Source organism: Phoenix dactylifera, unplaced genomic scaffold, assembly GCF_009389715.1.
Source record: "Phoenix dactylifera cultivar Barhee BC4 unplaced genomic scaffold, palm_55x_up_171113_PBpolish2nd_filt_p 000996F, whole genome shotgun sequence".
NCBI lineage: Eukaryota > Viridiplantae > Streptophyta > Magnoliopsida > Arecales > Arecaceae > Phoenix > Phoenix dactylifera.
This window is the reverse complement of record NW_024068350.1, coordinates 107,501-171,204: the sequence shown is the minus strand read 5'-3', so window position 1 is coordinate 171,204 and position 63,704 is coordinate 107,501. Positions and strand designations below refer to the sequence as shown.

The 63,704-nt window shown below is 41.2% G+C and overlaps 1 non-coding gene across 1 annotated transcript; it reads right to left on the bottom strand.

The window, feature by feature from the left end:
* Nucleotides 1-43,709: 43,709 nt before the first annotated feature.
* Nucleotides 43,710-43,781, bottom strand: TRNAT-GGU. The gene has a single exon. It is a non-coding gene; the product is annotated as a tRNA-Thr (tRNA).
* Nucleotides 43,782-63,704: the final 19,923 nt, after the last annotated feature.

The following is a 63,704-nucleotide window of genomic DNA, read 5'->3' as shown; positions in this document are numbered from 1 at the left end:
GAAAAACTGCAGCAAAAGTTTTACAGAGTGGATTTTATTGGCCCACACTTTTTAAAGATGCCCATAACTTTTTCCAAACTTGTGAATGGTGCCAACGGATGGGTACCATCTCCCGTAGAGATATGATGCCTCTCAATCCTATTTTAATTGTAGAAATCTTTGATGTATGGGGTATTGACTTTATGGGCCCTTTCCCACCATCCTTTAGTTTCGAATACATTCTGGTAGGGGTTGATTATGTTTCAAAATGGGTAGAAGCTGTCGCCACTAAAACTAATGACCACAAGGTTGTGATTAAATTTTTACATGAAAACATCTTTTGTCATTTTGGCACACCCCGAGCCATCATCAGTGATGGGGGATCTCATTTTTGCAACTGGTCTTTCGAGGCTTTGGCTCGCAAATATAACATCACCCACAAAGTTGCTACCCCATATCATCCCCAAACGAGTGGACAAGTCGAGGTGTCCAATAGGGAGTTAAAACACATCTTAGAAAAAACGGTACATCCCGATAGGAAAGATTGGTCTCAAAGGATAAATGATGCACTCTGGGCCTATCGTACTGCCTACAAAACTCCTATTGGCATGTCTCCCTACCGATTAGTTTTTGGAAATGCTTGTCACTTACCGGTAGAACTTGAACATAGAGCTTTCTGGACTATCAAAAAGTTTAACTTAGATATGGCAGTAGCTGGTCCTCACCGAAAACTCCAACTAAGTGAACTTGAAGAATTGCGCAATGAGGCTTATGAAAATGCTAAAATTTATAAAGCAAGGACTAAGGCTTTTTATGATAAAAATATTAACCGTAAGTCCTTCGAACCTGGTCAAAAGGTTTGGCTATTCAATTCAAAGTTGCGACTCTTCCCGGGTAAACTTCGCTCTAGGTGGGATGGACCATTCGTAGTGAAAAAAGTTTTTCCTTATGGTGTAGTAGAGATCCAACACCTCAATGGTGGACATATTTTAAAAGTCAATAGTCAAAGGTTAAAACCTTATGTGGACTGTATTACCGATGGGCAATTGATCGAATTCCTTAATTTGATGAACCCTGTTTATCAAAATAATTAAGGATGCACCGTGTCTGGCTGAAGACAATAAACTTAGCGCTTGTTGGGAGGCAACCCAATTCTCTTAAATTTCTTTAACATTGAGGACAATGTTAGGTTTAGGTTTGGGAGTTATGTTTAAGTATTTTTAAACATTTTTGGTTTTGTTTGCATCTCTTGCATTCGTTTTCACTTCACAATGTCAGGTTTAGGTTTGGGGGTATTCATCTTGATTTTCATCCAAAAAAAAAAAAACAAAAAAAAAATTAGAAAAAATATGTTCATTTCATTTTTTATAAAATAATAATAATAAAAAAATTAAAAAAAAAGTTTTTATTTTTAAAAATCTAATTTCTATACATTTATGCAAGAATGATAAACACACAAGGTATATAAAATCTAAAAAGCCCAATGACTAGTCGGAAGTAATACAAATTTAAGTTCTTTTATTAAGTCTCTCTTAGGGAGTTGTAAGCTAATTAATACTTTGGAATTTCACTACACACTGGCTGACCCTTCTAAGGTCTAGGCTCGACATTATGTTGATAGTATAGTAACAACCTTGGACCCTGATGAATCATACTTATCTAATCCAAAAAAAAAAAATCATCAATAAAAATGGATTTAGTCAGGAACATCGAAAAGGGCTACCTATTGTCAAAGGTCAAATGGGCTTTGATGAGGACTCCGAGCATAAGTCCGTAGGGGAGTCTTGATGCCCGACACCTTATGCCAACTGGTGTGAGAGTTGTCGACTAACTGCTCGTTACACGGAGAAATCACCACAAGAGTAAAAGTGCACAATTTATATATCTTTTATGATAAAAAAAAAACTCTGTATTGACCTTGAAAAAGACAATAGTGTGAAAGCCGTCGTTGTAAAAATTCGAGTAAACTAGAATATTACAGATAAAGCCCGTGAGGTACTAAAGTAAACATCCACAACTCTTGAAATCCTACAGATAAGATGATTTTGAATCAGTGAGCAGGTCCTTTCGACCAATCCTTGGAAAACTACTAGTATTAACAATATTTTGGAGATCCGAACTCTTAGCTTGTGTACGGTCCAGATTTCACCGAGCACTCCAGTATAAATGAGTCTTACAACTTTCTAAACGGAAACTTAACAACTTTAACTTAGATTGCATATTAACCTAGAATTTGGGCTGATCTAGTAAATAAAACCGTGTGTGCTTTAAAATTCTTATCATTTATGTATCTTAAATTAGATTTCAAAAAAAAAAAAAAAGAAGCTTTTGAAATTCTTGGCACTTATGCATTTGAAACTAGCTTTTATGGAAAAAAAAAAAATCTTTGGGTAGAGACAGCAGTTTGTGGGTATCTGAGCCGGAAATCCTCACGAGACAAAACTCGTCCACTAGGGCCACCTAGGGGTTTAAAGCCTTGTTGCATATGGTAAATGCAATCGCGATGCCTGCGAAAGTGAGTTAGAGTTTTTTCTTTTCTAATTTTGCTCGAGGACTAGCAAAACATAGGTTTAGGGGTGTGATAAGTGCTTAATAATCTATAATTTAGTTATCTTTCCATAGCACTTATCAATGTTCTTAAACTGATAAATACGTATTTTACCATGAAATTGAATGATCATTGAAATAAATTTAAAATATGGTAAAAAGTAAATAATTCTTTTCTTAAATCAGACTCTGAACTTGTCTCTCTCTTGTTTGCAATCTTTCATGAAAATTACAGAAAAACATATAAGGAGGAGATTGTGTTAACCCGGTTTGGTAACCTGATAGAGTTGTAATCAAGCTAAGGTTATAATTAAATGGGTTTTGGTCCTAATTAGATTGAAAGCTATAATTAATTATTTTTGTATGGAGAAAATGTTTGATTAATTTTATTAAGTCACGGTCCTGTTTTAGTTTTGTCGAGTCCGGTCTGAAGCAGTTTAGCAAGAATTGAATTTAAATAACATTGGGCTCGAGACCAAGTTCAAGCAAATTAAAGATCATAACCTACCTCAAATCCAAAGCCAATTCCTAAACCAATCCTATTCCTTTCTCGCGACCACTATCCAAGCAATCCAACGGTTCAGAAACTCCCATCTCCGCATCACGTTTCCAAACTAAGCAAAATAGAGGAGATCCTTGTTTTAAATTCATATATGCCCATTTTCACGTCAAAATAAAGCAAGAAAAATAATTTTTTCGAAAAATTACTGGAATCACTGTTCAGGTGAACAGTATTCCGAGGGAACACTGTTCATATGAACAGTGTTCCGTGAAAAACACTGTTCATATGAACAGTGTTACAATAAAAAATATATATATATATAAGCCACTGTTTATCTTCTTCCTCCCTCCTTGCATCAGGGCCGTCCACCTTCCTCCCGTCGATCCCGCGTCGTGCCCACCGCGTTCATGCCATCTCCTCTTCCGGATTTCCAGCTCCATGCCGCAACCAGCGTCTTCGCCTCCTCCTCCGCCCGTGGCGCATCCGGATCCCATCCCAGTCTCCGCAATCCCAGCCGGCTGCAATCAACGATCCAGCTCCTCCGCAATCGATCCTCCCAGCCGCATCAACCGCGTGCCATCCGCCGCCCGTTCCACCTCCCAGCAGCCGGAAATCACTCCTCCATGATCAACGCTTCCAGCATCCCATCTAGCCGTCTCCCTCTGCCGGATTTGAGCCATTCCAATCGTCCGCGATCCCATGGAATTGGCAAATCCTTCTTCTTTCGCTCCACATTAATCCCACAGCCAGCTCCCATCGGATGAGCATCCGGGATTCGCATCCTCACCAGCGTACTCCCAGGGGATCCATCACCGGTGAGAGGGTCTATATGAAGAAGCCATCGGCAGGAAGGAGGGGGAGAGCTGGGTTGTGAAAGAAACAGGGGAACCCCTGTTTCGGTGAAGAGAAGAAGAGAGGTTCGGTTGGGAGAAAAAGAAAAGAAAAGAAAAGAGGGGGGAAAGAGAATAGCGAGTTGACCCAACTTGATTAGAACTCTTCTAATTGATTTAAGTCCAAACTGCGCGAACCCGAACTTAAAAATTAGAATCCTTTCTAATTGGTGATCGAATTAAACTCTTTAATTCGATCAAACCTATAAGACAAGATTGACGTCTAGCAACGTGTCATGTCTATCCGGAAAATATAAAATTTGGTGGAAATACCAAAAATACCCTTCAGTGGCAAGTTACCGTGCAATTCAATCCTTCAATCAAACTGCATCCCAAATATGTATATAAGTATGAATATATGTCAAACTCAATTTCATATTTATATATTTCTCAATCTTCAAATGATAATTTGAATAATGAAACATTGGAAACTCTTTCTAATTTTCATTCTGCTTTGATCAAAGGCTCCCTGAATTATCATATGATTAGAATAAATAGGATGCGATCTTCTCTTACTAGAAGTGATTAATTCCTTTGAGGATGATAGTGGTATTTTGATGATTAATACAACGATTAAGGGTATATCTAATTAAATATTACATGGTAATATGATATATCATTACTAAGTTCATCATTCTCGGTATATTAGTAGAATGAGATCAAGATGTATTTCAATGATTAATAATGAGATAAAATTTGCGATAGAAAAGGGATAGTGAATTCTAAATTATAATTCGGCAAAGTTTCAAGTAAAACGTACTCTCAAGAAGATGATAGTAATTTTCATTGTTAAGAGTATGTAGCACTACCATGGCATACATTCAAAATTACTTGAAGTATATTTCATTGATTGTATGGATGAATCTAACCTTAAGTTGCAGCAAAGTGTGGAATGAGTCGACCCCAAGATTGGTGGAGTCGACCCCGACACATCATGGAACCATCGGGCACACTTCTGCAAAAATGGAACGGATGAACAGTACTTGGGTCGACCCAAATGAAAGTTGAGTCGACCCAATCTTCAAGCCTCAAGAAAACAAGTCTCTGGAATCCCTGAGAGGGTCGACCCAAATGGAACCTAAGTCGACCCAACCTTGCGTCGACCCCAACTAAACATGAGTCGACCCAAAGGCTATGTCATTCAAAAATCGGTTCTCTGAAATCCCTGAGAGGGTCGACCCAAGTGGAATTTGAGTCGACCCAACTGAACCTTGAGTCGACCCAAGTGAAGAACGGCTGAAATATAAGGTTCTGTGTTTCCTGAGAGGGTCGACCCCAATGTAGCATGAGTCGATCCAAGTGAAAGTTGGGTCGACCCCAGTAAAAGTTGAGTCGACCCAAGCACGGGCAGAAACATAACGGCTAGTTCTGCAGAAGTACTTTTTGTCCTTCCAACAGCAAGCAACGGCTAGTTTTTGAATTCTAACCAATGGGGGTTGTCCAATGGATGAGGAAAACTATTTAAAGTAACACTATTCATCAAAGAAAGCATCCTTTTGCAAAATATCAAAGCTTACACAAGAAAGACAAGTGCCCTAATCTTCTTCATCCAAGTGCTTCATTCAAAGAGTCAAAAGGAAGTGGTTAAGCCGATTCCAAGAGATATTAAGAGCTCCATCCACCCTTGAAGAGTGAAGCATTCTTAACAAAGAAGAGAGAAGTCTCATCAAGCGATAACAATATTCTAAACTCTTCTTTGTAGCTTATAATTGTTATATTTGCTCATCTAGGAGTTTCAACTTTCTTCTTTCTTTTTTTAATCACCTTGTAAAGGTTTGTTGGTGAGCCCGTAAAACCAACGGTGTAGGTTTATTGGTGAACCCGTAAAACCAATTGTGAAGGTTCGTTGGTGAGCCCGTAAAACCAACATAGGTTCTTGGTGATCTCGAAAACCCAAAGTGTAAAGGTTTTTGGATTGTGAGCTCGGAAAACAATCCAACTGTAATCCGTGGGATTATAGTGAATTTCTAAGGGGTCGCTTGGAGAGTGGATGTAGGTCCTTAGGAGAGCACCGAACCACTATACTTCTTGTGTGTTTGTATTGTGTATTGTTTTAATTTCACTCGCTCATCAATTGACTAAAGTAAGATAGTAAAAATTTAGAAAAACCAATTCACCCCCCCTCTTGGCTTGTCATCTTGGGCAACAAGTGGTATCAGAGCGAGATGCTCACATAGTATTTGTTAATCTCACAATCAAGAGACAAAGATCATGACAACCCAAGTGGGATGTTCTATGAGTGAGTAGCAATCCACAAATAGACCTCCTCTATTTAATGGCACTAATTACACATACTGGAAAACTAGGATGAGGATATTCATTCAAGCTCTAGACTATGAATTGTGGTATATTATAACTAGAGGACCTCACACATCCACAATTAGTATAGAGGGCACAATCATTCCCAAACCAGAAATGGATTGGAATGAGAGTGATAGAAGACTAGCACAACTAAATGCTAAAGCAATTAATATACTTTACTGTTCACTAGATGTAAGTGAATTCAATAGAATATCTACATGCATCTCCGCAAAAGAAATTTGGAATAAACTGGAGGTCACACTGAAGGAACTAATCAAGTTAAGGAGTCAAAAATAAACATATTAGTACATAAGTATGAGTTGTTTAAAATGGAATCCACTGAGTCCATAACTAAAATGTTTACTCGTTTCACGGAAATCATAAATGGGCTAAAGAGTTTAGAAAAGTCTTATACTAACTCTGAATTGGTGCGAAAAATTCTCAGGTCTCTACCAAGAGTTTGGGAGGCCAAGGTAATAGCAATTTAGGAAACAAAGGACCTCAATACACTGCAATTGGAGGAACTTCTGGGATCACTCATGACCCATGAGTTGACCATGAGGCAAAATTCAGAAGATGAGGTCAAGAGAAGAAAAACCATTGCCTTAAAGTCTACCACTCCAAAACAGGAAACTGAATCGGAAGAATCTGATGATGAGGAGGAATTTGATGAAGAAGAAATGGCTATGCTTGAAAGAAAATTCAGAAAATTTATGAGGAAAGAAGAAATTTCATAAAAAGAAGCCCTTCTTCAAAGGTAGCTCAAGCAAAGAAAAGGTGTTAACCCCCTAATGGATTTTGATGAATACAAAACACTAGAGTAAAATTCCATTATATCTTAACAATTCAATTGAGAAATTCATGTGTTTTATTTAGAATATTGTTAAGAAATGTCTAGGCAAGTTCCCATAATTTTTATGAATTTATTGAAGAATATTTTGAGCTAAAGAAAAAGTTCAGGGACAGCCGAGACGTCTCCTGATAGTTTCAGAGACGTCTCTGGCACAAGCAGGAAGAACTGGCACACTTGGAGACGTCCCCGGCTCCTGTCGAGTCGTCCCCGCGTTAGCGGAGTCGACTCTCTCAGTAGCGGAGTCGACTCTCTCAGTGGCGGCAGAAAGACGCTTTTCAAGGGATATGCGCGAGACGTCCCCGCTGTACGCGGAGTCGTCCCCGCAAGCAAAAAGGAGACTTCCCGAGTCGTCCCTAAGATGGCGGAGACGGCTCTCTCAGGGAATTCCAGAGGACATGATTTTCGGAGATAAAGAAGCGGAGTCGTCCCCAAAGCAGCGGAGTCGTCCCCACTCAAAAAGCGCTAACACGCCGAGACGTCCCCGTAAAGTGCCGAGTCGACCCCAGATAAAGTAAAAAGTAAAATCCTATAGGCGAGACGTCTCTCGTTGTAGCGGAGACGTCCCCGGAGCGCCTGGGACGCGACTGACAGCTTTTCAGGTTTGTTTGAATTTCAAATCTTCTCTACTTTATCTCTAACGGCTATATTTGCTTTTTGGGCTATAAAAGGGAGCTCTTAAGTGCTTCTCAACAACTCTTACCAACCAAAGCAAAATCATTCAAGAGAGAAGTAGAAAGAAAAGTTCAAGGGAGTGAGTGCATTCAAGAAGAAATCAAGTGCTTCAAGCTCCCAAGTGATTTCAAGCTCAACCACTCTCGTGCGCTCGGGATTCAAAGCTCACACCAACCCTACGCGTCCCACATCGGAAGAATCAACATCTCCCACGCTTCCAACGGCAAAAGATTCTTCCGGGTTTCATTGTTCATAAGTGCTATATTTGCTTTCTAGAGCTTTTATATCCTTTTGTAAACTCTTTTATTGTGGTGCTTGTTCCAGTCAAGGGACTTGGAACAAGGGAAAGGCGTCCCAAGCCTAAGAGAAATTGGGGGTTTTGGGTTTGTTGTGAGCCCGGTGTAAAACAACGAGTTGGGTAGTGAACTCGCAAAACTACCGTACTGTAATCTTGGATTATAGTGGAAATTCCCAAAGGCGCTTTGGGGAGTGGATGTAGGAGGTGAAGCTCCGAACCACTATAAAACCGTGTGTTTGTGGTTGTCTCTTCTTATCGCTTTATCTTTGCTTTAGTTCATATTTGTGTGTTTTATTTTTAATTAGTCAAAAAGTTTTTAAAACACCCAATTCACCCCCCTCTTGGGTGACCATCTCTGGGCAACAAGTGGTATCAGAGCGGTGCTCTGTATTCTTGAAAGACCTAACCGTCTTAGCCAAAGATCTAGATGGCAACACCCTTTAACAATGTTCCCGAGGGGCAAGCAACCAATAGACCTCCACTCTTCAATGGGACAAATTATACCTATTGGAAGACTAGAATGAGAATCTTCATTCAAGCACAAGACTATGCCTTGTGGAGGGTTATAGTCAAGGGACCACAAGAACCATCACATGTGGTAATGGCATTCGAGTTCCCAAACCTGAGGAGGATTGGGATGAGAATGATGATAGGATGGCTCAACTCAATTCTAGAGCCATGAACTCATTATTTTGTTCTTAGATGTAAATGAGTTAATAGAGTCTCCACATGTACTTCCGCTAAGGAAATATGGGATAGGCTTGAAGTTACCCACGAGGGTACAAATCAAGTCAAAGAGTCCAAAGTGAACATTCTAGTTCACAATATGAATTGTTTAAGATGGAACCTAATGAAACCATCACATGCATGTTTACACGTTTTACCGAAATTATTAATGGCCTAAAAAGCTTGGGCAAATCTTACACTAACCCCGAACTTGTGAGTAAAATTCTCAGGTCACTGCCAAAAGCATGGGAAGCAAAGGTCACGGCGATTGTAGAAGCCAAAGACCTCAACACCTTGGGGCTAGAACAACTCTTGGGCTCATTGATGACGCATGAGCTCACGATGAAGCAGCATGAAGAAGAGTTGCCAAAGAAAAGGACAATCGCACTCAAGGCTACCTCAAGTGTATGTGAAGAAGAGAGCAGTGAGAGTGAAGAAGAAAGTCAAGATGAGGACTTGGGTTTGATAGTAAGGAAGTTTAAAAAATTCATGAGAAGAAAGAAACCTTCCCAAGAAAGAAATTTGGAGGAGAAATGATTGGGAAAAAAAAAGGAAAAAGAAAGAGACCCAATCGTATGCTATGATTGCAAGAGACCGGGACATATTCGTTCCGAATGCCCTCAACAAAAGAAGTATTTTGGAAAGAAGAAGAAGAAGGCATTGAAGGCAACATGGGATGATAGTGACACATCATCCTCCGAGGAAGAGAAGGAAGAGACCGCCAATCTATGCTTCATGGCGTTCGAAGACGACGAGGTATGTCAAAACCCAACTATAAATTTTACTTTAGAAGAATTATATGAGCTTTTCAAGAACTTATGGGTGATTGTAGTATGTTAGGAGCAAAGAATAAAGAATTAAAAGCCTCCAATCAAAAACTAAAGGAAAATATTGAAAACCTATTAATTGAAAAGGAGAGCGTTAAAAATATTAACACTACTAACCTAGAAATCAAAAATTCAAAACTTAGCATTGAAAATGAAAAGGCAAAAACACTAATTAAGGAATTAAATCTAAAAGTAAAATCCCTACTCGAATAATACCTCACTTGCGCAAAATGTTGAATCTCTTAAAAAGGATAGGAAGAACTAGTTAAAGAAAATTGAATCTTAAGAATGAGGTACATAAGTACAAACCAATTGTTGAAAAATTCACACAAAGCTCTGAAAAATTAAATCTTATTCTTTCAAATCAAAGAGCTGTTTTCAATAAAGCCGGATTAGGATATAAAACTAATAAGCAACAAAAGTATCTAAAGAATTTCTTTGTAAAAGCAAAAGATGTAAAAACTGAAAAACCAACATGCTTTCTTTGTGGAAAGAATGGACATAAAGCCTACTCTTGTATTCAAAGAAAAATCCAAACTAACAAGAGTACATTTGTAAAAGCTAAAAACATAACTAAAGTATGGGTGCCTAAGGGAACCAACTACACTAACCACGAAGGACCCAAGAAAACTTGGGTACCTAAGAGCTTCACATGATCATTTTGCAGGTATGCCTTGCAGCCGGAATAAAAAGAGAATGTGGTATCTTGATAGTGGTTGCTCAAGGCATATGACCGGTGACAAGAGTCTCTTCGTCACCTTGGAATCAAAAGAAGGAGGGTAGTCACATTTGGAGACAATGCTAAAGGCCGAATTATTGGTGTTGGTAAAATCTCCATATCACCCTCCTCATTTATTGATAATGTATTGTTAGTTAATGGACTAAAACATAATTTGTTAAGTATAAGTCAATTTTGTGACAAGGGCTTTAAAGTATCATTTGAATCATCACTATGCATAATTAGTAGTCCATTTGACAATGAGATCATACTCACAGGACATAGGCATGGAAATGTTTACATGGTAGATCTTGATGATCTCACCATGAAGGATGGCCAATGTCTTGTAGCCATGAATCCCAAAGTCAATGAGACTAGTTGGTTATGGCATCGTAGGTTAGGGCATGCTAGCATGGATTTAATTTCTAAATTAATTACAAAGGATCTAGTCAAAGGACTACCAAAAATAGACTTTGAAAAGAATAAAATTTGTGCTGCATGTCAATTAGGGAAACAAACAAGAAGTTCTTTCAAGTCTAAGAACATAGTCTCAACATCAAAACCCTTAGAACTAATTCACATGGATTTGTTTGGACCCACTAGAACTGCTAGTCTAGGGGGTAAGAAATTTGGTCTTGTAATTGTTGATGATTTTTCACGTTTTACATGGGTTTCATTTCTTGCACACAAAGATGAGTCCTTTCCCGCTTTTATCAAGTTTCATAATAGGTTTCAAATGAACTCAATCTTAAACTAAAAGCAATTAGGAGTGATCATGGTACCGAGTTTGAAAATCACACTTTGAAAATTTTGTGACGAAAATGGTATCAATCACAACTTCTCGGCACCTAGGACACCCCAACAAAATGGGGTGGTAGAAAGGAAGAATCGCACACTAGCAGATATGGCTCGTACCATGTTGTGCGAATCGGATCTACCAAAGTATTTTTGGGCTGAAGCAATAAATACTCATGTTATATTTAAATCGTGCTTTAGTTAGATCCATCTTAAAGAAAACACCGTATGATTGATAAAAGGTAAGAAACCAAATATAAGTTATTTTCATGTTTTCGGTTGTCGATGCTTTATTTTGAACAATGGAAAGGACAATCTCAGTAAATTTAGTGCTAAATCAGATGAGGGGATCTTCTTAGGTTATTCCTCATCTAGTAGAGCATACAGGGTCTTCAACAAGAGAACTCTCGTTGTTGAAGAATCCATTCATGTTGTTTTTGATGAAACTAATGGAGATTCTTCTAGAAAAGAAGAAGATGGTGATGCAGGTATACTTGAAGACGATCAAGGAATTCTCCATACAAGACAAACAACATGAGGATGAGATCAAAGAAGATACAAATCAGCAAGATGAAGAAGATCAACCTCCATCAAGAAATCAAGATCTTCCTAAAGAATGGAGGTATGCACATGGTCATCCAAAGGATCTAATCCTTGGTGATCCTTCACAAGGTATAAGAACTAGATCCTCTTTAAGAAACACTAGTAATTATCTTGCTTTCGTTTCACAAATAGAGCCTAAATCACTAGAAGAAGCTGAAAAAGATGATAATTGGATGAATGCTATGCAAGAGGAATTAAACCAATTCGAAAGAAATGAAGTTTGGACTCTAATGAAAAGACCCCCTAATGTTTCAATTATAGGCACCAAATGGGTATATAGAAATAAACTAGATGAAGATGGATAGTAATAAGAAACAAAGCTAGGCTAGTGGCCAAAGGATATAATCAGGAGGAAGGAATAGATTTTGATGAAACTTTTGCTCCTGTTGCTAGGTTAGAGGCTATTAGACTGCTTTTAGCATATGCATGCTTCATGGATTTTAAACTCTATCAAATGGATGTAAAAAGTGCATTCTTAAATGGCTATATAATGGAGGAAGTTTATGTAGGACAACCTCCAGGTTTGAAAATCACTTACATCCAGATTATGTGTATAAATTGCATAAAGCATTGTATGGACTTAAGCAAGCTCCTAGGGCATGGTATGAAAGATTAAGTAATTTCCTAATTGAGAACAAATTTAAGAGAGGAAATGTAGACAAAACCCTCTTTATTAAAAGAAAAGGAAATGACTTATTGCTTGTACAAATTTATGTGGATGATATAATTTTTGGTGCTACTAATGATAGTCTTTGTCAAGAGTTTGCCAAGCTTATGCAGGGAGAATTTGAAATGAGCATGATGGGTGAGCTCAACTTCTTCCTTGGGCTACAAATAAAACAATCAGAGGAAGGCATCTTCATCAGTCAGTCCAAATACATCAAGGAAATGCTGGAAAAATTCAAGATGAAGGATGCAAAGGAAATCAGCACACCCATGGGCTCAAGTTGCAAGCTTGACAAAGATGAAAAAGGTAAAAGTATAGACTGCAAATTGTACAGAGGTATGATAGGCTCTCTACTTTACCTTACTGCTAGTAGACCAGATATATTATTCAGTTTTGTATGTGTGCTAGATACCAAGCATGTCCTAAGGAATCACACTTGCAAGCTGTTAAAAGAATTTTTAGATATCTAGTAGGGACATCTAATGTAGGCTTATGGTATTCTAAACAATCTGATATAAATTTAATTGCTTATTCCGATGCTGATTTTGCGGGTGCAAACTCGACAGAAAAAGCACAAGTGGCACATGTCAATTCTTGGGTGCCAATTTGGTTTCTTGGTTTAGCAAGAAACAAAATTCAGTTGCCTTGTCCACAGCTGAGGCTGAGTACATTGCAGCTGGAAGCTGTTGTGCCCAAGTTCTTTGGATTAAGCAACAACTTGAAGACTTCGGTATAAAATGGACAATATACCAATTAAGTGTGATAATACAAGTGCAATCAACTTAACAAAAAATCCTGTCCAACACTCTAAGTCAAAGCATATAGAGATTAGGCATCATTTTATTAGGGATCATGTGCTGAAAAATGATGTGATGATTGAATATGTATGTACTGAAAATCAATTAGCTGATATCTTTACAAAGCCCCTTTGTAAAGAAGATTCAATTTCTTAAGGAATGCTTTGAGCTTGTATGATCCTAGCAAATGAATTGAACTTGTATTGCATTGCTTTGCTACTCGAACTAGTAATCCACCTCAAGGCAAACATAAGTGAAACATGAATTCATCTAAGCTAAATGACGAACTGTTTGACTTTCCGGAGGATGGTTACCCTCCCTTGGACTCTTCATGGAGATATTTTCAGAGCCTATTTCATAGGTATTCGAAATTTGGTCAAACGTTCCTCATTTCAATATTAATAATTCAAAAATCATTATCAAATTATTATAGGATGTATCATTAAGGGGGAGGATCACAAACAAATTCACTCTAAGTTTATCAAAAGAGATCATATTGATTGTAGGTGATTAAACAAAAAAGGGAGAAGATAGAATACAGTCTGAAATTTTTCAGTGCCGGAGACGTCTCTGGCAAATCGCAGAGACGTCCCCCCAGGGGAGACGTCTCGCCTTAGTCGCGGAGACGTCTCGGGACCGAATGAGGCTTTTTAAATAGGTCGAAATCGCTCGAGCCGACTCGAGCTTTCTCCTCATTCCCGACCAAAACGGAAACCCTAGCCTCCATTTGCTTCCACAAACCCTAGCCTCCATTTGCCTAAATCACAAACCCTAGCATCCATGGCACCAAAGAAAGCTAGGACGACCCGTGGAAGGCGACCTAGGTAGCGGCGACGGTGAGGAACGGCGGGAAGAACCCTCCGCACCTTCTCCTCCGGTTGCTCCGCCAACCACGACGATTTCCTGTGCAAATCGCACAGTCACAACCGGTAGGTACATAGATTTTGCATTTTTAGATCATGAGGGGTTCTCTATTGGAGAGAGACTCCGAGCCCAAGGGTGGGAGCATCTTTGCACCCTCAATACCTCGACCTACCCCGGCCTGTTAGAGAATTTTAGCAATATGGCCTTAGGGGACTTAGGGTACCGCACATGTCCGAGGGACATTAGTAAATTAATGAGGATCTATCCACTGTTTGCAAATCCCTAGGGACGGTGAGGCTCCAACCTCACATCCCCAAAGGGAAGTAGCCTAAACTTAATTTTAGGAAGAGAGGACTGCGGCCCTCTTGATGTTGTCAACTCCCAGGACCTAAATGCAGAGATGAGACTCTTTTAAGCATTGTCAACCGGGTCCTATTTCCTAAAACCGGTCGCTTCGATTTTGTTTCGGAGCGAGACTTAGTTATAATGCATCACATCCTACTAGGGATCCCTCTAAACCTCCTAGACTCATGCTAAATTACATTGCCCTATGTCATAGGTATTCTAGTTTAGTATACCCTATGGCATGATCTTTACCTTAATCTTCAAACACTTCAAGGTTCCATTCCACAAATGAACCTGCAAAGCCCTTGAGAAACACCGACTATTACAATGAGGGCACAATGAGAAGAATGGAATTTCACAAGATAGATGGGTCTTGGGTCAAGGTTCCAAAAAGAAAAGCACAAACCATAGAGCCTGAGATCCCACATCATGAGTCTGACCATCACTCTCCTCCACCTAGCCACATGGACATCCCTGATATTCCCTCCAGCTCAGCTGGACCTTCCACATCCATGCCACCACCTCCTCCAGTCAGTGGGCCCTCCTTCCTATCAGAGGAGCAGATGCACACCTTAGCATCTTATTTGTCAGCAGATGAGGGAGGAGATGAGATCCATGATGTCCTGCAGAGCTGGCCCCCATCAGACAAGAGATGCAGGAATTAAGGCTCAAATTGAAGCCAAGAGCAACAAATATTGGGTGGGTGCCACCCAAACCTGCAGATCATTAGAGCTCAAGGACAGCTTGAAGGCCATTTCCAAGAGCCTCAAAGAGTTGACAAAGCCAGATGGCAATGTGGCACCTTAGTTGCCCAACTAGAGGCAGAATTGAATGGCAACCTTAGAGTTTGAAGCACTTGTGGCAGGTTTCCACAAGTCACAGGGAGATCATTTAAGACCCTCATGGATTCTATCAATGGTTTCATAGATGCAGCTGTAAGGCTTATGCACAAAGTACAACTGGTAGGCCCATGAGCAACGACGCCGATGATGGATATCTGTAGGATCTTCTTTTTGTAAATCCTAGGCATTTTGAAACACTTTTGTATTAGAAATCAATACTTGTAATGATTTCTTCTTTTGACTATGTACTGACTTCAAAGATCTACAATGACATATGAATGAATACAATTTCTTTTGAAAACCTTGTGTACATTGCCAATTCTGTGTATGTGTTTCTGTGATTGTGTATGTGATTGTGTGATATGCCATAAAATCCTACCACATACTTGAGTATTCAAATTTGATACAAGAAACAATGCACATAAAACAGGGGGAGCACACCTTGAATATGCTGAATTTTACTAAAAAGGATAATTTGTCCCCTTCATGTTGATGACAAAAAGGGGGAGTAGATATTTGTATATTGAAAGGGGAGTAGAAATTAGATATTGTATATGAAAGGGGAGTAGACATGGATATTGAATATGGAATGCAAATTTTTTAATCATACTCCAAAGTTGATTTAGAAAAGATAAAATTGAAGAATATTGATTTTAAGATAATTGCCCTTCTGGAAAAGAAAGGGGGAGTCAAAAAGAATCTAGCTTTCAATTATCTTCAGCATCAATATTTCATTCTAACTTGATTCAAATTCAGTTCATATGATAAAATCATTTAAGAACTATAAAGATCAATCTTATGCACAAGGAAAGAACTGAAAATTGAATATTTTGAGTGATGCACATTGTATCTAGTTCAAATCAAAACATTATACTTGTATATCTGATCAATACTGTGTATATGTTTAAATTTCAAATTTTGCATAATACTCAGTGTTTTTGTCATCATCAAAAAGGGGGAGATTGTTAACCCCTAATGGAATTTTGATGAATAACAAAACACTAGAGTAAAATTCCATTATATCCTTAACAATTCAATTGAGAAATTCATGTGTTTATATTTAGAATAATTGTTAAGAAATGTCTAGGCAAGTTTCCATAATTTTTATGAATTTATTGAAGAATGTTTGAGCTAAAGAAAAAGTTCAGGGACAGCCGAGACGTCTCCTGATAGTTTCAGAGACGTCTCTGGCACAAGCAGGAAGAACTGGCACACTTGGAGACGTCCCCGGGCTCCTGTCGAGTCGTCCCCCGCGTTAGCGGAGTCGACTCTCTCAGTAGCGGAGTCGACTCTCTCAGTGGCGGCAGAAAGACGCTTTTCAAGGGATATGCGCGAGACGTCCCCGCTGTAACGCGGAGTCGTCCCCCGCAAGCAACAAGGAGACTTCCCGAGTCGTCCCTAAGATGGCGGAGACGGCTCTTCTCAGGGTTTTCCCAGAGAATGGTTTTTTTCGGTGATAAGGAAGCGGAGTCGACCTGAGAAAGCGGAGTCGTCCCCCACGCATAAAGTGCAGACAAGCGGAGACGTCCCCTGAAAGAGCGGAGTCGACTCTCTCAGGGAATTCCAGAGGACATGATTTTCGGAGATAAAAGAAGCGGAGTCGTCCCAAAGCAGCGGAGTCGTCCCCACTCAAAAAGCGCTAACACGCCGAGACGTCCCCGTAAAGTGGCCGAGTCGACCCCAGATAAGTAAAAGTAAAATCTATAGGCCGAGACGTCTCTCGTTGTAGCGGAGACGTCCCCGGAGCGCGCTGGGACGCGACTGACAGCTTCTCAGGTTTTGATTTGAATTTCAAATCTTCTCTACTTTATCTCTAACGGCTATATTTGCTTTTGGGCTATAAAAGGGAGCTCTTAAGTGCTTCTCAACAACTCTTTATCAACCAAAAGCAAAATCATTCAAGAGAGAAGTTAGAAAGAAAAGCTCAAGGGAGTGAGTGCATTCAAGAAAGGAAATCAAGTGCTTACAAGTCTCCCAAGCGATTTCAAGCTCAACCACTCTTGTGTGCTCGGGATTCAAAGCTCACACCCAACCCTAACGCGTCCCACATCGGAAGAATCAACATCTCCCACGCTTCCAACGGCAAAAAGATTCTTCCGGGTTTCATTGTTCATAAGTGCTATATTTTGCTTTCTAGAGCTTTTATATCCTTTTGTACACTCTTTTATTGTGGTGCTTGTTCCAGTCAAGGGACTTGGAACAAGGGAAAGAGCGTCCCAAGCCTAAGAGAAATTGGGGGTTTTGGGTTTGTTGTGAGCCCGGTGTAAAACAACGAGTTGGTAGTGAACTCGCAAAACTACCGTACTGTAATCTTGGATTATAGTGGAAATTCCCAAGGCGCTTTGGGGAGTGGATGTAGGAGCGGTGAAGGCTCCGAACCACTATAAAACCGTGTGTTTGTGGTTGTCTCTTCTTATCGCTTTATCTTTGCTTTAGTTCATATATTTGTGTGTTTTATTTTTAAATTAGCCAAAAAGTTTTAAAACACCCAATTCACCCCCCTCTTGGGTGACCATCTCTGGGCAACAAAAGGGTAAGGACAAAGAAAAGAAAAATGAAACACCAATTTGTTATGAGTGTAACAAGCCCGGCATTTCAAAATAGATTGTCCGGAATTGAAGTAGATGGCTAGAAAACTTAAGAAGAAGAACTTCATGGCTGAATGGAGTGAAAGTGAGGAGTCAAGTTCGGAAGAGGAAGATCAACAAGAGATGGCCCAAATCTGCCATATAGCCAATGACGATGAGGTAGATTCTGAACTTGAATGTGATTTTACTGTTGAAGAATTACATGATGCATTTTTAGAACTCATGGAAGAACACAAAAAACTAATCAATAAAAATAAAGTTCTAAAAGATGAAAATCAATCTCTTATCAAAGATAAGCTGAAACTATCTAATAACTATGAAACATTAAGTAGGAGATTCACAAATGAAACCAAGAATCTAATTGCTGAAAATGTCAAGTTAAAAGAAGATGTTGAAAAATACAAATCCTTAGTAGACAAGTTTACACTTAGCTCAACCAAATTAAATATAATTCTTGATAGTCAAAAAGCTGTATATGATAAAGCTGGATTAGGATATAAAACAAATAGGAAACAAAAAATACTTAAAGAACATATTTGTGAAAGCCAAAAATGAAAATATAACTTGTCATTGCTGCAATAAATTAGGACATAAAGCATATGAATGTAACTATAGAAAGTCTAGCAACAACAAATTCAGTAATAATTATAATCTTAAATCCAAAAAAGTTTGGATTCCAAAAGGAACATCAAGTACTAACCCTAAAGGACCCAACATAGTTTGGGTACCTAAAGCTTATTCTTGATCTTGATTGCAGGGGTGTCTTGCAGCTAATAAGGTGGATAAACGATGGTATCTAGATAGCGGCTGTTTCAAGACACATGACAGGTGACGTAGAACAATTTGTCACCTTGGAATCTAAGAAGGGTGGAGTAGTAACCTATGGAGACAATGAAAAAGAATTTATCATTGGAAAGGGTAAAATTTTTATTACTCCATCTACCTTTATAGAAAATGTCTTATTAGTTAATGGTTTGAAACATAACCTACTTAGCATAAGTCAATTTTGTGATAAAGGTCTTAAAGTCACATTTGAAGCCTCAGTATGCATAATCACAAATCCTAAAGATAATAGCATTGTACTTATAGGACAAAGGCAAAGAAATATTTACATGGTAGATCTTCATGAATTCGGCAAAAAAAATGGATTATGTTTAATTACTAATAAAAAAAAGAAAAATGAAACAAGTTGGCTTTGGCATCGTAGACTAGGACATGCTAGTATGGACTTAATATCAAAACTAGTCAAGAAGGAATTAATAAAAGATGTGCCAAAATTGATCTTTGAAAAGGACAAAATCTGTAGACCATGCTCATTAGGAAAGCAAACAAAATCATCCTTCAAATCAAAGAATATAGTATCAAATACTAGGCCTTTGAACTCATACATATGGATCTATTTGGACCCACTAGAACCGCGAGTCTAGGAGGGAAGAAGTATGGACTAGTCACAGTAGATGATTTTTCAAGATATACATGGGTTTCATTTCTTGCACATAAGAATGAAGCATTTTCAGCATTCTTGAAATATTATAAAAATATCATAACTGAAAAGAAGCTCACCTTAATAGTAATTCGAAGTGATAATGGAACTGAATTTGAAAATCAATACTTTGAAGAATTTTGTAATGAAAATGGTATCTCACATCAATTTTCAGCACCTAGAACGCCTCAACAAAATGGGATTGTTGAAAGGAAAAATAGGACCTTAGCAGAAAATGGCACGCACAATGTTGTGTGAGTCAAATCTTCCAAAGTACTTTTGGACTGAAGCTATAAGCACTGCTTGCCATATTCTAAATCGGGTTTTAATATGACCTATAACCAAGAAAACTCCTTATGAACTTTGGAAGAATAAGAAACCAACCGCTAAATATCTTAGAGTATTTGGATATAGATGTTTCATTTTAAACAATGGCAAGGAGGATCTAAGTAAATTTGATGCCAAGTCAGATGAAGGTATCTTCTTAGGATACTCCACATCTAGCAGGGCATACATAGTGTTCAATAAAAGAACTCTTGTAGTCGAAGAGTCAGTTAATATCATTTTTGATGAGTCTGATAGTGAGTCTGCTAGGAGAAAAAATATCCTTGATGATGATGCAGGAATTATTGACTTTGAAAAATTGAATCTGGATGACGTGCCAAATCAGGATAAGGAAAATGATCGCGTGCCACCACAATCTCAAGACTTACCAAAGGAATGGAGGTATGCACATGGACACCCTAAAGACTTAATCATTGGTGATCCATCTCAAGGGGTAAGAACTCGATCCTCTCTTAGAAATTTATATGATTATCTTGCTTTTGTTTCACAATTAGAACCTAAGACTTATGAAGAAGCTGAAAAAGACACCAATTGGATAAAGGCTATGCAAGAAGAATTAAATCAATTCAAAAGAAGTAATGTATGGACATTAACTGAGAGACCAAAGCATAACTCTGTAATTGGAACAAAATGGATCTTTAGAAATAAATTAGATGAAAATGGGGTAGTTATAAGAAATAAAGCTAGACTTGTAGCTAAGGGATACAATCAAGAAGAAGGGATAGTTTTTGAGGAAACATTTGCTCCCGTGGCTAGATTAGAAGCTATTAGATTACTTCTAGCTTTTGCATGTTTCATGGATTTCAAATTGTATCAAATAGATGTAAAAAGTGCCTCTTAAACGGTTTTATAGAGGAAGAAGTATATGTAGAGCAACCTCCTGGTTTTGAGAATCATGAATTGCCAAATCATGTATTTAGATTATATAAAGCATTATATGGATTCAAACAAGCACCTAGGGCTTGGTATGATCGACTAAGCAAATTTCTACTGAATAATGATTTCAGTAAAGAAAATGTAGATAAAACACTTTTTCTCAAAAGAAAAGACAAAAATCTGCTAGTGATATAAATATATGTAGATGACATAATCTTTGGTGCCACAAATGATAATCTTTGCAAAGAGTTTGCTAATTTAATGCAAGAAGAATTCGAGATGAGTATGATGGGAGAACTAAATTTTTTTCTCGGATTACAAATCAAGCAAACTAAAGAAGGTATCTTCATTCATCAAACTAAGTACACAAAGAAAATATTAAAGAAGTTTAGGAATGAAAATCACAAGAAAATAGGGGACCCCAATGAATCCCACTAGTAAGCTAGACAAAGATGAAAAAGGAAAAAGTATAGATATGAAGCTTTATATATAGAGGCTTAATTGGATCTTTGCTTTACCTTACTGCTAGTAGGCCAGACATAGTGTTTAGTGTGGGAATATGTGCTAGATACCAATCAGATCCTAAGGAGTCACATCTAAGTGGTGTTAAAAGAATCCTTAGATATTTGAGAGGAACTACAAACATAGGATTATGGTACTCGAGAGACTTCTGTCTAGATTTGCTTGCATACTCTGATGCAGATTTTGCTGGATGCAAATTAGATAGGAGAGCACTAGTGGAACATGTCAATTTTTAGAAAATAACTTAGTATCATGGTTTAGCAAAAAGCAAAATTCAGTAGCATTGTCAACGGCTGAAGCCGAATATATAGCTGCCGGCAGTTGCTGTGCTCAAGTACTATGGCTTAAGCAACAACTAGAGGACTATGGAGTTAAACTAGATAACATTCCTATAAAGTGTGATAATACTAGTGCCATCAACCTTACTAAAAATCCAGTTCAGCACTCTAAAGCCAAACACATTGAAATAAGATATCATTTCATTAGAGATCATGTGCAAAATGGGAACATATGTATTGAGCATGTTTGTACTGAAAAATAATTAGCGGACATATTCACAAAACCTTTGAGTGAAGATAGATTTTGTATGCTTAGGAGGGAATTAGGCACATGTGATCCTTTTGATTAAGGAGATATAAAAAGGAGCAAGTTGTCTCATGATACTCTCCTCCCATTTCGAAAAACCCATAAAACATTAGTCAAACTAGTCATCTATAGATTCCTTACTCATGTATCATTGTTCCAGTAAGAATTTGTAAGGATTGGAGGCAAGGAAGAATTTTTTTTAAAAAAAGGAAGAGAAAGAAAATTATCTGAACTAGGGTCGACCCAAGCCAGAATGAGGTCGACCCAACGTTGAGTCGACCCAAGAAAAATCTGGGGTCGACCCAACGACGGGACCCCACTTTTAAAGGGAGACCCATGAGCTATTCTAGGGCACTGTTTCATCTTGTCCTCTTCCTAAAACCCTATTTTCCACTCTCCAATCTCTTCCAATCATCTCCAAACAGTAGAAGGAAGCTTCCCCAAGCCGTTAGATCAAGATCTTGAAGAAATGGGACCCAAGCGAGCCGTAGCCAAGCGATCCGGGAGAGTTTCACGGACAACCCGTGTTGATAGAAATGCTAGAGAGTCTTCTACAGTGCCTCCACAAGGTGAGACACGTGTAGAGCCTCCTCCTCCTCCCTCCCCTTCAGTCCAACTTGCAAAATATGTGGGGAGACCGGTTACCATGGGGAGAAGGATCCACTCCGAATTTTTGGATCAAGAAGGATTCTATTTGGGGGCTTGGATCCAAAGGCAAGGGTGGGAGTATCTTTGCTCCCTAAATGTGGTGACATACCCGGGCTTGGTTCATGAGTTCTATGCCTTTCTAAAAGTTGGAATGGGAGGGCTTGTGTCTGAAGTCCGAGGAGTAAGGGTTAGGATTTCAGAAGAGAGTTTGAGTGAGTTGCTTCATCTCCCCTGCGAAGGTGCAACTCCAGAAAAGCCTGAAACAAGTTGAGAGCTCTACAGTTGATCCTTGAGAACGATGATTTTGACTATTCCGAAAATGTGATAGCAAGCTCTCTTTCAGCTGAGATGAGGTTGTTGCACAACTTCATAGGTCGGATTTATTTCCGAAGAGTGGGAGATTTGATCTCATTTTTGAGCGAGACTTGGTCATTATGGAGCACATTATTCAGGGCATTCCCATGAACCTCCCAGCTATGATGCTTAGGCAGATGAGAAAGGTCATATGCAATTCGAGAGTCTCCCTGCCTTATGGTATGATACTCACTCTGGTCTTCCGACAGCATGACATATCTATAGAGGGAGAGATCTTCAGGCACCTTCTATTCACTAACACTTACACTGCACGGTCACTAGTCCGTATGGGTTATGAGAAGGTAAACGGGCAGTGGGTGCGTGGGGGAGCAGGGATACATGCACTGGAGGGTGATGCACCAGAGGTTGGAGACCCCATCTCTGAGGCTGAGGTACCTGAGGAGCATCCTACGGCACCTTCAGAGGCTGGCCCATCGTCATCTGTTCCCACGGGGTGCACAGATGAGTTTTGGAGTAGGATGACTGAGCTTATGTCAGCTCAGGCGAGGACTATCACTGATGGATTGACGAGCAGGTTGGATATTATTACTGCTGAGATTAGCGATCTCAGAGAGAAGGTCGGAGCATTACGGAGAGAGAGAGAGGCTTATGGTCCATCTGTGCCCCGAGCAGCTGAGCCAGAGGTTTCGACATAGAGTCATCCAGCTCAGCGAGGTCCACGCCAGACTCAGTCCCATCAGGCTCGACCTCCCCTCGCCATTTATGCTAGGAGGATGAGGACTAGATCACAGCCATTAGATACCCCCTAGGCTGATGTTAGCATTATGATTAGTGCCTAGGATATATCTAGTTCTCATATGTATTCTGTATTGATCATGTACTTTGCACTTTGATTGAAGAACATTGTATTTTTTTGGCATTAATGTACTACAATGTTCCATTTTGATCAATGAAACTTAATTGTTTATTATTTATTGTGTCTACTTATCTATTGCCATGCACCTATTTGATGATAACAAAAAGGGGGAGAAGTAAGGAAAGAAAGGAGTTGCAATAAGTTGACAAACAAGGTTGAAAATTAAAATAGGAGACAATATACACTTAAGGGGGAGCGATATGTAACAATGAAAATATTAAAGTCTAAACTTTTAATCAAATTTCAGAATTTGGCATATACCTCTCACACCTCGATACATAATCTGAAACTCTTGCTTTATCTCAAATTTTTGGCGTTTCATCTTTAACCAAATATAAAAGAAAGGGAGAGTAAACCAAAAATTCAAATTGGCAATATTTGGATGAAATAGGGGGAGACTTCACTCTCAAATTTGAAAAGCTGAAATTCAGCAACTTGAGCCCTTCTAAAACTAATTTTAAGATAAGTATCAATTTGCTCATACTCAATATTTTGTAATCATCAAAAAGGGGGAGATTGAGGATGATAGTGGTATTTTGATGATTAATACAACGATTAAGGGTATATCTAATTAAATATTACAAGGTAATATAATATATCATTACTAAGTTCATCATTCTCGGTATATTAGTAGAATGAGATCAAGATGTATTTCAATGATTAATAATGAGATAAAATTTGCAATAGAAAAGGGATAGTGAATTCTAAATTCTAATTCGGCAAGTTTCAAGTAAAACGTACTCTCAAGAAGATGATAGTAATTTTCATTATTAAGAGTATGTAGCACTACCATGGCATACATTCAAAATTACTTGAAGTATATTTCATTGATTGTATGGATGAATCTAACCTTAAGTTGCAGCAAAGTGTGGAATGTGTCGACCCCAAGATTGGTGGAGTCGACCCCGACACATCATGGAACCATCGGGCATACTTCTGCAAAAATGGCACGGATGAACAGTACTTGGGTCGACCCAAGTGAAAGTTGAGTCGACCCAATCTTCAAGCCTCAAGAAAACAAGTCTCTGAAATCCCTGAAAGGGTCGACCCAAATGGAACCTGAGTCGACCCAACCTTGAGTCGACCCCAACTGAACATGAGTCGACCCAAAGGCTATGTCATTCAAAAATCAGTTCTCTGGAATCCCTGAGAGGGTCGACCCAAGTGGAATTTGAGTCGACCCAACTGAACCTTGAGTCGACCCAAAAAGAGTTGAGTCGACCCAAGTGAAGAACGGCTGAAATATAAGGTTCTGTGTTTCCTGAGAGGGTCGACCCCAATGTAGCATGAGTCGACCCAAGTGAAAGTTGGGTCGACCCTAGTAAAAGTTGAGTCGACCCAAGCACGGGCAGAAGCATAACAGCTAGTTCTGCAGAAGTACTTTTTGTCCTTCCAACAGCAAGCAACAGCTAGTTTTTGAATTCTAACCAATGGGGGTTATCCAATGGATGAAGAAAACTATTTAAAGTGACACTATTCATCAGAGAAAGCATCCTTTTGCAAAATATCAAAACTTACACAAGAAAGACAAGTGCCTTAATCTTCTTCATCCAAGTGCTTCATTCAAAGAGTCAAAAGGAAGTGGTTGAGCAGATTCCAAGAGATATTAAGAGCTCCATCCATCCTTGAAGAGTGAAGCATTCTTGACAAAGAAGAGAGAAGTCTCATCAAGCGATAACTATATTCTAAATTCTTCTTTGTAGCTTATAATTGTTATATTTGCTCATCTAGAAGTTTCAACTTTCTTCTTTCTTTTGTTAATCACTTTGTAAAGGTTTGTTGGTGAGCCCGTAAAACCAACAGTGTAGGTTTATTGGTGAACCCGTAAAACCAATTGTGAAGGTTCGTTGGTGAGCCCGTAAAACCAACATAGGTTCTTGGTGATTCCGGAAAACCAAAGTGTAAAGGTTTTTGGATTGTGAGCCCGGAAAACAATCCAACTGTAATCCGTGGGATTATAGTGAATTCCCAAGGGTTTGCTTGGGGAGTGGACGTAGGTGCTTAGGAGAGCACCGAACCACTATACTTCTTGTGTGTTTGTATTGTGTATTGTTTTAATTTCACTCACTCATCAATTGACTAAAGTAAGATAGTAAAAATTTAGAAAAACCAATTCACCCCTCCCTTTTGGCTTGTCACCTTGGGCAACATCCTTGTTGACCTACTCATAATCTTCGCACACAATCCACCATATCCAGAAGACCTCATACACAACTTACTGTCATGAATGAGTGTAAACCAAAACATGGATTTATGTGCACAAGATACCATGGTGATCTCAGGTCAAAGGATCAGTTGCACAACTCCCACTAAGAGAATCATCTTTTGATATGTAAGTAAGACTTCATAAGATTTCTCTTTGTAGGTCAATTCAGTGAACTCATTCCTCTAATGAGCACCCATATATTTATATTAGTGTCTCCACACAAGTGATTGTGAGATCAATCACCCTCTGCATCGAGCATACATAAGATGTGCCAGTCTTACCGGTACATTGATCCCCGACTCAATGAACCAATGACTGGGAATATTTATGATTAGAATTTTAGGATTTTAGTCTCACTAGTATGATCTCATCATAGCCTCAAAACCATTGCCCTAATCTAAGGGGTTTATCACAAATATAATCAACAGCATATGATAAAACATAATGCCTTTATTCATATTTAAATGTCATGTACATGATTTGGAAAATCAAAAGAAAATCCTTCACAATACATATTGCGATTGGCTTGTAGGGCATCTATTCTTTCAATCTCCCACTTGCACTAAAGCCAATCGCGCTTATATTTCATCCCCATACAATCGAGGGTGGCGATCGAACTGCTATTGTGGTAGAGTTTTAGTGAACGGGTCTGCTAGGTTGTTCTTTGTATCTACTCGTTCAATCACTATGTCTTGTCTCTCGACGATCTCTCGAACGAGGTGGAAGCATCTTAGAATGTGCTTAGATTTATGATGAGACCTTGGTTCCTTCGCTTGAGCAACAGCTCCAGTGTTATCACAATAAACTGGCACTGGTTCAGCAATTTCAGGAACTACTCCCAATTCAGAGATGAACTTGTTCATCCAGACAGCTTTCTTAGCGGCTTCACTTACAGCAATGTATTCTGCCTCAGTAGTTGAGTCAGCTACAGTTTGCTGCTTGGAACTCTTCCAGCTCACTGCACCACCATTTAGGGTAAAGACATACCCTGAAGTGGACATGCTATCATCTAGATCTGACTGAAAACTAGAATCAGAAAATCCTTCTAGTTTCAACTCAGATCCTCCATAAACTAAAAAAATATCTTTAGTCCTTCTCAAGTACTTAAGAATATTTTTCACAGCTATCCAATGATCCTCTCCTGGATCAGCCTGGAATCTGCTTGTTATGCCTAAGGCATAAGCAACATCAGGCCTGGTACATAGCATAGCATACATAATCGATCCTACTGCCGAAGTATAGGGAATAGAATTCATTCTATTTCTCTCTTCAGATGTCTTAGGAGACATCTTCTTAGAGAGACGTATGCCATGACTCATAGGTAAGTAACCTCTTTTACTTCCTTCCATGCTGAATCTTTTCAGCACATGATCATGTACCTAGACTGGGACAAGCCTAGCATCCTTTTAGATCTATCCCTATAGATCTTTATACAAAGTATATAGGATGCTTCTCCCAAGTCTTTTATGGAAAAGCTTTTTGATAGCCAAGTCTTGACCGATTGTAACATTGGAATATCATTTTCAATGATTAGTATGTCATCTACATACAATATTAAGAAGACAATGGTACTCCCACTAGTCTTCTTGTACACACATGGTTCATCCACATTTTTGATAAAACCAAACTCTTTGACTGTTGTATCAAAACGGATGTTCCAACTCCTCGATGTTTGCTTTAATCCATAAATGGATCTCTTAAGCTTGCATACTTGATTTGCTCTCCTACTTGAGACAAATCCTTCTGGCTGTGTCATGTAAACCTCTTCCTCAAGATAACCATTAAGGAAGGCAGTTTTGACATCCATCTGACAGATTTTATAATCATAGTATGCAGCTATTGCAAGCAAAATCCGAATAGATTTAAGCATGGCAATTGGTGAAATAGTTTCATCATAGTCAATTCCTTGCTTTTGCCTAAACCTTTTGCCACCAATCTAGCCTTGTAGGTTTCTACTTGGCCATCTGCTCCAATCTTCTTCTTATAGATCCATTTGCAACCTACAGGGTTTACACCTTCTGGTGCATCAACCAAAGTCCATACTTGGTTGGTATACATAGAGTCTATTTCGGATTTCATAGCTTCTAACCATTTGTTAGAGTCATTACTCATGATAGCTTCCGAATAGGTCAGAGGATCATCATTTTCAATGATGTGGGCTTCATCATTCTCAATGATAAACCCATACCTCTTAGATGCATTTCGCACTCTATTTGACCTTTGGAGAGGAGATGTGTGTTGTGGTTGTACTTCATCAATGGGTACATCTAATTGAGGAAAATCTTGTGTTTCCATTTGTAGGTCTTGAACTTATTCAAGTTCAATTCTCCTATCCTTGCCTTTTTCTAAGATAAACTCTTTCTCTAAGAAAGTGACATGTCTACCTACAAAGACCTTTTGTTCGGTAGGATGATAGAAGATGTATCCTATACTATCTTTAGGATAACCTACAAAAATACATATATCTGATCTAGCACTTAGCTTGTGTCCAAAATTTCTTTTGACATGAGCTTTACAGCCCCATATCTTAAGATACTTAAGATTAGGCTTCTTTCCTCTCCATATCTTATATGGAGTACTAGATAAAAATTTTGATTGTACCCTATTTAATACAAGTGCAGCAGTTTCTAGGGCAAAATCCCAGAAGAAAATAGGAAGATTTGTAAAGTACATCATGGACCGTACCATATCTAATAGAGTACGATTCCTCCGTTCGGCTACACCATTTAATTGTGGCGTATACGGAGGTGTCCATTCAGAGAGAATGCCCTTTTCTTTAAGATGATTTAAAAAATCACTAGAAAGGTATTCACCTCCTCGATCAGATCGAAGAATTTTAATACACTTTCCGGTTTGTTTTTCAACCATACTTTGATACTCTTTAAACTTATCAAAGGCTTCGGATTTATGTTTCATAAGATACACATATTCGAACCTTGATAAATCATAGTGATGAAGTAAGAGTATCCACCTTTAGCTGGAGTTGTCATAGGACCACATACATCTGTATGCACAATTCCTAATAACTCACTTGCCCTTTCTCCATGTCCAATGAATGGAGACTTAGTCATTTTACCCATAAGACAAGATTCACAAGTTCCTAATGATTCATAATCATAAGGATCAAAGAACTCTTCTTTGTACGACTTGTTGATTCTTTATTCGCTTATGTGACCAAGTCGGCAATGCCAAAGAAGGGTGTTATTTACTTCTTCTCTCTTTCTTTTATTGCTTTTATCAATATGAAAGACATTGTCATTAAGTAATAGAACAAGAAGACCATTTTTCATAATGCCATTGCAATAGACTTTATTAGAAAAAGAAATAGAGCAACCATTGCTCTTTACATTAATTTCATATTCTTTCTTTAACAACAAAGGAATGAAAATTACATTTCTAATAATTTTGGGCATATAATAACAATCTTCTAATTCCAGGAGCTCTCCCGAGGGCAACTCCAAATGGTAGATTCCAACAGCTTCAGCCTGGATGGACTCTCCTCCAGCGCCATATAGCTCGAAATCACCTTTCTTCAAACTTCTAATTTTCTGTAGTACATGCAAAGATTTGCAAATATGAGAACCACAGCCGGTATCCAATACCCATGAATTTGAATTTGAAGAACTTAATGAAAAATTGGCATGTAACATAAATATACCTTTTGATGCAACTTTTGCATCCTGCTTTACACTTGCAAAAAAACTCTTGCAATTCCTCTTCCAGTGACCTTCCTTGCCGCAATGGAAACAGGTACTTGGTTTGGAGATTTTCTTTCCTTTCTTTTTCTTATTGATGCTTCTTTTAGGGTTCAACCTTTTCTTAGAACCCTTATTGCCTGACTTTTTCCTGAAGGCACCATCTACAAGAAGAATTGGACCCTTCTCTTTCTTGATGTGGCCCTCAGCTGTTTTGAGCATGTTTAATAGCTCAGGCAAAGAGGTATTCAGTTTGTTCATGTGATAGTTCACAACAAACTGAGAAAATGAATCAGGTAGTGATTGCAGGATCAAATTCTGACTGAGCTCATTGTCCATAGCAAAACCTAACTGACTTAATCTGGTGATCAAGTCTATAACCATAAGACAATGGTTTTGCACAAATGTCCCTTCATTCATTCTAGCACGAAACAACTGCTTGAATATCTCATATCTAGCAGTCCTGCTTTGCTCTCCATATAGTTCCTTTAAATTAAGAAGTATGGAGAGAGTATCCATGCTATCATGTTGCCTTTGTAGCTCATTGCTCATGGAGGCAAGCATGATACATTTGACAGTCAAACTGTCATTCTTCCACATCTTGTGTGTGGCAACCTCTTCTTCAGTAGCATCATCCCCTAGATCTCCAAGATCAGGGGTTTCAAGAATATAGGAAATTTTCTTCTGAGTGAGTACAATCTTAAGATTTCTCAACCAGTCCACATAGTTTGGACCGGTCAACTTGTTGGCATTTAAGATGCCTCTTAGTGATAGTGAAGATGCCATTTAATAATTCTACATAAGCAGAACAAAACTACCATAAGCAGACCAATCATGATGACATATATGCAATTAGACTAGGACTTTATCTAATTGTTTCCTACTATTTTAATCGAATATCATAGCCCTCTCCTATGATAAATGGGAAAACCTAATCTTCCTTAGTAGGGTTGAGATCCTAATTCATCATAAAAGCCTTGTGGTTACACAACAAACCCTTATGAGTTCAAAGGTAGGAAGCTCTTTCCAATTGTATCTCATGCAATTCTCAACTTTATCTTGTCTTCTTAAAATATTTATAGCCTTGTGGTTGCACACAAACTATAATATTTTAGTTAAGTCAAACCCTTCATTTTCATACAGTCATATTCAAATAATAGTGCTCTTGTGGTTGCACAACAAAGCAAATATTAAAATATGCCATAAGCATCTCTATGCACCAAGATAGTATAACATCAGTCCCCATTGCAAGCCTTGTGGTTGCACAACAAACTAGCATGGATCTTGACATAATAATACCAAGGCATGAAGGAAGGCTATTAATAGTATTATATCAATATTAAACTTATCCATAATAGGAAATCAAACAATTGGCCAGGTAAGCAGGTGGGAGGCTCTCCTTACTCAGAGAGTAAGGTCCTAATTAGAGAACCACCTTTAGTGCTTTCCTTAGACACCAATTAGATTAATTGTTCTAGATTGGGTTAGCTCAAAGTTTTTCAACACTATGACCTAATATAATTTTTATTGAGGGCTAACTGGTCTCATGCACATTCTATAATTGTAACATATTGAATATGTCTTTGTATATGTTACAACAAATTATATATCTATCTCATAGCATATATATATCATAACCAACTATCATGCATCATAGCTATCTCATAGCATGTACAAATCATAAGCAATTGATTGAATCAATTAACATGCATCAACATATCTTCATATCGAAAATTCATATCATGACATTTTATTATATATCATAACATATATGAATCATACATTTCAGCATTTCACTAAGCATATGATATTATTATCTCATAGTAAACTAATACTCATACATCATACATAATCATTTGATTGAACTAATTAAGGACGGCTCTGATACCACTGAAGGGTTCTAGCATGTCATAATTGGGCAGCGGAAGCTAGAGATTTTAAAAAATTCTTAATAAAGTCCCTTAACATGAAACCCTTATAAGCCTAGATCACCTTAATGGTAATCAAATAATATATGAATATAAATGTAGGAATAGAAGAATACCTCTAACGCTAATCCAATATGAATGATCTTCACGAGGCGTCCAAGTATCCGCCCTCCAACGGTGATCCACACGAAAACTTGATTCAAGTCTTAAGCTCCAAAGACTTTGATCCTTAATGCAGAATTCTTCTAAAGAACTCTAATGGCTTGCTTTCCTTCCTTTCTATTTTTCTTTAACCTTCTAAAATCACTTCTAATTCTTTTGTCCTAAAGAAGACCACCTTGTCTTGGATTAGGACACCCTAGAAGCAATGCTAGAAAGAGACAAAGCCTTGTAAGAAAGAAGGGATAAGGGAGAGAGAATGCGGTGGAGTTGAAAATGATGAAACCCATGGAGCGCTAACCTATTTATAATAGGCGTAGGGATGCATCCCATCCACACATCCTTTCATGAAAGGGCATCATCTAAAGGGCCATATCAAATAAGAGGAGGCACAGATCAAGTGAGGAGGTGTATCAAATGATATGTCCTTTCATGTGGTGCCATATTTTGACCAAGTCAACATCAAATGCCAATCACATGTCCATCACGCCTCACCTCTTGATCTTTCATGATGATGATCCAAGGGCTCCAATGCAAGGTGCCATTCACTTGACCCATTATATCTTCATCCAATGGTGGAATTAAGATCCAATGGTCAATTATGATAGCCATCCTCTAACCCAATCCAATTGGGTTAAACCAACTCTCCCTTATGTCTTCATCCAACGGTAGATCAAGATCTAACGGTCTAGATTCAATGATTTATCAAATCTAATCCAATTAGACTCAAACCAAGCCAATTAGGTGCCAACTCTTGGCTAACCCATATTAGAACATGATCTAATCAAATTAGATCAATTAAGAATCAAATTCGAATCCAATTCGAATCAGATTCGAATCCAATTCGAATCAGGAGCTAAGGGTTTGCAACACCTGCTAGGATGTCTATCTTGCAAACATGATCTAATCCAATTAGACCCTTGATAAGTTTTCTTATGTGTGACCCATTGGGTTCCATACTTAGCCAGCAGTAGGTGTGAGTGCGAGTTGACCCAACTTGATTAGAACTCTTCTAATCGATTTAAATCCAAACTGCGCAAACCCGAACTTAACAATTAGAATTCTTTCTAATTGGTGATCGAACTAAACTCTTTAATTCGATCAAACCTATAAGACAAGATTGACGTCTAGCAATGTGTCATGTCTATCCAGAAAATATGAAATTTGGTAGAAATACCAAAAATACCCTTCAGTGGCAAGTTACCGTGCAATTCAATCCTTCAATCAAACTGCATCCTGAATATGTATATGAGTATGAATATATGTCAAACTCAATTTCATATTTATATATTTTTCAATCTTCTAATGATAATTCGAATAATGAAACATTAGAAACTCTTTCTAATTTTCATTCTGCGTTGATCAAAGGCTCCCTGAATTATCATATGATTAGAATAAATAGGATGCGATCTTCTCTTACTAGAAGTGATTAATTTCTTGTTGACCTACTCATAACCTTCGCACACAATCCACCATATCCAGAAGACCTCGTACACAACTTACTGTCATGAATGAGTGTAAACCAAAACATGGATTTATGTGCACAAGATACCATGGTGATCTCAGGTCAAAGGATCAGTTGCACAACTCCCACTAAGAGAATCATCTTTTGACATGTAAGTAAGACCTCATAAGATTTCTCTTTGTAGGTCAATTCAGTGAACTCATTCCTCTAATGAGCACCCATATCTTTGTATTAGTGTCTCCACACAAGTGATTGTGAGATCAATCACCCTCTGCATCGAGCATACATAAGATGTGCCAGTCTTACCGGTAAACATTGATCCCCGACTCAATGTACCAATGACTGAAAATATTTATGATTAGAATTTTAGGGTTTTAGATCTCACTAGTATGATCTCATCATAGCCTCAAAACCATTGCCCTAATCTAAGGGGTTTATCACAAATATAATCAACAGCATATGATAAAACATAATGCCTTTATTCATATTTAAATGTCATGTACATGATTTGGAAAATCAAAAGAAAATCCTTCACAATACATATTGCAATTGGCTTGTAGGGCATCTATTCTTTCATGCATCATTTCATAATTTCACATCCTCCGGAGTCGACTCCAAAAACTTTCTTCCAAAACTCAGCGATTCCCATTAATTCCCATCTTCACCTAATTCTCTTCCCACACTTTTCGATCATTTATTTCTTAGATCTCAAAGTAAATCATCTATTCATCTATAATTGCACAGATCTCAGCGAAATCTATGTTAGGATCCCACATATGCCATGAAAATTCGAAATAATTTTCATGTTGCAGCGGAAAAACTATGCGGGATCCGTTCATCGCATGAACGTATTTTAAAACCATTCGTTTGTAGATAGATTAGAATTAAATTATTTTAAAATATTTTAAAATCATTAAGAAGATCAGATCTTCACCTTGTGCGGGTAGATGGTCTCCGCAAATCTGATTTACGTGGATTTGTAGAAGGTTCGATGGAAGCCGCACACGCGTCCGGCCTCTACGGGTATCCACACGAGGTAATGATTCGATCGAAGCCTACGTATCTCCCCGGGGTGCTAGCTCCCTTGCAGAGATGGCTTTTGATGGCTGAAGTCCTCCCTTTCAATCAACTCTTGAATGCTTAGGGAGGAGGAGGAAGAAAGACGGATCAAAGGGAACAAGAACAAAACACTTTCAGCCTTTTCCCTTTTCTTTTGTTGGCACCAAGAATGAAGAAGGAGGAGAGCCACCAAGGATTCTTCTTCCTCTTCTCTTGCTTGCGGATGAAAGGAGGAGGAAGGGGGTCCTTTTTGCTGCCGTGAACACCAAAAGAAGGATTAGAGGAGGGGCTGAACCCCTCCTCCTTTTATTTCTCCATGAGATAAGGATGAGCTCCTTATTTTTAGGAGCTCACCCTTATCTCCCCAATTCGGCAGCAAGGAGGGGCTTATGCCCCTCCTTTTTCTTCCACGCACTTCCTAAGGGGAGGGGCGTGGGCCCCTCCCTCATATCCCATTTTATTAGCCATTTAATCAAATTAAGTGGCAAGATGGTTTGGGTTCATTTTATGAGTCCAATCCTAGTCAAAATAGGATTTTTATGAACCCATTTCAATTTCCTCCAATTCCTAATCCAATTAGAATTTAATTGAGCCATGACTCTATTGAACTCTTCAATCCTAATCTAATTAGGAGTCATGAAATTAATTAAATTAAATTTAAAATTAATTAAGACTTAAAATAATCCTAATCTAATTAGGACTTATTAAATTTCAGCCCTAAGACAATTAGGACTTTAGAAATCCTATTCCAAATAGGATTCTAATTTAATTTGAAATCCTAATCCAATTAGGACTCCAAGGATCCTACTCCAAGTAGGACTCATGATCAAGTCCAATTAATTAAATTTAATTAATTAAATTAAATTGCAATTCGATTGCAATTGTTCCTTCTTCCAACCACTAACTCTTAGCGGGTTATCCATTTATCAATCTAATTGATTATTTGTGATTCCTAATCACATTCAACCATCGGATCGGTCAATACCTCTAATGTGTGTGACCCCATAGGTTCTATTCTGACTGGTAGTGAGATATATTGCGATCTCTATCACAATATCATTGAAAACTCCTTTCAATGGGTTGAAACAATTTCAACTCAACTCATCAGGGTTTATCGACCATCAAGATGATCCCTGTGAGTCTCACCATCCACCAGTGACACCTAGCAGTATGTAGTGGCCACCCAGCAGAATAGAATGATGAACCCCTAGGTGCAGTTATCGTATGATACAGTCCTTCTATCGTGGATCCCTACAGACCGGAGGTCATGGATAACTCGTCAAACCCCGTCGTCTGTCATATGTCTAGATTTATTTGACTTGAGTTCGATAGTGAAAAACTCTTTCTCCACTTTATATTACTGCCCTGGCCAAGGTCTTAGAACTCAGTCTAATAAATCACATAGGATCACTCCTCTTCTATCAAGGTCGATAGATTCCATGTAAGTGCATACCCTACTCCTTTAGTGAACTTACTGCAGCCAATCTACACTACAAGGACCCATATGGCTAGAGACGATGTATACGTGTAGTCAAACTACAATAACCTCACTATGAGTAGCCGAAGCACCGCAGGTCAAAGGACCAGTCATACTACTGCAACATCAAGCAAGTCACTGACAAGTGGATAGACATCCAAGTGACTTCTTGTCTTGGTCACGCTCAGTACCCTTGTTCTCTAACAAGCACCTGCACTATCACTTCAGTATCCCTACACTGTGGACTCGAGTCTCGTCCATCCATAAGGAAAGCGATTTGTGCACTGATCGGATCGATCACCGTCCTCGTGATGATCCATTGATCATGAGCATTTAGAAATTAATCACCAATGATACATGGCTCAAATTCTCAACTCTTGAGAATATGTACCATCATCTTATTAATTTCTTGGACGATTCATAGACACATAAACAATATGAATGAAAAGATGCCCATTTATTATTCGATAATAATAAAGTCAAGTACAAATTTATGTCCTAGAATTAATAATGTGTCCGCCAGATTGGCTTCTAGGGCATACATCTAACAATCTAGTCATTGGCCTCTTTCCAGCCGAATAGGATTAATTCCCAGCTTCAAAACAGAGCCAAGACCCCCCCTCCGCATGATCCACGGGATAGAATCAAATCAATCTTCTTCGGGATTGATCCCAACGTCCCACACTCCTTCATTTCTCCCGCTAGATCCCCTCCATGGGATAAAGCCCAGGAATCCAACTCCTTCCCAGCATCCAAATCTATCTCATCCGCTTCCTTTGTGCTTCCGTTCATGATCTATATCCAGCCGAATTCCCATGCTTCCCGCGATGCATGCCAACGTCTGATTCCTCCCGAACCAAGCCAACTTCCCTTCCGGATGAGAACCAGCAACCACCAGCTTATTCCAGCATCCACGGATGAGCTCAAATCCCCTGCATCTGCAACAATCCCACGCTCATCCCATGCGACATCTTCTTCTTCCACCAGAATCCCAGCAAATCTAAGAGTTTCAGCTTCTTCCGAGTGGCATCAAACCATCATCCAGATTTGATCTCCTCCCAGATCTTCTTCCGGATTCCTCCTGTCCAAGATCGGCTTCCACATCATCCCGTTCCTTCCGAGTCCAACAAACAGGGCTCTGTTTCGTAACAGAGCTAAGATCCTCCACATTGAAGCCTCATCACCAGCATCATGGATCACATCCAGCTTCATCCCGAGCTCCACGGTTCCATCAAGCTAGCCATTCACATTATCCCTCATCCACATCGTACCCAGCCTCGAGTTCATCCGATCTCCTTCTCAGCCGAATGCAGCCACCCCCGAGCTTCTTCTCATTCCGGATTGATCTTATCATCCATAGGATAAGGTTTAGGTGTTCATTCCGAAGCTAGATCCCATGATATTCGGATCAAACTTTCTCCCCTGCTTCCGAATTTCCCAGATTTCTTCCCAACTGCCAGCCGTCCCAGCTTCATCTCTTCCAAACTTCCTTCATCCATACGTTCCAGCTCCCCTGTTTCATGCGTCTTCATCTCAGCCAAATTCCCAGCATCCTGTTTGTAAGCCATATCCTCCCGAATCATCCGCGGTTCAAGGGATCAGCTCCCAGTTCTTCCCAGCATCCATGATACAAGGATCATCACCCAACTTATCTTCCCACGCGTCTGGCTCATCTCCCCTTCATCCCGTTTAGGATCCATTCGATTCATCCTTTCTTTCTATTTCAGAACAGAGCCTGATAAATCCACCGTATCCAACTTCTTTCCATCTTCTCCGTAATCCTCCTCCTCCGAGATCTTCTCAACATCCACGTCCTCCCACATCTCCTGCTTTCGGATCATCTCTCTACAACCGTGTGCATCCTCTGCATCCTTATCTTTGATTCGAAAGAGGGGAGGAAAGAGAAGTAGGCAGGCTATAAAAAGGGAGTCGATGCATTCCTCCTTCCCCACCGAGGGGGCATTCCCTCTTCCCCCACCGGGGGCTGCTCCCATCATCTCTCGGAGGCCAAATCCCACGGGAAGAAGAAGAAGTAAAGGGAGAGATAATAGTTCGGGATATTCTGGGAATTACTTCCCACAAAAAAAAAAGAGAGAGAAAAGAAATGAAATGATAAGAGGGGAGTCGCCGAAGGAAGAGAAGGAAGAAATGGGAGCCCGCTGTTGTGCCACTGCTGCTATCGCCCACGACTCCATGGAAGGCTGATCTCCTCTTTAGAGCTGGATGTAGCCCTAACAAAGGGACATGGGTTTTATATTTTTGATTTCTATTCTTGGAGTTGTATAAACTTTATTTTGTTCTTAATGAATACCTGCCTTCCTGACTACGGATAGGCTACGGGGCTTTGTTTTATTTCATCTCATGTTTAATTTCTGTGATTTTAAATGTGAAGTTTATACAACTGTTTTTCATGATCACTGAGTAAATATAAGATAGTCCATGCTTAAAAAAGATGCAGTGTGCTGCCACTTTAGATTAGGGTAGACATTTCATGCTAACTGAAGATGGATTATGCCTAAATTACTTTTATGAAATTTTATTCAAATGCTTATTAGGCTTGTAGCCAATATGCATAATAATTCAGAAATGAAATAAATTACAATAACCCTTGTTCCGATGTTAGTGGTGAATTCCTTGTCCTAGGTTCCCCCACACTGATATCATTTTAATTGCATTTCTTATTAAATTGCCTAGTTTAATTTTCTGCACAAACTTTTTCTTTTAAATATTTTTCTTTAAGAAAACAACTGTACCCCAATCCCAGTGGATCGATATCCATAATCACTATTCTGCCAGATACGTGCTATTGCGTGGTCTTTAAAATTGACTATCAGAACCCTAGAGCAAATGGCCAGGACCATGTTGTGTGAAAGTGACCTCCCAAAGTATTTTGGGGGAGAAGCCATTAACACATCATGTCATATAATAAATAGAGTTCTATTAAGACCGATTATAAAGAAAACACCTTACGAACTTTGGAGAGATAGAAAGCCCAAAGTAAACTACTTTCATGTATTTGGCTGTAGGTGTTTCATTTATAATAATGGCAAAGATAACTTAGGTAAATTTGATTTCAAATCTGATGAAGGTATCTTTTTGGGATATTCTACATCAAATAAGGCTTATGGAGTCTTCAACAAAAGAACCCTTGTTATTGAAGAATCCATCCATGTTGTTTTTGATGAGTCTAATGATGCTTCCTCCAGCAAGAGAGTAGTGTTTGATGATGATGCAGGAATAATGAAGAAAAGATGGATCACATGACTCTACAAGAAGATGAACCCAAGCAAGTTGAAGAAACTTCAACAAGCCAAGAGGTAATTGCCGAACATGGGCTTACAAAGGCTTGGAGGTATGCTCCCGGTCACCCTAAAGAGTTAATCATAGATGATCCATCTCAACCTGTTAGAACTAGAGCCTCTCTTAAAAACTTAAATAATCATCTTGCATTTGTTTCACATTTAGAACCTAAAAACATTGAAGAAGCTGAAAATGATGTAAATTGGATAAATGCTATGCAAGAGGAACTAAATCAATTTACTAGAAACAAAGTATGGAATCTGGTAGAAAGACCCACAGAATACCCGATAATTGGAACTAAATGGGTATACAAAAATGAACTTGATGAAAATGAAATTGTAGTAAGGAACAAGGCTAGACTAGTAGCAAAGGGTTATAATCAAGAAGAAGGTATAGATTTTGATGAAACCTTTGCTCCTGTGGCTAGACTTGAGGCAATTAGATTGTTACTAGCATTTGCATGCTTTAAAAACTTCAAATTATTTCAAATGGATGTAAAAAGTACTTGCTTGAATGGGTATATTAATGAGGAGGTTTATGTAGAACAACCTCCTGATTTTGAAAATCATCAATACCCCAATCATGTTTACAAACTAGATTAAGCACTTTATGGTCTAAAACAAGCCCCTAGAGCATGGTATGAAAGACTTAGCAAATTTCTATTAGACCATGAATTTTCTAGAGAAAATGTTGATACAACTCTATTTTTAAAAAGAAAAAACAAAAATATGTTAGTATTGCAGATTTATGTAGATGATATTATTTTCGGTGCTACTAACAATCGTCTTTGCGAAGAGTTTGCTGAATTAATGCAGAGTGAATTTGAGATGAGCATGATGGGAGAATTGAACTACTTCCTCGGACTTCAAATCAAACAATCCAAGGAAGGAATTTTCATCAATCAAGCTAAATACATCAAGGAAATGCTAAAAAAGTTTGATATGGATGGAAACAAGTCAATTGGCACTCCTATGAGCTCATCATGCAAACTAGACAAAGATGAATCAGGTAAATCAGTAGATCAAAAGCTGTATAGAGGTATGATAGTATCTTTATTATATCTTACAGCAAGTAGACCTGATATCATGTTTAGTGTATGCATGTGTGCTAGATATCAATCTAATCCTAAGGAATCACATTTAATTGCAGTTAAGAGAATTTTTAAATATCTAATAGGAACAAAAAATATAGGTCTATGGTACTCTAAAGAATCAAGCATAAACTTAATAGGGTACACTGATTCAGACTTCGCTGGTTGTAAACTTGATAGAAAAAGCACCAGCGGGTCTTGTCAATTTTTAGGAGAGAATTTAATTTCATAGTTTAGCAAGAAACAAAACTCGGTTGCACTATCTACGGCTGAAGCCGAATATGTTGCTGCCGGGAGTTGTTGTGCTCAAATCTTATGGATCAAGCAACAACTTGAAGATTATGGCATTAAACAAGATAAGATTTTCATAAATTGTGATAATACAAGTGCCATAAATCTAACTAAAAATCTAATTCAACACTCAAGAACTAAACATATTAAGATAAGACATCACTTCATAAGAGATCATGTGTTGAATGGTGATGTGATGCTTGAATTTGTTTGCACTGATGATCAACTTGCTGATATCTTCACAAAATCCTTGAGTGAAGATCGATTTTGTATTCTTAGAAGAGGCTTAGGAGTGATTGATCCATGTGGAGTGATTGATTAAAACCCTATTTGATTTTGATGAGCTCAAAGCATTTGAGTATATCTTATGTTTACTAATGAATTCAATCTAGTGTTTCAGTGATATTCTTGTAAATTTATGGTTAAGTGTCTCTAGATTTGGTTCAAGATATTTTGGATAAGTTAAGAAGTCAAGATGAACCAAAGTCTGAGACTCGAGTCGACTCCGGGATATTACGAGTCGACTCCAAGCGTATCAGAAGCACTGGCACAGGCTCGAGTCGACTCTGGAACATTACGAGTCGACTCCGACAGAGAACAGACAGACGAGCAGAAAGATACAACTCAAAACCTGTCAGCGAGTCGACTCCTGAAGAGCGCGAGTCGACTCCGATGCTAGCCGAGTCGACTCCAGAGCAGTATGAGTCGACTCCAGGGAGTTACAGACAAAAAGTCAGAGAGCAGTTTTTGGACCCTGAGAGCCAAGTCGACTCCTGAGGAACGCGAGTCGACTCCGATGGTTGGCAGGTTGACTCCAAAGAAAGCGAGAGTCGACTCTCAGTGTTATACAAGGCAAAAGTCAGAGACCAACTTTCGGGCACTGAGAGGCGAGTCGACTCCCGCAAAGCCCGAGTCGACTCCGAGACAGCGCGACCCCAAAAAGACAGAAGACAATATTGTTGTCTCTAAGACGCGAGTCGACTCCAAGACAGTTCGAGTCGACTCCAAGGCAGCGCTACTCCAAAAAGACAGAAGACTGCTTTTCGGATACTGAGAGCCGAGTCGACTCCGGAACAGTTCGAGTCGACTCCAAGACTGCACGAGCCAAAAGACAGAAGATCGGGAGTTCGGCCTCTGAGTGCCGAGTCGACTCCCAGAATTCACGAGTCGACTCGAGTGAGCCAAGTTGAAGAATACATCTATGGATTCCTTGGGATGAGCCGACTCCAAAAGTGCAAGGTCAGCTCCAGATTTTGGCGAGTCGACTCCGGGTTAAGTCAAGTCGACTCCCAGTCGAGAAGCTCACTTTAATTCAAATCCGGAACAGTTGCCGAGCCGACTCCAGAAAAGCATGAGTCGACTCCTGCTACAGCCGAGTCGACTCCAGATCGCGCGAGTCGACTCCGACCCCAACGGACACATTGTCAGGATGTGCAGAATGTGCAGAACGGCTAGTAAAGTGTGTCTAACGACTAGTTTCCATGGGGAATGGCTTAAATAGCCACAGAGGACTGTAGCAAAGTAGAGAAGTAACATTCCACTCAAAGAAAACAAGAATCCTTCATCTGCAAACTGATTTCAACGGAAAAGAAGGAAGAGGCCCATTAACTCAAGTCAACCAACTCTTCCCAGCATTAAAGAAGTCTCCTCCTGCCTTCAAGTCTTCCAGACATTCAAGAGGAGACCCAAAGTTCAAGAAGCCCTTCTCTACTTCATCTCAAACGTGTTTGAGGGCTCTTAACTTTTCTCTTATATATATCGCTGTATATCTGCTTTTTAGAAGCTCTATTTTTCTGTTTGTCTTTGTTCTTTCCATTTGGTTCTTACTTGATTCAATCAGGGGATTGACTCAAGGGTATATAGGTTTGTTGGTGAGCCTAGGTTGAAACCAACGTGTAAGGGTTCGATTGTGATCCCGGGAAAATAATCGGGGTGGTTCTAGTCGGTGAGCCTGGGAAAACCGACCGAGTTCGTTGTGACCTCGTAAAACAACAAGTTTGGTTGTGAGCTTGTAAAACAACCGGCTGTAATCCGAGGGGTTATAGTGAATTCCCAAGTGAGACTTGGGAAGTGGACGTAGGAGCAAGGGTTAGCTCCGAACCACTATAAAATCCTTGTGTTTGTGATTGTCTTGTTATTTGCACTTTCTTTTCATTCACTGCACACAGCATCTAATTAATTAACCTGCAAAAAGAATTAATTACTTATCCACAAACGTTTTAATTGCAAAATTAGTGTAAAACCCAATTCACCCCCCCTCTTGGGTTGTCTATCTGGGCAACAAGTGGTATCAGAGCCGGAACTCTTTTACCCTAAGAGTAAAAGATCAAAATGACAACCCCATTTGGATCTTCCCACATTGAGGGCCAGTCCACCCAAAGACCCCCATTCTTTAATGGATCCGACTACTCATATTGGAAGGCTAGGATGAGAATATTTATCCAAGCCCAAGACTATGAGATGTGGACCATTATACTAAATGGACCATACATCCCATTCCTCTATGTAGAGGGTGTCACTGTACCCAAACTTGAAAAGGATTGGGATGACAATGATTTTAGGAAGGCACAACTCAATGCCAAAGCAATGAATGTGCTCTACTGTGCATTAGATAGAAATGAATTCAATAGAGTCTCTACTTGCAATTCTGCAAAAGAGATTTGGGATAGACTTGAAGTGACCCATGAGGGCACGAATCAAGTCAAAGAATCCAAAATAAATATATTAGTACATAAGTATGAATTATTTAAGATGGATTCTAATGAAACGATCACTTGCATGTTCACTAGATTTACTAATATTGTCAATCGCCTAAAAAGCCTTGGCAAAAATTATACGAACAGTGAGCTTGTCAGGAAGATTCTTCGCTGTCTACCAAGGTCATGGGAAGCCAAGGTGACGGCAATCCAAGAAGCCAAGGACTTGAACAAGCTTCCACTTGAGGAGCTTCTTGGATCCCTAATGACGCACGAGCTCACAATGAAACAACACAGCGAAGAAGAGTCCACCCATAAGAAAAAGGTAATAGCTCTCAAATCTACATCTTCTAACAAAGACTTGTCTTGCAGTAGCAGCAGTGAAGAAGAAGATCATGAGGGAGATGATGATGAGGCACTTCTCGTGCGCAAGTTCAGAAAATTCATCAACCGAAAGAAGTCCTTTCATCAAAGGAGAGGCCCCTCAAGTTCCTATCACAAGGATAAGGGTAAGGAAAGGGAAAATGAGGGGATTGGATGTTATGAGTGCAAGAAGCCGGGGCACATCAGAGCTGAGTGTCCCTTGCTGAAGAAGGGGAGCAAGTACAAGAAAAAGAAAGCCCTTGTCTCCACCTTATCGGACTCCGACTCATCATCATCATCATCGGATGAGGAACAAGAAGAAAAGGCCAATTTCTGCTTCATGGCAAATGAAAATGAGGTATCATCCGAAACGCATCTCGATTTTACCTTTGATGAATTGTATGATGCATTTAGAAAAAGAAATATCTCTGTTCTCCGCTGAAAAACGAAGACTAAATCTTGAGTTTAGTGGAAAAAGCCCTTTATCGGATTTGAACCGATGACTTACGCCTTACCATGGCGTTACTCTACCGCTGAGTTAAAAGGGCCCCTTTTATTCAATTCATGAATTTTCCATTATGAGTCTAATGCATATATGTCTGCATATGCATATATGTCTGCATATATGTATATATGTACATTACATATATGCATAGGGGTTCATACAAGAACCATCCAATAAAAAAACTCTATGGAATCATAACATAAAAGTAGGAAAGACTCTTCGGATCTAGTCATACCATTAGATTCTATTGACAATTCCAAAAACTGTTCATAGTATTATCATACTATGATGATGATAAAGATCAGACATGTGCAACAAGGGGATCTGGTCTTAAAAGAGAATCGGGCTCGAATGAAGGGCCCTCCTCCCTTTCTCGTTTCCTGAGTGAGGAGAATGAACCTCTTCGGCAAATAGATAAGGAAGACTAATCACAGCTAGTCGTGTGTCGAAATGGGACAGAGATAGTTTGTCAATCAACCACCTCTCCTCCCCTGACCAGAAAGCGGATCTGATATTACCTTCTCTTGAAGAGCCTTCTCTTCGGCAAACTGCCCGTTTATCACTTCTAGTTAAAGAGGCCAGCCGAAGGGTAGCCAGCTCTCAAGGTCTGCGCCAAGGTGATCCCCTTTCCCCTTACCTCTTCATATTGGCTGCTGAGGAAGGGAATATCTTATCGAGGCAATCATATTTGTTTCGGCGGATACGCTCTTCAGGCGCTTGAACCCGCTTGGATCACAGCTAGACAGATAGAAGCGGGGCGGAGAGCAATGACACGATATGCGCGTCGTGGTGGAAAAATATGGGTACGTATATTTCCCGACAAACCTATTACAGTAAGACCTACAGAAACACGTATGGGTTCGGAAAAGGGATCCCCCGAATATTGGGTATCCGTTGTTAAACCGGGTCGAATACTTTATGAAATGGGCGGAGTATCAGAAACTATAGCCAGAGCAGCTATTTCAATAGCTGCGTGCAAAATGCCTATACGAACTCAATTTGTTATTTCACGATAGGGATATAGAACTAAACAAAAGGGATATTGAGGATGAAAAAACAACCGCAGGTTTATTCTGGACCAGATCACATGGTTTTGTACTGGTCAGCTTTGGGCTGGCGAGTGACGATTGGCTGAGGCCCTCGTGGTGGAGTACTCTCTGACAGAATTGACGCTTCGCTTGGGCGCTCTATTATTGCCTCCTATTCCTGAGGGGGTGATCGAGGTTAAGCCGCGTGAATTAATGGTTGAATATAAGGCTATAAATCTTAAGAATAAAGAGCTAAAACTAGCCAATCAATCTCACCTCCACAAATACGATAAATTAGTTAAGGATAAGGACTCTATCACTAAAGAAAATGTAGAACTTAAAACAAGGAATCAAATGTTGATTCAAAAATCTAATACCTTAACTCAGGATAATGAAAAACTAGCCAAGGAAATTTCTGAACTTAAAAAGGATAAACTAACTATTGGAAGTAACTACACAAAAGACTTAGATGATCTAAAAACAGAAAAACAAAAATTGACACTAGAACTTGAAAAGTACAAGCCGTTTGTAGAAAAATTTACATATAGCTCAGAAAAATTAGAGATGATACTTAATAGTCAACGAGCTGTATTCAATAGAGCTGGTTTAGGGTATAAACCTAAAAATAAGCAAAAACTACTTAGTAATTTCTTTGTTAAAGCAGGGGAGAGTAAAATTAAGAAAATAACATGTTTTTGCTGTGGAACATTAGGACACAAAGCAAATGTATGTGATTATAGAAAAGGAAAAACTAAAAGAAAAATTAAAGGGGGTTGGGTTCCAAAAGGAACCAACATTACTAACCATGAAGGACCCAAGAAAACTTGGGTACCTAAAATTGTATGATTTGCTTGTGTAGGAGTGTCTTGCAGCCAAGGTCGACAAAAATTGTTGGTACTTGGATAGTGGCTGCTCAAGACACATGACGGGTGACAAAGATCAATTCTTCACCCTAGAAGCTAAGAAGGGAGGTGCTGTGACTTTTGGAGACAATAACCAAGGTCACATCATTGGTATAGGTAAAGTACAAATTACCTCCTCAACCTTTATTGATAATGTTCGATATGTTGATGGTCTTAAGCATAATTTACTTAGCATTAGTCAATTGTGTGATAGAGGTTTTGATGTTTTGTTCAAATCATCACTATGCATCATAACCAACTCAAATGACAATAGTTTAGTTTTTAAAGGAATAAGACGTGGGAATGTGTATGTTGTAGACCTTGAGGATCTTGCCAAACATAACTTATGTTTAGTTGTTAATGAAACTAAGGATAATGATGCTAGTTGGTTATGGCACCGTAAGTTAGGTCATGCAAGCATGGACACAATATCAAAACTAGTTAAAAGAGATTCTGTGATAGGTTTGCCAAAACTAAAGTTTGAAAAGAATAAAATATGTGAAGCATGTCAATTTGGCAAACAATCAAGGAACTCCTTTAAATCTATTAATTGTGTCTCTACCTCTAGACCTCTAGAACTACTACACATGGATCTATTCGGACCAACTAGAACCACAAGTCTAGGTGGAAATAAATATGGTCTAGTTATTGTAGATGATTATTCTAGATACACTTGGGTCATGTTCTTAGCTCATAAGGATCAAGCATTTTCAGTTTTCAAGAAATTTCATAAAGAAGTAACAAATGCTAGAGATACTTCAGTCATAGCTATTAGAAGTGACCATGGAACCGAATTTGAAAATCACTTGTTTGATGAGTTTTGTAGTAAAAAGGGGATAACTCATAACTTTTCTGCACCTAGGACACCACAACAAAATGGAGTTGTTGAAAGAAAAAATAGAACTCTAGAGGAAATGGCTAGAACCATGTTATGTGAAAGTAACCTTCCTAAGTACTTTTGGGGAGAAGCCATCAATACCTCTTGTCATATATTAAATAGAGTTTTATTGAGACCCATTATAAAGAAAACACCTTATGAACTTTGGAAAGATAGAAAACCAAAAGTGAACTATTTTCATGTCTTTGGATGTAGGTGTTTTGTTCATAATAATGGAAAAGATAATCTAGGAAAATTTGACTCCAAATCTGATGAGGGTATATTTTTGGGGTACTCTACAACTAGTAAAGCCTATAGAGTTTTCAATAAAAGAACCCTAGTTATAGAAGAATCTATACATGTTGTTTTTGATGATTCTAGTGATACCTCCTCTAGTAAGAAAGTTAATCTTGATGATGATGCTGAAATTCTTGAAGAAAAGATAGATGAGATGACGTTACAAGATGATAATCAAAAATTAATTGGAGATGCATCATCAAGCCAAGAGGCTATTGTGGATCATGGGCTGACTAAGGCATGGAGGTTTGCTCACGGGCATCCTAAGGAATTAATTTTAGATGATCCATCTCAACCTGTTAGGACTAGAGCATCTCTTAGGAACTTAAATAATCATCTAGCTTTTGTCTCACATTTTGAGCCCAAACACATAGAAGAAGCTGAAAAAGATGTAAATTGGATAAATGCAATGCAAGAAGAATTAAACCAATTTACTAGAAACAAGGTATGGAACCTAGTTGAACGACCCTCTGAATATTCAATTATAGGTACCAAATGGATATATAAAAATAAACTTGATGAAAATGGAATTGTAATTAGGAATAAGGCTAGACTAGTAGCAAAGGGCTATAATCAAGAAGAAGGTATAGATTTTGATGAAACCTTTGCTCCTGTAGCTAGACTTGAGGCAATTAGACTATTACTAGCATTTGCATGCTCTAAGAATTTCAAATTATTTCAAATGGATGTAAAAAGTACATTTTTAAATGGGTATATTAATGAGGATGTGTATGTGGAACAACCTCCTGGTTTTGAAAATCATCAATATCCTAATCATGTGTACAAATTGAACAAAGCACTTTATGGTTTGAAACAAGCACCTATAGCATGGTATGAAAGACTTAGCAGATTCCTACTAGATCATGAGTTCTCTAGGGGAAATGTAGATACAACACTATTTTTAAAGAAGAAAAACAAAGATATGTTAGTAGTGCAGATTTATGTTGATGATATTATTTTCGGTGCTACTAACAATCGCCTCTGCGAAGAGTTTGCTGACTTGATGTAGGGTGAGTTTGAAATGAGCATGATGGGAGAGCTGAACTATTTTCTCGGGCTTCAAATCAAACAATCAAAAGAAGGGATCTTCATCAATCAAGCTAAATACATCAAGGAGATGCTTAAGAAGTTTGATATGGAGGGAAACAAGTCAATCAGCACACCCATGAGCTCATCATGCAAACTAGACCAAGATGTATCAGGTAAATCTGTAGATCAAAAGATGTATAGAGGTATGATAGGATCTTTATTGTATCTCACTGCAAGTAGACCTGATATCATGTTTAGTGTATGCATGTGTGCTAGATATCAATCTAATCCTAAGGAATCTCATCTAATTGCAGTAAAAAGAATCTTTAAATACCTAATAGGAACAAAAAGTATAGGTTTATGGTATTCTAAAGAATCTAGTCTGAACTTAATAGGATACACAGATTCAGACTTTGCTGGTTGTAAACTTGATAGAAAAAGCACCAGCGGGTCATGTCAATTCCTAGGAGAAAACTTAATTTCATGATTTAGCAAGAAACAAAACTCGGTTGCATTATCTACTGCTGAAGCTGAATATGTAGCTGCCGGGAGTTGTTGTGCTCAAATCATGTGGATTAAACAACAACTTGAAGACTATGGCATTAAGCAAGACAAAATTCCCATTAATTGTGATAATACAAGTGCAATTAATCTAACCAAAAATCCAATTCAGCATTCAAGAACTAAACATATTGAGATAAGACATCACTTCATAAGAGATCATGTTCTGAATGGTGATGTGACACTCCAATTTGTTTGCACTAATGATCAATTAGTTGATATCTTCACAAAACCTTTGAGTGAAGAGAGATTTAGTGTGCTTAGGAGAGGATTAGGATTGATTGATCCATCCTAGTGATGTTCTCCACTAGTCCATTGATTTTGATGATTAGGTGGTGTTGAATTTAGAGTCTCCCATCGATGATTATCAAGTCAGATCATAAACTTAGTGCTTATCCCTTGTTTGGCACGAAAATAGCATGATTTTTAAGTGCGTGCCAGAGTTCGAGTCGACTCGGATACGTTTCAGAGTCGGCTCATAAGGAGGAGTCGACTCGCACATAGACGGGAGTCGACTCGAGGAAGATGAAGCATAAGGGGAGTCGACTCGCACATAGGCGGGAGTCGACTCGAGGTCGATGACAGCATTAGGGGAGTCGACTCGCGCATATTTTGGAGTCGACTCAAGGTCGAATCGACTCGCGACTCAGTGGAGTCGACTCGAGGTCGGGATCCGGGTTTTTTAACCCTAATCCAAGCGTTTAATCAACACTTCTATTCACCGCTGCCACTATTCATAAACCCTAGAGCCGTCTCCTACGTCATCTCCGACCGTCCTTAGGGCTTTTCCGTCGACCCTCTTCCGTCCCTTAGGGTTCATTCCTCTTCCCTAGGTCTAGAATGCCTCGGAAAACCGTTGTCCCAAGCCGGAAGAGGCCCCAACCCGCAACCGGTGCCGAGCGACGGTCCAAGGCTCGGAACGATCCCGTGAGGCCACAACCTCCGGCTCGTTCCCCGCCGAGGCCCGTTCCCTCGCGTCCGTGCGCCGGGAAGGCGGTCTCCACCGGGAGATATGTCAACTTTGACTATCTCTCCCGGGAGGGCTTCACCATAGGAGAGAGGTTGCGGGCCCAGGGTTTAGAGTTCTTTTGTTCCTTAGATCTCCCCACATACCCTGGTCTAGTTAGGAAGTTTTATGGTACTGTGCATAGGGGCAATGGGGGTATAGAGGGAACCGTAGCGGGTGTCCCATTATTTATTTCAGAGGATTTCATAGCTCAAATCCTCCATCTTCCCCAAGTAGGAGTATCTCCTACACACCCCGAGGATAGGACTGAGGCCCTTACGGCCATTTTAGGGAGTCCACCCCAGTCCCCACTAGACGAGGTATCCGCTGGATCTCTTTCTGTTGAGATGCGGCTCCTCTTGAGCATCATCTCTAGGACCCTTTTCCCTAAGACCGGCCGATTTGATTTTGTGTCTGAGAGGGACCTAGCCCTCATGTACCACATTCTCCAGGACACCCCTATCAACTTTCCCAAGATGATCTATAGATACCTATGTGAGCCACTAGATAGACCTAGGCTCACCCTTCCTTATGGGATGCTGTACACCCTGATCTTTAGGGAGTCCGAGATCCCTATTCCTGAGGGGGAACCCTCTCGCGCATTGCGATGGACAGATCGCATGGGTGAGGGAACCCTACACAGGATGGGGTTTCATAAGGTAGAGGGAACATGGGTTAGGAAACCATCTTCCTCCACACCTACTACCAGACATTCCCCCAGTCCTGACCCAGATTCAGATTATCCTACCTTTCCCTCCACCTCAGCTCCCACCACCTCAGCCGGACCCTCCTCCTCAGCTCCACCCACTCAGCCGATGGAGGTCCGGATATCTCCTGAGCAGCTCCGGGAGTTGCGGCAGGAGATTGTTCGGGATCTTCGGGACGACCTGCTGAGGGAGCTCCGAGGTCCAGCCACTGCCCCCTCTTCTGCGTTGGTTCCCTCTCTATCAGCCGTGACCGAGATGACGGCTCATCTGAGGGAGGAGATCTTCAACGTCAGGAGCCTGATCTAAGCCCAGTTCTCCAACATGAGCGATGTCACAAGAAACACACGGAAGATGCGAGATGACATCCGACATGATATGGGCACCACTAGTCAGGGGGCCGAGCGCTTGGCGAATGTCCTGATCGCCAAGCTGGACACACTTCAGGAGACTCTGACCGAGCTCTCCACGACACACAGCAGGGCCACCTCGGCCATTATCACACAGTTAGGGCACGTCACCGATGCGGTCACCGTACTCATGGAACAACAGTCCAGACTGCCCAAGGGAGCCGCATCCTCCTCGAGGAAGCCCTAGCTTATTTTGTTTACTTTGACATGTATTTACTGCTTTACTTATTGTATTCACAAATGTACTTACATATACATCAATACAATGAGTAGACAAATTTCTTCAAAATTGTGCAAATTGATCTTGCTTGTGTGTTCTGCTTACTTCCTTTTTGATGCAATGACAAAAAGGGGAAGAAATATATTTAATAGATATGTAAAAGGAAAAAGGAATCAATGAAAATCAATAAAAAGAAAAACTTTTAAAACACACAATAATTTGTTCTAAGTGGATTTAATACCTCGAGGCTCATTATCTCTCTGTTGGGGCTCATAATGGAGTAATCTCCAGAATCTATTCAAGGAATATTCGGAGATTAGTTGAATCCTACTCAAGAACAAATTAACAGATTTTTCCTCTAAAAACCAAAAATTTAAGTTCAAAAGCTTCAATGCATTAAAAAAAAATTCAGAGAATCAAAACAAAGTTGAATGCATATGTTGAGGGGGAGAATCTGAATTTTTAAGAGAGCAAAATTCATTAAAGACATATAAGCCAAACAATTGATTGCATGACATTCCAAATGAAAGGGGGAGCTTTAACTCCAAAATTTATTGTTTCACACCTTTCAAGTTTGGATAAAATAAATAACCAGACACTTGAATTCATTTATAGATTTTATTTCCGTGTTTGTTGTGCAATTCACTTTACATATACTCAATGTTTTGTCATCATCAAAAAGGGGGAGATTGTGGAGTGATTGATTAAAACCCTATTTGATTTTGATGAGCTCAAAGCATTTGAGTATATCTTATGTTTACTAATGAATTCAATCTAGTGTTTCAGTGATATTCTTGTAAATTTATGGTTAAGTGTCTCTAGATTTGGTTCAAGATATTTTGGATAAGTTAAGAAGTCAAGATGAACCAAAGTCTGAGACTCGAGTCAACTCCGGGATATTACGAGTCGACTCCAAGCGTATCAGAAGCACTGGCACAGGCTCGAGTCGACTCCAGAACATTACGAGTCGACTCCGACTGAGAACAGACAGACGAGCAGAAAGATACAACTCAAAACCTGTCAGCGAGTCGACTCCTGAAGAGCGCGAGTCGACTCCGATGCTAGCCGAGTCGACTCCAGAGCAGTATGAGTCGACTCCAGGGAGTTACAGACAAAAAGTCAGAGAGCAGTTTTCGGACCCTGAGAACCGAGTCGACTCCTGAGGAACGCGAGTCGACTCCGATGGTTGGCAGGTCGACTCCAAAGAAAGCGAGAGTCGACTCTCAGTGTTATACAAGGCAAAAGTCAGAGACCAACTTTCGGGCACTGAGAGGCGAGTCGACTCCCGCAAAGCCCGAGTCGACTCCGAGACAGCGCGACCCCAAAAAGACAGAAGACAGTATTGTTGTCTCTGAGACGCGAGTCGACTCCAAGACAGTTCGAGTCGACTCCAAGGCAGCGCTACTCCAAAAAGACAGAAGACTGCTTTTCGGATACTGAGAGCCGAGTCGACTCCGGAACAGTTCGAGTCGACTCCAAGACTGCACGAGCCAAAAGACAGAAGATCGGGAGTTCGGCCTCTGAGCGCCGAGTCGACTCCCAGAATTCACGAATCGACTCGAGTGAGCCAAGTTGAAGAATACATCTATGGATTCCTTGGGATGAGCCGACTCCAAAAGTGCAAGGTCAGCTCCAGATTTTGGCGAGTCGACTCCGGGTTAAGTCGAGTCGACTCCCAGTCGAGAAGCTCACTTTAATTCAAATCCGGAACAGTTGCCGAGCCGACTCCAGAAAAGCATGAGTCGACTCCTGCTACAGCCGAGTCGACTCCAGATCGCGCGAGTCGATTCCGACCCCAACGGACACATTGTCAGGATGTGCAGAATGTACAGAACGGCTAGTAAAGTGTGTCTAACGGCTAGTTTCCGTGGGGAATGGCTTAAATAGCCACAGAGGATTGTAGCAAAGTAGAGAAGTAACATTCCACTCAAAGAAAACAAGAATCCTTCATCTGCAAACTGATTTCAATGGAAAAGAAGGAAGAGGCCCATTAACTCAAGTCAACCAACTCTTCCCAGCATTAAAGAAGTCTCCTCCTGCCTTCAAGTCTTCCAGACATTCAAGAGGAGACCCAAAGTTCAAGAAGCCCTTCTCTACTTCATCTCAAACGTGTTTGAGGGCTCTTAACTTTTCTCTTATATATATCGCTGTATATCTGCTTTTTAGAATCTCTATTTTTCTGTTTGTCTTTGTTCTTTCCATTTGGTTCTTACTTGATTCAATCAGGAAATTGAATCAAGGGTATATAGGTTTGTTGGTGAGCCTAGGTTGAAACCAACGTGTAAGGGTTCGATTGTGATCCCGGAAAAACAATCGGGGTGGTTCTAGTCGGTGAGCCTGGGAAAACCGACCGAGTTCGTTGTGACTTCGTAAAACAACAAGTTTGGTTGTGAACTTGTAAAACAACTGGCTGTAATCCGAGGGGTTATAGTGAATTCCCAAGTGAGACTTGGGGAGTGGACGTAGGAGCAAGGGTTAGCTCCGAACCACTATAAAATCCTTGTGTTTGTGATTGTCTTGTTATTTGCACTTTCTTTTCATTCACTGCACACAGCATCTAATTAATTAACCTGCAAAAAGAATTAATTAGTTATCCACAAATGTTTTAATTGCAAAATTAGTGTAAAACCCAATTCACCCCTCCTCTTGGGTTGTCTATCTGGGCAACAATCCATTCTTATGATACTCTCCTATAATTCATTGATTTTGATGATTAGCTTATGTTGGATATAGGATTTCTCGTCTATGGTCATCAAATCATTCATTAAGTTCTAAAGATTTCCATATCTCTCTCTTTTGGCACAGAATTAACTGAGTTTTTGGTTATGTGCCAGAGTTCGAGTCAACTCGAATAGATTTCAGAATCGGCTCGTGGGCAAGTCGACTCGCGCATGTTTGGGAGTCGACTCGAGGTCGGTCGACTCGCACCTCACCGGAGTCGACTCGAGGTCGGAAATCCGACTTTTAACCCTAAGCGAAATATTTTGTTTTTCTTCTTCTCCACTTCTATTCTTGGCCGCCACTGTTCAAAAACCTAGAGTCGTCTCCGACCTCGTCTCCGACCCATTTTAGGTCCTTTCCCTCGTGGTTTCCTCCATTTTTCTTGTCCTTCCTTCGGTTTTTAGGTCAAAATGCCTAGAAAAACACTTGTCCCGAAACGGAAGAGACCTCTCTCCGCGAGCGGTGCCGAGAGACGGTCCAAGGCGAGAAACGAACTCGTGAGGCCACCACCTCCGGTTCCTTCTCCGCCGAGGACAGTTCCCTCACAATCGTGCGCCAGGAGGGTTGTCTCTACCGGGAGACAAGTCAACTTTGACTTCCTCTCCCGGGAAGGGTTCAACCTAGGGCATCACCTTGGAGCCCAAAACTTAGAATATTTTTGTTCTCTTGACCTCCCTACCTACCCAGGGTTAGTTAGGAAATTTTATGAGACCATCACAAGGGGTGGCGGTGGTGTCCAAGGGGTAATAGCCAATGTCCCCATTCTTATTTCAAAAGATCTCATTGCTAGGGTCCTCCACTTGTCTCACGATGGATCGCTCCCACACATCCCACAGATAGGACAGAGGCCCTTACGGCCATTTTAGGGAGACCACCCCAATCCCCCATGGAGGAGGTGTATGCAAATCAGCTTTTGGCTGAAATGCGACTCCTCCTGAGCATCATATCTAGGACCTTTTTTTCTAAGACTGGTCGGTTTGACTTTGTCTCAGAAAAGGACCTAGCATTGATGTTCTACATTCTACATGACATCCCCATAAACTTTCCAAAGCTAATCTATAGGTATCTCTGTGAACCCTTAGATAAGCCTAGGCTAAGTCTTCCCTACGGTATGCTCTTTACACGTATCTTTAGGGAATTAGAGGTCCCTATCCTTGAGGGAGAACCCACACGCTCCCTAAGGCACACTGATCATATGGGTGAGGGGACTCTCCACAGAATGGGCTTTCATAAAGTAGAGGGAGTTTGGGTTAGGAGAACATCTTCATCCACACCATCTGACCCTACTACTCACCATTCACCTAGCCCTGACTATGACCAGGACCACTACACAGCTCCTCCCACTTTTCCATCCACTTCTGGTCCCTCATTCCCTGCTGAGCCATCTACTTCAGCTGGACCCTTTACTGCTCCACCACCTCAGCAGCCCCTGGAGGTCAGAATTTGTCCAGAGCAGCTCCGGGAGTTGAGAGACGATATAGTGAGGGAACTCCGAGGTACCCCCACTGCTCCTTCCACTGATGTCATCCCCTCCACAGTAGCCGTATCTATGATGATCGCAGAAGTTAGAGAGGAGATGGCCAACATGAGGACTCTAGTCCAGGGTCAATACTTAAACCTGATAGCCATCAAAGAAGATACGAGGGCGATGCGAGACAGCATCACAGAAAACCTAGGACGGCAGAATCAGGGTGCAGAAAGGCTTGCAAATGCCTTAATGTTCAAATTTGACACCCTCCAAGAAAATATGACCCAACTAGCGGAGACACAAGCCAGGGCAACCTCCGAGATCATAGCACAGTTAGGGAATGTGTCTGAGGGCATGAGTTTAGTTCTGCAGGCTCAGTGGCACAGGCTAGGAGCCTCATCATCCACCCCCAGACGACCTTAGTTGTATTTATTTTCTTTTATGATGTAAAGTCCTTTTGGACTCTTCAAAGTGTAATCAAATTTTGTGATCAATGAAATCCTTTTCTGAAAAAATTTGAGCATTGTCTCTTCTGTTATGATTCAATGAACTGAATGTTATATGTCTCTACATTACTTCTTTGATACTTCACCTTTTTGCTATGATGACAAAAAGGGGGAAAAATATGATGTATTGAATGTAAAGGGAATCACTAAACAAGAAAATCCTTAAAGCAAAATGTAATTTGTTCTAAGTGGATTCGATACTTCGAGGCTCATTATCCCTCTGTCGGGGCTCCTCAGGGAGTAATCTCCATAATCTATTCAAGGGATATTCGGAGATTATTTGAATCATACTCAAGAACAAATTGTCAGATTTTCCCTCTGAAAGTAAGAATTTAAGCTCAAAATTTTAAAACATTAAAAGAAAATTTAGATAACTTGAACTAGACTTAAACAAAATTGAATGCACATGTTGAGGGGGAGAATCTGAAATCTTAAGAAAGCAAATTCACTAAATACATATAAGCCAAACAATTGATTGCATGATTTGAAGGCTTATATAATTCCAAATAAAAGGGGGAGCTTTAATTTCAGAATTTACTAACTCACACCTTTCAATTTTGGATAAATCAAATAACTAGACATTTAAATTCATTTCAAAACCTTGCTATGATTCACTTTTTGGCTGAGCAATTCATTTTACAAATACTCAATGTTTTGTCATCATCAAAAGGGGAAGATTGTGGAGTGATTGATTATACCCCTATTTGATTTTGATGAGCTCAAAGCATTAGAGTATATTTTATGCTGTACTAATGAATTCAATCTAGTGTTTCAGGCAAATATATATGAATTTATGTTTAAGTGCCTCGAGCTTTGGTACAAAGTATTTTGGCTAAGTGTTGAACTCAGTTTGAACCAAAATCTGAAGCTCGAGTCGACTCCAGAAGATTACGAGTCGACTCCAAGTGTTTCAAAAGTTCTGACACAAGCTCGAGTCAACTCCGATACACTACGAGTCGACTCTGACTGAGAACAGACAGAAGGACAGAAAGATGATTTTTTCAGACCCTGTCACCGAGTCGACTCTCGAGGATTTCGAGTCGACTCCGATGCTTGTCGAGTCGACTCCCGTCGGTTCCGAGTCGACTCCCAAGGATAACAGAAGAAAGACAGAACGATGGTTTTTAGACCCTGTTACCGAGTCGACTCCAGAAGGTTACGAGACGACTCTGAAGTTTGGCGAGTCGACTCCTAATCATGCCAGAGTCGACTCTCTCAGAGGAAAGCGGACTGAAAGGCAGAAAACCAAACTCAGTGACCCGGTGAACGAGTCGACTCCAAGTGCTCCAGAGTCGACTCCCAAGTCAGCCGAGTCGACCCCAACAAAGTGCGAGTCGACTCCTAGGCAGCTCAGATCAACAGACAGAGGATCGATTTTTCGAGCTCTGAGAGCCGAGTCGACTCCAAGAGGATCCGAGTCGACTCGAGGTAGAAAATAGAAAGATAGATTTCTGGAATCCTGAGAACAAGCCGTCTCCAAAAGTGCCGAGTCATCTCCAGATATTGGCGAGTCGACTCCAGGTTTGGTTCGAGTCGACTCCAGGACGGGACAACACTTTAATTCAAATCCTGAACAGTGGGCGAGTCGTCTCCAGTGAAGCATGAGTCGACTCCAGCAACAGCCGAGTCGACTCCAGATCGCGTGAGTCAACTCCGACCCCAACGGATACATTGTCAGGATGTGCAGACTGTACAGAACGGCTACAAATCAGTGTCTAATGGCTAGTTTTCGAATGGAACTCCTTAAATAGCCCCAGTAAACAGTAGCAGATATCAAGAGAGCTATTCCATTCAAACAAAAAGGGATTTCCACCTACCAAAAGCTCTCAAGAGTAAATACAAAAGAAAGAAGTAAGAGGTGCATTCAACTCCATCCAACAAACACTTCCTTCGCATTCAAGGCTCTTCTTCTGACATCAAATCTTCAGCGCACTCAAAGAGGAGACTCAGAGTTCAAGAAGCTCTTTCCTCTTCTTCCGAAATCTATTTGAGGGCTTCTAACTTTACTCTATTCATATTGATTCATATTTGCTTTTTAAGAAGCTTTCCTTGTATCTTTTCCCAAACAGTTTTTTTCTTACTTCATTCAATCAGGGGATTGAATCAAGGGTGGTAAGGTTTGTTGGTGAGCCAAAGTTAAAACCAACGGTGTAAGGGTTTGATTGTGATCCCGAGAAAATAATCGAGTAGTTCTAGTCGGTGAGCCTGTGAAAACCGACCGAGTTCGTTGTGATCTCGCGAAAACAACAAGTTGGGTTGTGAACTTGTAAAACAACCGGCTGTAATCCTAGGGATTATAGTGAACTCCCAAGTGCAGCTTGGGGAGTGGACGTAGGAGCAAGAGTTGGCTCCGAACCACTATAAACTCTCTTGTGTTTGTATTGATTAACTGTCTCTTCCATCCTCTCCATTCACTACAACTAGTAATCTAATTAATCTACTTGCAATAATCTTAATTAATTACTCATTAAGTTTTTATTTGTCAATAATTACTTAAAACCCAATTCACCCCCCCCCCCCCTCTTGGGTTGTCTCCTTGGGCGACATGGCACTTGACTAAAAGATCATAGAATCTTTTTCAAAGTTGGAAAAATTCCTCCTCAGATTTTCCTCTAAAAGTTCTGATGGCATCATTAATTTTTTCAGTCTTTACCATGGGATAGAATTTAGCCATGAACTTCCTAGATAGTTGTTCCCATGATGTGATGGAATTTGAAGCAAGAGAATACAGCGATGCAGCAGCACGATCCTCTAAAGTCATGGAAAATAACCTTAATTTAATACCCTCTTCAACTAAGTTTTGATTTCTAAATGTTTGACAGATTGTCAAAAATTTGTTTAGATGAATATACGGTTGTTCACTTTCAAACCCATGAAATTTGGGTAACATGTTTATTGTTGCAGCCCGAATCTCGAATTGGGCTGTGTTGGGGAAAAACCCCAAAATCATACCACCACGGAGGCGCTCGGCCAAAAAGCGCCGACCAGAAAGGAGCTCGGCCAAAGAGTGCCGACCAGAGAGCACCAACTAGAGGGGTGCTCGGCTAGAGAGCGCCAATCTGAAAAGATGCTCGGCCCAAGAGTGCCGACCGGAGCGCCAAGAGGCGCTCGGACCAACCAACGTCCCGAGTAGGGATGCTCGGCTAGAAAGAGCCGACCAGGAAGACCCTCGACTAAAGAGCGCCGACCAGAGAGAGCGCCAAGAGGCGCCCAATCAAAATAGCCAAGTAGAGATGCTCGGATAGGAACAGCCGACCAGCGGACGCCGACCAGAGAAGCGCTCAACTAGAAAGCGCTGACTAGAGAGCGCCAAATAGAGGCGCTCGGCTAGAAGGTGCTCGCCCAAAGGGCGCCGACCAGGAGTACTTAAAGCAACCCCGCCACAGGGCGCCCCTCTGGGCGACCAGCTCGGCTCGGCACCCTTGCCGAGCCAATGCCTTGACTAATGCTCCTCCCCGCCAAGCTTTCTCGAAAGGTCCGGCGGCTATACACGCGACTCTACTATAGCCTGCCGCTATCTCCAAGCCATCAAGGCATAAGATCTCCGCAGGTATTCGGCATGACCTGCCATTAATGCATGAGACTCCCTCAAGTCTCCGATGCACCCAGTCATTTAATGAGCACGGCCCAAGACGATCTCCGGATCACTGAACCATCAGAGCGTATGGCTCTCCCTGACCGCCGGTTCATTCGGTAATAAATGCACTTACCATCCACGGACCCCAGGCCCACCATAGCCGGCGGTTCAACCACTCCAACAGGTCCGATCGACCGTGACAACTCCCTGATTCCGGTCCGATTCGGTCCCATTTTCCACTACGCCATTAATGGGCCAAATCGTGCCCAATTATCACACAAAAGGACAAACCTCCTATCACCTCCCAGGTAACAAAAATCCTTCTATAAAAGAAAACCTGGAGGGAAAGGGAGGGGGGCCTCCGGACAGAACCCTCCTGGACCGGGTAAAAAGAAGTAAACAGCACAGACACAATAGAGGATATCACCCTCTTCATCTTCTTCATCTTATTCAAATATTCCGGTTGTCTTCTCCATATACTCTCTTCCTTGCTCTCTCCACATATCTGCCCCCTCTGACTTAAGCATCGGAGGGCCGGCGCCGGGGAGCCCGGCCACCGGCTTTTTTGCAGGACTTACACCCCTCCAGAAGGACGTCACCGGCCGGCGCACCGCCGTCCACCCTTCCGGCAGCGGAGCTCCTCCTTCCCCTGGCTTCGCGGCAGCCCCCGGGTCCAATTTCCAGCAACAGTTGGCGCTAGAGGAAGGGCCCGAGTTCGCTGCCATGAAGTTAAGAAGCAAAGGGGCTTCCAACGCCTCTCGACGTCCTCCACCCAGTCCTGAGCATTCCGTCCGGAACTCACCACCTCCGGCCGAGTCAACCCCTCAAGTCCGGCCGGAGCAGTTTGATGCCCTGGTGCAACAAGTGCAAGCCTTGGCTACCGCTGTCCAAAGCTTGCAACCCAGGGGCATCCCAACGGCACCGCCTCCTCCGGCTCCAGCTCAACCGGAGCCTCCTACAAGCGGACTTTCCCTTCGAGGTCAGGACTCCCAAGTCCAGGCCTCCCTCTGGAGAGAGCACCCAGCCAGAGGCTACGGAGGCTGGCCACAGCCTTCAGAAGCTGAGTCGGTTCCAGGGCAACCTGCGCTCGAACGAACCGCTGCAGCGATCCTCCAGAATGATGAACTCGACAAGAAAGTCGAGAAGCTGGAGCGCCAAATCCAGGCACTCCACGGGAGAAAATCAGGGCGTGATAACGACTTCGAGTTCACTACGAAGTCTCCCTTCTCCCCGGAGATCGAAGATGAACCGGTCCCACTACGGTTCAAGATGCCCCAGGTGGAGCCCTACAACGGCAAGGCTGATCCCCTGGACCACCTGGAGAGTTACCGAGTCTTAATGGCCCTACAAGGAGCCTCGGAGGCCATGATGTGCAAAGCTTTTCCGGTGACACTCCGAGGGCCAGCCCGGCTTTGGTTCACCGGGCTGAAGCCGAGTACTGTCTCTTCCTTTGAGCAGCTCGGCAGATAATTTGCTGGCAACTTTGCCGCCAGCCAGCCCCAGCGACGGACATCCGACTCCCTCCTTGACATCAAACAAAAGGAGGGAGAATCCTTCAAGGAGTACTTGGACCGGTTCACCGCCGCAACATGGGAGGTCCGGGAGCTTGACCAGTCAATCGCCATGTCAGCATTGAAGACTGGAGCCCGGTCCTACAGATTCCTCTTCTCGATCGAGAAGAATTTCCCCACAGACCTCACCGAAATGTTCGCTCGGGCGCGGAAGTATGCCAAGGCAGAAGAGGCCGTGGCAGTTAGGCAGGGTGGGACCGAGCAGAACCCCAAGAAAAGACGCCGCGAGGAGCGCGGCCGGCCCAGAAGCCCGTCTCCGCAACGAGCTAAGAATCCGCCCCGCCCGAAGAGTCCACCCCGGTTGAGAGGACTGCCACAGCAGAGGTCACCACTCCGCCCGAGGTTCCCACTGCAGGCCCGTGCACCCCAAGGGAGGTATGAAAAGTATACTCCCCTCAATGCTCCTCGGGCTGAAATCCTCATGGAAATTGAGAGTCGGGATTGCATCCGGCTCCCCCCTCCAAAGCCAGACACCAGAATCCGGCGTGATCCCCGGAAGTATTGCCGTTTTCACCGGGATCACGGCCATGATACCGAGGATTGTTATCAGCTCCGAAATGAGATCGAAGCACTCATTCGCCGAGGGGTGCTCGATCGGTTTGTGCAAGGCCGGCGTGAAGGGAAGAAGCCAGCCGAAGGAGCAGCACAGCCTGAAGGTTCAAATGCCAACAGGCCCATCGCCGGCGTCATCAACACTATCCGAGGCGGGACCTCGGCTGGGGAAGCCTCAGGGGAAGAAGCCTCCTCGAAGCGCCCGCGCACCTCTGAAGCCATCTCCTTCTCAGATGACGATCTAGAGGGAGTCGAAACTCCCCATGATGACGCCATGGTCATCTCCATGATCATAAATAAATTTGATGTAAAACGCATCCTGGTTGATAATGGAAGCTCGGCGAATGTTTTGTATTTTGGTGCTTATTGTAAAATGGGGATGACAAAAGAACAGCTACGGAGGATGAATGCTCCGCTAGTTGGATTCACTGGGGATTTAGTCCCAGTAGAGGGCGAGATCGACCTTCTGGTCACAGCCGGGCTCGCCCCTCGTGAAAGTACCGTGGGTATGAGCTTCCTTGTGATACGCCTGCCCTCGGTTTACAACGCCATCCTCGGAAGGCCAGGACTCAACGCCCTCCGAGCAGCGGTCTCAACTCACCACCTATTGATGCGATTCCCCACCAGCCAGGGAGTCGGTGAAGCCCGAGGGGACCAAATGGTGGCAAGGCGATGCTACCTAGCGACCCACGAGGCAAGACGACCAGCCGAGGTGCCTACCCCAACGACTGACCAGCCCTCAACTGAAGTTATGGAGGCACGGGTCAACCCCCAGAAAGAGCGGGTAGAGCCTGGTGAGTTGTTAATTCAAGTTCCCTTACGAGAGAACTTTCCCGAGCTAACCGTGCAGGTCGGCTCTGGCCTTGGCGAACACGAGAGGAGTCGCCTCGTCAACTTCCTACGGGACAATATGGATGTCTTCGCCTGGTCGCCTGCAGACATGCCGGGGATAGACCCGGATGTCATGGTCCACCGGCTTCAGGTGAAGCCGACCTGCAAGCCCGTGCGACAAAAGAAGCGAGGCGCCGCCCCTGAACGACAACGAGCAGCAGCCGAGGAGGTCGGCAAGCTCCTTGAAGCCGGCTTCATCCGGGAGATATCCTACCCGGAATGGCTCGCCAATGTGGTCCTCGTCAAAAAAGCTAGCGGGAAGTGGCGTATGTGCGTGGACTACACCGACCTGAATAAAGCCTGCCCGAAGGACAGCTTTCCACTTCCCTGCATCGACCAGCTCGTGGACTCCACCTCGGGTCACGAGCTGCTGGCATTCATGGACGCCTTTTCCGGATATAACCAGATCCGCATGGCGCCAGAAGATGAGGAAAAGACAGCCTTCATCACGGACGGGGGAACCTACTGCTACAAAGTGATGCCGTTCGGCCTAAAAAATGCCGGGGCAACTTATCAAAGGCTGGTCAGCCGGATCTTCAAAGACCAAATAGGCCGAAACATGGAGGTCTACGTGGATGACATGCTGGTGAAAAGCAAGGCGGCGCAAGACCACATAGCCGACCTCAATGAAGCATTCTCCACACTCCGAAAGTACCAGATGAAGCTCAACCCAGCTAAATATGCATTCGGGGTCACCTCCGGCAAATTCCTCGGTTTCATCATTACACAACGAGGAATCGAGGCCAATCCAGAGAAGATCCGAGCCCTCCAAGGGATGACGCCTCCCAGGACGGTCAAGGAGGTACAGCGGCTCACGGGCCGAGTGGCAGCCCTCGGGAGGTTTATCTTCCGTTCGGCCGAGCGCTGCCTTCCATTCTTTGCAGCCCTCAAGAAGCCGAAGAACTTTTTGTGGTCGGACAAGTGCCAGCAATCTTTTGAAGAGCTCAAGCACCTGCTGGCTTCCCCTCCTCTGCTCACGAAGCCTCGACAGGGTGAGCTCCTTTACTTGTATCTAGCTGTCTCCCCTGTAGCAGTAAGCTCGGTCCTGGTCCGAGAGGAGGAAAAACTTCAGAAACCAGTGTATTACACCAGCCGGGTCTTGAGGGACGCTGAGACCCGATACTCCAAGCTTGAGAAGACCGCCTATGCTTTGGTCATCTCAGCTCGGAGGCTCCGACCCTACTTCCAAGCCCATACAGTGGCTGTGCTGACTGACCAGCCGGTCAAGCAGATCCTGCAGAGATCAGATCGTGCGGGTCGGATCACTAAATGGGCCATTGAGCTCGGGAAATTCGACATCGAGTACCGGCCCAGACCGATGATCAAAGCACAAGCACTCGCAGATTTTATAGTCGAGTGCACCATACCGGATGAGGTCGAGCCTGAACCTCAGCCACCGGTGGAGCAGACCCCGAGTTTGACATGGACTCTACATGTCGATGGCTCTTCAAACTCGGGGGGTAGTGGAGCAGGATTTATTCTCACCAGCCCGGAGGGGGTGGTCGCCGAGCAGGCCCTGCGCCTCGAGTTTCCTGCTTCCAATAACATGGCGGAGTATGAAGCGCTCGTCGCCGGACTTAAGCTAGCCAAAGAGCTAGGAGTGAAGGACTTGAAGGCCTTCAGTGATTCTCAGCTCGTCGTCAACC